This window comes from Ochlerotatus camptorhynchus, unplaced genomic scaffold, assembly GCF_037179485.1.
Source record: "Ochlerotatus camptorhynchus isolate MF236.1 unplaced genomic scaffold, CSIRO-AGI_Acam_v1.1 ptg000078l, whole genome shotgun sequence".
Classification (NCBI taxonomy): Eukaryota; Metazoa; Arthropoda; class Insecta; order Diptera; family Culicidae; genus Ochlerotatus; species Ochlerotatus camptorhynchus.
In genome coordinates this window covers 2,372,726-2,444,814 of record NW_027040568.1, presented here as the reverse complement: position 1 = coordinate 2,444,814, position 72,089 = coordinate 2,372,726, and the positions used below count along the sequence as shown (strand labels likewise).

Below are 72,089 nucleotides of genomic sequence, written 5' to 3'. Positions count from 1 at the left end.
TGAGATGGGCTTGCTTCACACGATCGGGTGACCGTGGCCTTCGGCAGTTGCTGACGAACCTCAACACGTAGCCCATGATGCGTTGAATTTTTCGAAAAGAGCTGTGTTTGAAGAAGAACGGAAAAGGCTCACAACTTACCGCAGGAGTTGCAACTTGGACCTTCAGCTCGGGAAGGTTGTTGTCGGGAATCTCTTCGGTGTCTTCACCGTCGTATTCGGATGCGGACAGGAACTTCGGACCATTCCACCAAAGGCTGTTCTGTCTCAAAGCTTCCGGCAGTTGGCCTCGAGAGACGATATCGGCGGGATTGCTAGCCGAACGAACATAATTCCATCGATACTCACTGGTTTCCGTTTGTATTACAGCAATCCGATTCCTCACAAAAGTTTGAAGCTGATCCAAGGGTTTTTTGAGCCATGCTAGAACGATTGTACTGTCCGACCAAAGAACAACTTCTCGGAAAGACATCTGAAGCGCTGGAATCACTTGACCGACCAATTGCGTCAACAGAAGCGCAGCACAAAGTTCCTTTCGTGGAATGGAAAGATCGTGCAATGGAGCGACCTTTGACTTGCTGCACAGAAGACGTAAGCTTGCGGATCCATTGGCGAAAATACTCCTCAAATAGACGCACGCACCGTACGCCACATTCGATGCATCAGCGAAACCATGCAACTCGTGAGCGATAGTATCCGGGAACGTGACACACCTTGGAATGTGAATACGACCAAGCTCCGGTAGTGATGCTTGAAGAGTGGACCATTGTTCTTGAGTATCCTCGTCGATTGGATCGTCCCATCCTGCTGATGTCCTCCAAAGCTGCTGAACCAATAACTTCGCGGTGACGATCACTGGAGCGAACAGTCCGAGTGGATCAAACAATTTTGCCACCTCGGAGTAAATGATGCGTTTTGTGGCTGGTTTATCGGCAGGTTGCGAAATGGTTGGTGGATTGGCAATCATGAAAATGTCGATGTTCGGATCCCAGAGCAATCCGAGTACCTTGATTACTTCGTTGGGTCCATACTCGTGTAACGGAACTTTCTTTTCTCGATCTGCAGGTGGTATGTGCTCGAGAAACTCATCCGAGTTGGAGCACCATTTGTGGATATGAAATCCACCTCTGGCAAGCAGTGCTTTCAGCTGACGTTGGCATTCGATGGCATCTTCGAGGGTGTTGGCTCCAGATAGAGCATCGTCGACGTAGAAGTCTTCTATCAGGATCCGAGCACCGATGGGATACTCAGAACCTTCTTCCTGGGCAAGCTGCACCAAACACCTCGTTGCTTGGTATGGTGCACAAGCTGTACCGTACGTAACGGTATTCAATTCAAGTACCCTCAACGGATGCGATGGATCGGATCGCCAGAAGCATCGCAGGAACCGCCTGTCCAGTAGCGCCGTGAGCACTTGACGGTACATCTTGGCTACATCGGCTGAAAAAGCATATGGGTACTTACGGAATCGCAGCGTTATTGAGAATATTCCATTCTGCACTACTGGGCCGACTTGGAGCACCTCGTTGAGCGACAGCTTGGATGGTTCGGACTTGGCGCTAGCGTCGAATACCACTCGACACTTGGTGGTTGAGCTCGAAGGACGCAGCACCGCATGATGGGGCAGGTAGTACCTACTCAGATTCGGTGGGTCATCAGCTTCCTTGATTTCCCGGCAGTGGCCGAGATCCTCGTACTCCTTGATAAAACCGACGTATTGTTGCTTGAGTTCGGGATTGCGTTCCAAACGTTTTTCGAGCATGAAGAATCGCTTGAGCGCCAGAAAGCGGCAGTTATCCAACTGGTCCACGTTATCCTTGAATGGCAGCTTCACAACAAACCTACCGGTCAAATCACGCTCGTACGTCGATAAGAAATGGGCTTCACAGGACAGCTGTTCGGGTGAAAATGGAGAAGCGTCTGGTACTTCCTCCATCTTCCAGAATTGGTGCATCAATTCCTCGATGTAATCGATCGAAGCAGAGTTGGCGTGTTGGATAGCCGCGTTCGAAACGTACGGCTCGTTTATCACTCCGGCTACCACCCATCCAAGATGAGTGTCCCGAAGTTGCGGTAGATTTGCACCTAGGCTCAGGTGATCGGGCTTCAAAATGTCGAAGAAAAGCTCTCCCCCCATCAGCATGTCGACCTTCTCGGGGCAGAAGAAACGTGGATCGGCGAGTTGGATGCCGTCAGGGAATTTCCAGGTGCTGAAATCGATTCTGCTGTTTGGAATAGTTCCAGTTACCTTGGGTGTAACCAGACACTCGATGTTGGCTTGAAAGTCTCCGTAGCTCGATCGGAATTTTACGAACACTTTGTCACGAGCTAGGCTTCTCAAGGCGTTGATTCCAGTAATCGGGACGTTGGCTTTCATCTTAGGAGAACCGAGGCGGTTTGCCATTTCTTCGGTGACGAAATTCACTTGTGACCCACTGTCGAGCAGGACTCGACATGGATGCGGTTGGTTATGCTTATCGATGGCTTGGACGACTGCAGTAAGCAGCAAAACGGTCTTCGATGTTTGGACGTGATTGCTTGAGCATGCAGTGGACAAGGGTTCATCTACCACCGAAGCAGGAGGTTGAACACTAGCTGGTGGTTTGTTGATTTCACGATTGTTTGGCGAAGCGACGTTCGCTTTGACATCCTGGCTGCTGTCCCTTTCGTTGTCATCATGTAGTAGGGTATGATGTCTTCTGCTGCACTTTCGACACGTTTTGCTGGACGTACACTGTTTGGATTGGTGTCCCTTGCGGAGGCAGTTAAAGCACAAACCTGTCGTTCGAACTTTCTCTGCCCTCTGAGTTGCTGTTAGCTGTTTGAACTCCGTGCACTGGAAGTTGAAATGTCCACTGCCACAGAATTGGCAATGACCTTGGGATGTGCTGGAACTCGTGGTGGCTGTGTTGCTCTTCAGCAACGGCATCTTGCTTGTAATCGATATGGCTTTGGGTTTGGAGATAGTTGGTTGCGCTAGCACTCGCGATGACTCACACTGCTCTAGGACTTGACAGCTGGTCTTGATGAATGAAATTGTCTGTTCGTACTTCGGCAGCACTCCTCTCTGTTGGGTACGTTCCCAGGCCATTCGCGTCGAATCATCCAAGGCAGTGACGATGAGATACACCACGATGTGCTCGGAAATACCGACCAGCTCTTGCTTCTGGTACCGAAGGCTTTCGACGTGACCCGTTGCTTCGCTCAGCAGGCTATTCAATTCCTTAAACGTTGCTTTCGACATCTTCTTCAACGAAAGCAATCCTCGGATGTGCGATTCCACAATCACACGCGTATTCTCGTACCGATCGGATAGCACCTTCCAGGCTTGCTGATAATTACCTTCATTGATCGTCTTCGCATCCAGGATTCCAGCAGCGGATCCAACCAGCGCTTTGTCCAGATGGTACAACTTCAGCGCTTCCGAGTCCCCAGACTGCGCCATCACGTCTTGGAAAATCGCCTTGAATTTCGGCCAATTAGCGTAATTGCCGTCAAACGTAGGGATTGGCGCTTTCAGTGGTTGTTGCTGGATGATGACTTGTGGTGCGGGAACAGAAAAAGTTGCAGGTTGCCGTGGTGTAGCGAAGTTGATCAATTCCTGAACGCGATTTGACAACTCACTGTGACGATTCTCGAAGGAGCAGTAAATGTCATCCTGCTCATCCGATGCTTCGTCAGGAATCAAGGCCATGATCTCGCTATGGAAGTGGCTAAACTCGGTGTAGATGGCTACGAGTTTTTCCTTGGTGCACTGCAGCTGGACCAATCTCATACTTTTCTGGTCTCTCAAGGTTAACTGGATTCGCACTAGCTTCTGCTCGATTTGTCCTCTCTGCCGGAACAGACCCTTCAATCTCCGCATCGTTTCAGAATCCATAGCCTCCTCCCAATTGAATCCGTGAAATGAACCTGATGAATTGGATCTTGAAAGGTGCCCGGTAGGCGGACCCGGCAACTCCATATGTTGCACAATTGGAACGTCTTCTGATTGTTCCGCTTGATCCAATTGTTGTACTTGCTCCTCTTGCTGCACTTGTTTCAACGGTGAATGTTCTACCGGCATTTTTTGGTTTGTCTTCAAGGTCACTTTTTCACTTTTGTTCTTATTTTTCAGTTGTCCTTTTTCTAACACACGCGACGCACTGATCGTTTCGACACGGATCTGGCAACGTAGCACACGCGACGGGACTAAATGTTTCGGTATGAGTTCGGCAACGATTGATTGATTCGGCACTAAATTGGCAACGTTGCACACACGACGCAACTGTACATGACCTTTTACACGCACGCACTTGTTTTCGACTCGTTCGGATTTAGCAAAATGGCGTTCACTTTTTTTCTTTTTCGATGGCGGACGATTGCGGACCGCTCACTACGCGGCGCATACGAATGTGTGTACACAGCACCAGCAGCAAGAGAAACTCGTTTTCGTTTCGTTTTGTGTAGCAACGATGTGTTCGCTCGGGATGATTAGGCTTTTCTCCTGGCAGGAAACCTCTCGTGGACTGGGTACCGATCCTCTTCGTGGGCAGCTAAACCTTGGCTGCATTCCGATCCGGTTCGAAGGACCAAATTATGTTCCGATGCAATGAACCATAACACATGCGGAGGGAATCGTCGTGGAAAACGATCTTGGGATGACACTGGAAGTGCCCTTGACGATTCCCTTGGATGGACGGATTTTCGGTGGTGGACTGTAATTTCGGATGATCGGTTCGATGGAAAGAACACTTTTGCTACACTAACTTAACTACAATTATTGCTCTTTGCTCTAGTGTACACACTTTGAAGGTTGAATTAATACTGATCTCGTTTTGTACTGTTCTCCCTCGCACGGTAGGGATTCGATAGTATTGAGCGTCGCTGTTCGTAGTGTTGCCGTAGAAATAGGATTGGGTGCTACCTCACTTCAGTCCTCCTGGGAACGGACGGAACAATTATATTCCTAAAAATAAACTTTATACGGGGCAAGAGTGCCACCCCTACATTTATGTATTAAATTGTACAAAACTGTTCAGAAATTAGCACAATTGGGCATTTATGTTTCCAATATACATTGTCTTCGTGAAATTTTGGAAAACAAACTGTATGAAATAGTATCAAAAATAGTATCCATTTGAATTCTTTGACGCACATGGTTTATATGTTTTGGATGAAAACAAATATCGTTAAGTCAATATTTTAGTGGAATGAACAATAAAAGTAGTTGCTGTCATACCTAAGAATAGTAATTTGTTGTTTAGAAATGAACATTTATCAGTTTCACTTCATTTTAGACATATGGTCTTTTTGCCCCATAAGAGTGGCCCTCTTGCCCCGTAGCATTTTTTAGAGCAGGTACGACATGACATTTTGAAAAAATCATTAACATTTTTTTATGGGGTTTAATTTTAATTTCAATGATGATACATGGAGACAAGGTTATAAACTTACAATTCGGTTCGCGAACTCCTATGAATATTCACGGAATCGCATATTAAAATGCGCTATCGTTAGGGTGACCTTTTTGCCCCTAGTTCCCCTACGTGATTTTCACGTACCATGTTAACAAGGTAGATATGAAATGTGTTCCAGATGAAAATCAGATGCTAACAACTAAATTCTACTTGTGTCAGGGAACCTCACAAGAAGCAATACTTTTTTAGATCTGTGAAATATGCATATTATTGAACCAGAAAAACTAAACATTTCGAACCGTTGCATTTTTTTAAATTTTATTTGTCACTGAATAATGTTTATAAAGTGCATTGCATTCTTAAAAATATTCTTAGTAGGAGAATTTGAAAATAATCTGTGCAAATTCCAGGTATTTTCATGAAACATAAATTTCCCTGTGAATTCTAGGTTCTTCAGAAAAAAATAGATGCCACGATTTTGATCGAGTTATCGCCATTTCTATCTTGTATATATGGAGCCAAATGAAAAAAAAAACATGCGATTACTTAGCTCGAAAATGACGAAAACAACAGTAACAGCACTGCATATATTCGTTATGAATTAGGCAACACCGTAAATTTCCAAAATATATAAATGTAATAAGTATAGAGGCTTAGATAGCTCTCAAATAGAAACTATGGAAGTGGTCAAAGAACACTCCGTCGAGTGCAATAAATTAATCGGTCATGTTTGCTGCGTTGAGATCCGCAAAGTGAGTCTTAATTAATGATCAATGCTACTTCTCGCCGTAGATATTTGAAAGTGTCTACATTAACTCAGGCCGCAGTGAGAGCGAAGAGGTACTGACTGATAAGGTCTATCAACCCTTTCAGCCTCCCTGAACTGTGACCTACAGGACTCCGGAATACTATCCGCTCTGCCATACCTGGCAATGTCCATCATTCTTAAGCACATCCTGATATCTGGCTGGTTGGCTGCAGATTCACGGCTACCTCAGCACCACCCAGGTCCAGAAGTACTTCACTTGCTTGTATGCATGTTGATCTGGGCTCCTGTGTTACTCTGGTCGTTGGCTTTGGCGGAGTCGCATGGTGCGATTACCTGCTGAGCCCCTTAGATATTTCTCCAAAAAGTGTAGCTGTTCTGATGGGGATTACCAACGGATTCGGTACCATCTCCGGAGTCATAATACCCATCGTTACGGGATATAGTACAAGCAACAACAGTGAAGACGAGTTGCGACTTGTGTTCTACACATAATGGGAACCTTAGTCTACTGCTTCTGAACCTCCGCTGAACTACGACCCTTGGAATATGAAGTTACAGAGCTGCAAGCCATACACTGAATCTGGTTTATCAACAACTGAGTAGAAAATAAATAAGTTTGATATTTATCTACATCCAATTTGTCGGTGTAAACTATTTTAATCAACATTCCAGAAAATTTCAGCAAAAATCACACCCTTCACACTCTTGATCGTTAGACATTGATGTGACTTCCAGCCTCAATGTGATTGATGTTGTCGAAGAAACACGCACATCCCACTGAACTGCCAGCCTTATGACCTTGGGCGATACGGTTCTCGAAGAACTTGATATCGTCCTCACACTCGTACTTGGAACAGGTTTGCGCTTGACTCAGAATTGACTGACCCTTTCCAGCTAGTCGGACAGATTCTTTTCCGTGGTAAATACTTCGTACTTCCTTTACTCGATTCTTGTGGTGCACATCCCAGCAGAAAATCTTCCTCTTGAGAACATCAATTTCCTCCAATTCCAGATTCCGTTCGATTAATCTTTTGGCGATGATCTTCCAACCACCGATTTCGATTTTCACCGTTGGATTGGGTTTGATGATCTTGGCTTCATCTGGTGATGTTATTGGTGACATCCTGAAACAAGAAGAAAAACATTGTAAAATTTTAATCGTTCTGATTTACATCCGGAATCTCATTTAAATTTTTCGGCGAAAACTTTTTATTCAAACGTGAAATCTGTGTTGTTAGGTATGGCCGCGAAACGTTGTTTATATTTGCGGAGAACACAACAAAGCTGCACGTCTTCATCAACCGATGCCTGCGGTGTATAATTTGTGCCTTGTGGCTTCTCAACTGGACCACTGAACAGAAATTCGTGAAAATGGGTCGGCAACACACTACGAAGGGGCGGAAACCACATTTGATTTTGAAACCCGGCCGAACATCGCAGCAGAAGCAGACCCACGGCGGAGCCTCATCAAGGAAATAAACGAAGCCGATAGGAATCTAACCTGGGCCCAGCAGCCGAAGCGCACCAACATACGGAATGACTACGAATCCATCACGACATTTTAACCGCTAGGAAATCCGGATTCACCCGCACACTTCTGGCCAAAAAATCACCTAACTCAGTCGCACAATAAAAACCTCAACCATCCTATCACAATCTGTTAAAAAAATTTCGGTTGTTAATGCGTCGCGAAAAAAAATGACACTTCAATGAAGAAGAAAACACGCACGCCTACGTTGATCTAAAAGTCCGATTTTCACGACTTTCACCCACTGCGCATCATCTTCCAGTCGCTACCATAGCAACACCATCGTAACCAAATTTTCACATGCCGAGAGTCTATATAAGGAAGACTGCTGCTAACAATCGACAAGAGGCTTTTGAGGTAGTTTCCAAGCGGACGTCTTTTTGATCGCTCTTCCCATTTTTTCAAGATTGGACAGATTTTCAACATGTTTGCTAGCAAGGCGAAACACGGTCGCGATGCTCGGAAGACCCGGTCCAGTCGGAATGTTAGACCGGTGTCTTTGCCAGATTTTATGAGAACCGACCCTGATGGCACACTTACGGCCATTTACCAGCGCATAAAGGCGGCTTCTTCAAAGCCGAAGTTGCCAAAAGCGCAGGATCGTTGGGAGGTTCTCAGAAAATTGCCGGTGACCGATGAATACGATGATGTAAGGTCGCCGGTCGGAGAGTACATCCGACGGCCGTTTAAGGCTTCTACTAGCAAACAGTTGATTGGTGTGGGAATTGGAAGCGACGTTCCAGATTATCGTCTTGGAACTACCCCAGATGCCTCAAAGGCGGATTGTGGTAAGGATAATTTTGATTATAATTCTGAGTGTTTAGAATTAGATATTAATATGAATTTAGGAGATAGGGAGGGTTTTCAAGGTCATTCCCAAAATTTATGTGAGGCATTTAGGTATAACAGAGCCGATGTAGATTCGGTTCTGGTAGAAGGTATATCCAAGGTACAGGAATGCGAGACAACATTAGCAGTATTCGAAACATACGCCAAAATACACCATGATATTTTGGAACGAGTGACGTATGTTCCGACCACTGCTGATGTATCTACGCAAACTACTGTCCCAAAATTACAGCGAACACAGCTGAACTTTATATATGCTGGATTTTGGGAGAGGTGTACCTTGAGAGAAAATCAAGGTATGCAAACCGAAGATCAAAATTTGACGTATCCGAAGCAGCCTACTGTGGTGCTTCAGAAAAATGCTAGTGGCCCAAATTCTAATTTGATAAAAAATCTTTTTGGTTGGAAATCTGTTGGATTGACCTTTTTTGTTTCGGCCCTGGTCCTCGGTTTGCTGGAAATTCCAAATTACATCTAGCAGATTGGTATTGATTTTTGTTATTTGGATCGAGCTCACTGGTGGTCCAACGAATTTCATCAAAATTAATTAGCTTCTCCGAGGTCTTCTGGCGAGTAAAGATGTTGTAGCCGGGTACAAACGAATACTTCGAGCTACCATCTTTTCTACGAGAATTCCTCGGAACCCATTAACACCGGATAGGGACCTTTTGGTGAAAAAAATTCGTTCAGGGACCGTGCTTGGATGGCTAAACCCATTGGGAATGGCTTCCAAGCAAACCAATCGATGTAGCAGAATGCTTCCATCGAAGATCTTTTTGTTTATGAAGTTCGAAGGACCACTATCGTGAGCTCGATCATCGCATTTCAGAGTATTTAGCAGTGTTAGGGTTTAGATGTAGTATTTATGTAGAAAAAGAATTAGGTAGATTGATAGGAGCTAGGGCAGGAGCACATATGTGATTGGCAGGGAATGTGGTGGGAGTTTAAATGTACTGAAAAGTCATCCCTTTTGATAATTTTGATCGAAACTGGTTGATCATAAATTGATTTAATTGAAAATCGGTTTGGATCGAAATTAGGAATAGAGAGGTGACTTTTCAATACATTTAACGGGGCCTATCACATATGTGCTCCTTTTATCTTGTTAGTTAGGTACTTCCAAATTTACAGTTCACTTATAGTAGCTAGTTAGTTAAAAGAGTGGTATCACATTTCCCGGATTTTATTTTCAGAATGGGCTATTTAGTAACATACTGTTTTCGGCAATATTTCCGTAACCAAATTTGATTGAAATGGGAATATTTCCTTCTTTGAGTGTTCATTACGTTGTTTGATTATTTTTGTTTTTCGTTTTCTTTCCGTTTGATTATTGTTATTTCTGTTATTTGATATTTGAATAAAGAAGGAAACATTCCCATTAGCAAAATTTTGAATATAGAAATAACTTTTTTTTTCCGTTTTGATTGCACGTGATTTACTACTTTCACGTAAATGGTCCATTTTGGAAATGAAACTCCGGGAAATGGGATACCACCCTTAGAAGCGTTTTTAATCAGTTAGGAGCTAGGGCAGGAGCACATATGTGATTGGCAGGGAATGTGGTGGGAGTTTAAAGGTACTGAATTCTTTGTTCAGTACTTTTAACGGGGCTTCTCACATATGTGCTCCTTTATTATTAAAACACAGGATAGAGTTGACTTCAGGTTAGAGAAAGCTGGTAGTTTGAGTGAAAGTGTATTATGTAGAAGAGCTAGGGCCGAAACGAGAATTTAATGAGCAGGAAATGTAGTCCCACATTTGAAATGATCTGCAATTTTTTCTTTGTCAATTAAAATTGTAATTGTAGGTTAATATTTTCATCCCATTTTTTGTATGAATTAAAATGTTCAATTCAGTGTATCAATTAAGTGGTGTTGCTCAATTTGGTTCAATTAAGTGTTTAAGGCTTCAAAAGATCCTGTTGACCAATGAATTCTTCAAATAGTATTGCCAAACTAAAGCTAACCAAGACACCATTATGGAATGCTCTTCGGCAGGGGAACTATGCCATTAGCGCGAAGCATTTTTAAACCACTGATGCTGGCGCCAACTAGTATTGTGTTTACTATTTGTTCATCACTTGATTCAATAGGATCAGATCCACCGTTAGCACAAGATGGGTAAGTGTGTCAGTTTTTGATCTTAGTGTTCCTCTAATTGACCCTGTCTTGTTGAGGAACGTTCATTGTTTGATCTCATGATTGCAGGATAAAATTATAAACATGGTTTGCCGCTATATCTAGTGCAGGTTTTATATCAATCTGATGCTTTACATTAGTTTGAGACAATCCAAGAAATTTGAATGTTTATTTCAAGTTATAGAAATAAAATTCAGATGAGGACCTTTCGTTTGAGCTTATTGTCAAAACCGTCAACCCAATTACAAGAGTTTAACGTAAAAAAACACGGTGCACAAAGGCAATTCATTACTCTGCGAGTAAATAACGTAGCTCTTACATACACAAAAAGAAGGACGAGCTTTTCGTAGCAGAGGGTCTAGGATAAGAGATGAGTGGACTGGTTGATTTTAAGTCAACCGAACTGTCAAAGCCAGAGCTAATCGAGAAACGCATATCTTGATTGAAATGGCAGTGTTGCTAGAAACCACCTACGCATATGTTGCCAAAGTCGTTTGTTTATGTTGTACGAGTTAATACGCTGTGCTTTATCTATACATTTATCTGTGCTGGCTAACTGATTATTAGCCTATCCTCGAAAATATTTCGCAGTGTTTTAAACGTGTTTTTCAGAGTTGATAATAGAATAGTTACGCAGAGTGAAGCTTGCAATTTTGATGTCGATCAATGGTCATTTATTTTTTTTATTTTTGGCAACCTTGTGTTTACACTTCGGATGACTTCACAAGGGTTGTGAATGTTTCCTCTGTTATCCTGATTGGTGCAAACAATACTCCCCACGCAGTTGGTCTACTATGCTCGATAGGTAGATTTTGGTTTCATTCTGCGTAGCTCTTCTATTATCAACTATGGTGTTTTTTACTTGGAAATATAGCAAAGGCCACTCACGCAAACCAAATACCATCATCGGATAGAGGAAAATTTCCCCTACACGATGATGGTTTGCGTGGTTGGCTTCCGCTGTGTGAGGAAAGGGCTATATAACAGTTTGTTTGTAGAAAGATGTTTTTGTTTCTTCTGCGCGTTTATCTCTTCTTAATAGGTTATAGGCCTATTCGCAAATGTTCTATCGAAGAGAAAAGGTTTTCTCCGGTCGTTTTCTCACGGAATTCGTGTAATAATTATGACGAACGGTAATGCAAGCGGTAGCGTAGCGGTGGGGTAGTCCACAACTTTTAGAGCCTACGTGGAAGTTTGTGGTGGAAGAACTGTCGTGCGCGGTGAAACCGGAAAGGAAAGCGGACGGAACCTTCGAAGCTTCTGGACCCCAATAATTATGTGCATGTTAACGAGGCACAAACGTCGGAGGATGTTTGGGCAAAGTTAGAGTATGCATTCTAGGACACAGGATTGACACGAAGAGTCGGACTATTACACAAACTAGTCAAGACGGAGCTGTCAGCCTGCACGTCGATGGATGATTATGTGAATCGAATTGTATCTACCGGGCACTAGCTGAACGGAATTGACTTCCCGATATCCGACAAGTGGGTGGGAACTATGTTGTTCGCTGGTCTCCCGGAAGAATATCGCCCGATGATTATGGCGCACTGTCGGAGGAGATCTACATAGATCAGCCTCCATGTTTCAAAAGGTCGGAACAACGAAAGCTGGTGTGTCGTCTGAACAAAGCTCTCTATGGGCTGAAACAGTCCAGTCGTGTCTGGTAAAAATGTCAAGGGTAGAATCGTAACCTCATAACTAATAACCAAAAATTTAGGTAAAGCTTTTTCTCCTTTACGCGACTACCTATGGAATCCCAGATTTTTGTTTTCTTTAGCAAAAATACTGCTGTTGTGAGGATTTTGAGTCCTGTATCCAATAAAACTCCAAGATCCTTGACAACTCTGTCAAGCTGAATTTTCTGGCAGTTTATGAAATAACAGTATTGCTTTGGGGTTTTACTTCTGTTGAAACTAATAACTGAGCATGTAGCAATTGAGTTAATTACATGCACACCAGTCGTAGAACACGTCGATCAATGTTTGAAGTTCAATGCAATTGACGACTGAGCGAACCACAAGGTATGATTTTGAAATCATCAGCGTACACGATTCTGCATCCTGGAGGGAGTATTAAGTAGACTTCGTTGTAATAAAGCGGGAAGAGCAACGTGGTAATCTAGCGACCAGGAAAGCAGCCGTGTTGAAATATAGTGCGCTACAGTTCTCTGCAACGAGTCACCAATTAAGAGCTCAAATAGTTTCGAGCCAGCATAAAGCGAAGTAATCCCACAATAATTTGAATACAGGAATGATGTAGGGTCTTTTCCACCCTTTCAAACCCATGCTTGACGCTACCAATCAGCGAAGACGTCAGCAAAACCCAACCGACACCCGTAGCAACAAATCGATGACGTGCGCAAAACCAGTCGAACTACGCGAACCAAGATTGCATCAGAATCAAACCACCCGGAGGAATGGCGAATCAGCAGATTTAGTTTATAAAAGTGTTCTAAATTTATTTCTAGCTTCAGTCTTTAAGTACGTATGTACCTACGTAAACGGTCGGTTAAGAATAATAAATTGTTTTTTTTTTTAAGTCACTCTGGACTTAATTGTTATAATTTATACAACGCCAAGACAAATTGTTCGACAACCTATATTCACATTAACCCATAGATGTTCTATGCCACCGTCATCAACGATTGTTGATTCCGACGAACTGTAGCGTTTTGAGATGGCAATCAACACACTCCCTCCTCTTGTTTGTCCCTTAGTAATCATAATGTCCATATCCGAATCGCTAACCGAGATGAAGAGGTCGTCAACTTTAGTGCAAAGACATTTGACGTTCTGGTAGCATATGCGGATGCAGTCAACGTTCAAACAGAGTTGTCTGCATTATCGGTAATAGTCGTGGAAATAGTAATCTCTTAGCGGTTCATGGTCTGGCAGTATTCGGAATACCAACGGTGTCAGTCAGGCCTTGCGTAGTCACCTCGATAACAGATATTTCCGTTTAGGTTGTGTCAGTAACAGACTGAAGTAGGTAGTTACCATACCGGCTTCGGCGAGATATAAATCACTGTTGAACTAACCTGACAAAGCAAGAAGTGCATCCGGGTGGTAGGTATGCTCCGAAATCTTCATCTGATGGTTAGCGTATTGGACGACCCCTACACCGAAGGACGACTGTTGATCCATGACGGGCAGGAATATCTGGGGCTTCCATGGTGCCTACATCATTGCGCTCCAGTGTCTACCTGACAGAAGATAGTTGATGGATCGGCGTAGCGCTGGAACTGAAGAACGAATTAAGTGTTGATCTCGTCAGAAAATAATCGTACTTACCTGCAGTTTCAGGTTGGAAGGCCCCTTCTCCAATCCCACATACAGACGGCTACAGTGTCAGGATTGTGGTGGGAGGATCGGTTGCCTCCATAGAATCAACATCGTTGCATCCCAGAGTCGATCCAGGAATATATCAGTTGATTGAGTAAGTAACCATTTGTCTGGCATTATGCAGGGGTTTCTGAAAAATTGGGCAGATATCACTTCAAGCTGAGTGGTCGATGCTGAGTTCTTTGTCCTTTGCATGGTTACGCAGTTTGTTCACCAGTTCACAATTAACACACTTTACGAAAGTAGATTCACTTTCTTTTGCTTCGTGATCACCAGCACATTGTGGGGCAACAAGTAGTGCTGTTTCAGGAAGATGCTATATGGCAAACTGCGAAAATTTGAAGCAGTGCAAAATATTGATTTCTTCAAACACTCTACATCGATTCCAGCACAGGTAGACGCGTTGCAGCGGTTTCCAAGACAGAAGTAAGTGGATTGTAGGTCCAATTTTCAATTCTGCGACTAACACTGATGTCCGAGGAGAACGGAAGATTGTTTTACTTTTTCAGTTTTAGAACAATTTCACCAGCACTTAAATCGTCGGACAGACCAATGATTTATATCCATGAGCATGATCACTTGTTTCGCACCGTACGGAAACATTCCATCGAACATCTTTGATCGAACAAGCAAGCAGCAGAATATAACTTCGAGCGAATATCTTAATTTCACTTCAGCACGTTGATTTCCCCTTTGGCTTGATAATTACAGTTAGTTCACTCTTGTTGGATATCGCTGCGACTCTTCTGCCAAACCCCAAGAGAGACTGGCCTGTCGGACTTTTTCCACTTCAATAATTTCAGTAACCAGGCTTGGGTCCGCTGATTGATCCGTTCCCTGAAAATAAAACAAAAATGGTTAGCAATCAACTTAAGCAATAGCAATAGCAATAGCAATAACATCAAGGAAATAAAAGCAGTCGACAGGAATCTAACCTGGGCCCAGCAAGCAGACGTCCAGGATGAATATCTTTCACAATGGCCCGCACATCCAAGACCTCAACCATCCTAACACTATTCGTTACAATTTCTTCAGTTGATATTGCGTCGTGAAAAAAAATGACACTTCAATGAAGAAGAAAACACGCACGCCTACGTTGATCTAAAAGTCCGATTTTCATGACTTTCACCCACTGCGCATCATCTTCCAGTCGCTACCATAGCAACACCATCGTAACCAAATTTTCACATGCCGAGAGTTTATATAAGGAAGACTGCTGCTAACAATCGACAAGAGGCTTTTGAGGTAGTTTCCAAGCGGACGTCTTTTGGATCGCTCTTCCCATTTTTTCAAGATTGGACAGATTTTCAACATGTTTGCTAGCAAGGCGAAACACGGTCGCGATGCTCGGAAGACCCGGTCCAGTCGGAATGTTAGACCGGTGTCTTTGCCAGATTTTATGAGAACCGACCCTGATGGCACACTTACGGCCATTTACCAGCGCATAAAGGCGGCTTCTTCAAAGCCGAAGTTGCCAAAAGCGCAGGATCGTTGGGAGGTTCTCAGAAAATTGCCGGTGACCGATGAATACGATGATGTAAGGTCGCCGGTCGGAGAGTACATCCGACGGCCGTTTAAGGCTTCTACTAGCAAACAGTTGATTGGTGTGGGAATTGGAAGCGACGTTCCAGATTATCGTCTTGGAACTACCCCAGATGCCTCAAAGGCGGATTGTGGTAAGGATAATTTTGATTATAATTCTGAGTGTTTAGAATTAGATATTAATATGAATTTAGGAGATAGGGAGGGTTTTCAAGGTCATTCCCAAAATTTATGTGAGGCATTTAGGTATAACAGAGCCGATGTAGATTCGGTTCTGGTAGAAGGTATATCCAAGGTACAGGAATGCGAGACAACATTAGCAGTATTCGAAACATACGCCAAAATACACCATGATATTTTGGAACGAGTGACGTATGTTCCGACCACTGCTGATGTATCTACGCAAACTACTGTCCCAAAATTACAGCGAACACAGCTGAACTTTATATATGCTGGATTTTGGGAGAGGTGTACCTTGAGAGAAAATCAAGGTATGCAAACCGAAGATCAAAATTTGACGTATCCGAAGCAGCCTACTGTGGTGCTTCAGAAAAATGCTAGTGGCCCAAATTCTAATTTGATAAAAAATCTTTTTGGTTGGAAATCTGTTGGATTGACCTTTTTTGTTTCGGCCCTGGTCCTCGGTTTGCTGGAAATTCCAAATTACATCTAGCAGATTGGTATTGATTTTTGTTATTTGGATCGAGCTCACTGGTGGTCCAACGAATTTCATCAAAATTAATTAGCTTCTCCGAGGTCTTCTGGCGAGTAAAGATGTTGTAGCCGGGTACAAACGAATACTTCGAGCTACCATCTTTTCTACGAGAATTCCTCGGAACCCATTAACACCGGATAGGGACCTTTTGGTGAAAAAAATTCGTTCAGGGACCGTGCTTGGATGGCTAAACCCATTGGGAATGGCTTCCAAGCAAACCAATCGATGTAGCAGAATGCTTCCATCGAAGATCTTTTTGTTTATGAAGTTCGAAGGACCACTATCGTGAGCTCGATCATCGCATTTCAGAGTATTTAGCAGTGTTAGGGTTTAGATGTAGTATTTATGTAGAAAAAGAATTAGGTAGATTGATAGGAGCTAGGGCAGGAGCACATATGTGATTGGCAGGGAATGTGGTGGGAGTTTAAATGTACTGAAAAGTCATCCCTTTTGATAATTTTGATCGAAACTGGTTGATCATAAATTGATTTAATTGAAAATCGGTTTGGATCGAAATTAGGAATAGAGAGGTGACTTTTCAATACATTTAACGGGGCCTATCACATATGTGCTCCTTTTATCTTGTTAGTTAGGTACTTCCAAATTTACAGTTCACTTATAGTAGCTAGTTAGTTAAAAGAGTGGTATCACATTTCCCGGATTTTATTTTCAGAATGGGCTATTTAGTAACATACTGTTTTCGGCAATATTTCCGTAACCAAATTTGATTGAAATGGGAATATTTCCTTCTTTGAGTGTTCATTACGTTGTTTGATTATTTTTGTTTTTCGTTTTCTTTCCGTTTGATTATTGTTATTTCTGTTATTTGATATTTGAATAAAGAAGGAAACATTCCCATTAGCAAAATTTTGAATATAGAAATAACTTTTTTTTTCCGTTTTGATTGCACGTGATTTACTACTTTCACGTAAATGGTCCATTTTGGAAATGAAACTCCGGGAAATGTGATACCACCCTTAGAAGCGTTTTTAATCAGTTAGGAGCTAGGGCAGGAGCACATATGTGATTGGCAGGGAATGTGGTGGGAGTTTAAAGGTACTGAATTCTTTGTTCAGTACTTTTAACGGGGCTTCTCACATATGTGCTCCTTTATTATTAAAACACAGGATAGAGTTGACTTCAGCTTAGAGAAAGCTGGTAGTTTGAGTGACAGTGTATTATGTAGAAGAGCTAGGGCCGAAACGAGAATTTAATGAGCAGGAAATGTAGTCCCACATTTGAAATGATCTGCAATTTTTTCTTTGTCAATTAAAATTGTAATTGTAGGTTAATATTTTCATCCCATTTTTTGTATGAATTAAAATGTTCAATTCAGTGTATCAATTAAGTGGTGTTGCTCAATTTGGTTCAATTAAGTGTTTAAGGCTTCAAAAGATCCTGTTGACCAATGAATTCTTCAAATAGTATTGCCAAACTAAAGCTAACCAAGACACCATTATGGAATGCTCTTCGGCAGGGGAACTATGCCATTAGCGCGAAGCATTTTTAAACCACTGATGCTGGCGCCAACTAGTATTGTGTTTACTATTTGTTCATCACTTGATTCAATAGGATCAGATCCACCGTTAGCACAAGATGGGTAAGTGTGTCAGTTTTTGATCTTAGTGTTCCTCTAATTGACCCTGTCTTGTTGAGGAACGTTCATTGTTTGATCTCATGATTGCAGGATAAAATTATAAACATGGTTTGCCGCTATATCTAGTGCAGGTTTTATATCAATCTGATGCTTTACATTAGTTTGAGACAATCCAAGAAATTTGAATGTTTATTTCAAGTTATAGAAATAAAATTCAGATGAGGACCTTTCGTTTGAGCTTATTGTCAAAACCGTCAACCCAATTACAAGAGTTTAACGTAAAAAAACACGGTGCACAAAGGCAATTCATTACTCTGCGAGTAAATAACGTAGCTCTTACATACACAAAAAGAAGGACGAGCTTTTCGTAGCAGAGGGTCTAGGATAAGAGATGAGTGGACTGGTTGATTTTAAGTCAACCGAACTGTCAAAGCCAGAGCTAATCGAGAAACGCATATCTTGATTGAAATGGCAGTGTTGCTAGAAACCACCTACGCATATGTTGCCAAAGTCGTTTGTTTATGTTGGAGTACGAGTTAATACGCTGTGCTTTATCTATACATTTATCTGTGCTGGCTAACTGATTATTAGCCTATCCTCGAAAATATTTCGCAGTGTTTTAAACGTGTTTTTCAGAGTTGATAATAGAATAGTTACGCAGAGTGAAGCTTGCAATTTTGATGTCGATCAATGGTCATTTATTTTTTTTATTTTTGGCAACCTTGTGTTTACACTTCGGATGACTTCACAAGGGTTGTGAATGTTTCCTCTGTTATCCTGATTGGTGCAAACAATACTCCCCACGCAGTTGGTCTACTATGCTCGATAGGTAGATTTTGGTTTCATTCTGCGTAGCTCTTCTATTATCAACTATGGTGTTTTTTACTTGGAAATATAGCAAAGGCCACTCACGCAAACCAAATACCATCATCGGATAGAGGAAAATTTCCCCTACACGATGATGGTTTGCGTGGTTGGCTTCCGCTGTGTGAGGAAAGGGCTATATAACAGTTTGTTTGTAGAAAGATGTTTTTGTTTCTTCTGCGCGTTTATCTCTTCTTAATAGGTTATAGGCCTATTCGCAAATGTTCTATCGAAGAGAAAAGGTTTTCTCCGGTCGTTTTCTCACGGAATTCGTGTAATAATTATGACGAACGGTAATGCAAGCGGTAGCGTAGCGGTGGGGTAGTCCACAACTTTTAGAGCCTACGTGGAAGTTTGTGGTGGAAGAACTGTCGTGCGCGGTGAAACCGGAAAGGAAAGCGGACGGAACCTTCGAAGCTTCTGGACCCCAATAATTATGTGCATGTTAACGAGGCACAAACGTCGGAGGATGTTTGGGCAAAGTTAGAGTATGCATTCTAGGACACAGGATTGACACGAAGAGTCGGACTATTACACAAACTAGTCAAGACGGAGCTGTCAGCCTGCACGTCGATGGATGATTATGTGAATCGAATTGTATCTACCGGGCACTAGCTGAACGGAATTGACTTCCCGATATCCGACAAGTGGGTGGGAACTCTGTTGTTCGCTGGTCTCCCGGAAGAATATCGCCCGATGATTATGGCGCACTGTCGGAGGAGATCTACATAGATCAGCCTCCATGTTTCAAAAGGTCGGAACAACGAAAGCTGGTGTGTCGTCTGAACAAAGCTCTCTATGGGCTGAAACAGTCCAGTCGTGTCTGGTAAAAATGTCAAGGGTAGAATCGTAACCTCATAACTAATAACCAAAAATTTAGGTAAAGCTTTTTCTCCTTTACGCGACTACCTATGGAATCCCAGATTTTTGTTTTCTTTAGCAAAAATACTGCTGTTGTGAGGATTTTGAGTCCTGTATCCAATAAAACTCCAAGATCCTTGACAACTCTGTCAAGCTGAATTTTCTGGCAGTTTATGAAATAACAGTATTGCTTTGGGGTTTTACTTCTGTTGAAACTAATAACTGAGCATGTAGCAATTGAGTTAATTACATGCACACCAGTCGTAGAACACGTCGATCAATGTTTGAAGTTCAATGCAATTGACGACTGAGCGAACCACAAGGTATGATTTTGAAATCATCAGCGTACACGATTCTGCATCCTGGAGGGAGTATTAAGTAGACTTCGTTGTAATAAAGCGGGAAGAGCAACGTGGTAATCTAGCGACCAGGAAAGCAGCCGTGTTGAAATATAGTGCGCTACAGTTCTCTGCAACGAGTCACCAATTAAGAGCTCAAATAGTTTCGAGCCAGCATAAAGCGAAGTAATCCCACAATAATTTGAATACAGGAATGATGTAGGGTCTTTTCCACCCTTTCAAACCCATGCTTGACGCTACCAATCAGCGAAGACGTCAGCAAAACCCAACCGACACCCGTAGCAACAAATCGATGACGTGCGCAAAACCAGTCGAACTACGCGAACCAAGATTGCATCAGAATCAAACCACCCGGAGGAATGGCGAATCAGCAGATTTGGTTTATAAAAGTGTTCTAAATTTATTTCTAGCTTCAGTCTTTAAGTACGTATGTACCTACGTAAACGGTCGGTTAAGAATAATAAATTGTTTTTTTTTTTAAGTCACTCTGGACTTAATTGTTATAATTTATACAACGCCAAGACAAATTGTTCGACAACCTATATTCACATTAACCCATAGATGTTCTATGCCACCGTCATCAACGATTGTTGATTCCGACGAACTGTAGCGTTTTGAGATGGCAATCAACACACTCCCTCCTCTTGTTTGTCCCTTAGTAATCATAATGTCCATATCCGAATCGCTAACCGAGATGAAGAGGTCGTCAACTTTAGTGCAAAGACATTTGACGTTCTGGTAGCATATGCGGATGCAGTCAACGTTCAAACAGAGTTGTCTGCATTATCGGTAATAGTCGTGGAAATAGTAATCTCTTAGCGGTTCATGGTCTGGCAGTATTCGGAATACCAACGGTGTCAGTCAGGCCTTGCGTAGTCACCTCGATAACAGATATTTCCGTTTAGGTTGTGTCAGTAACAGACTGAAGTAGGTAGTTACCATACCGGCTTCGGCGAGATATAATTCACTGTTGAACTAACCTGACAAAGCAAGAAGTGCATCCGGGTGGTAGGTATGCTCCGAAATCTTCATCTGATGGTTAGCGTATTGGACGACCCCTACACCGAAGGACGACTGTTGATCCATGACGGGCAGGAATATCAGGGGCTTCCATGGTGCCTACATCATTGCGCTCCAGTGTCTACCTGACAGAAGATAGTTGATGGATCGGCGTAGCGCTGGAACTGAAGAACGAATTAAGTGTTGATCTCGTCAGAAAATAATCGTACTTACCTGCAGTTTCAGGTTGGAAGGCCCCTTCTCCAATCCCACATACAGACGGCTACAGTGTCAGGATTGTGGTGGGAGGATCGGTTGCCTCCATAGAATCAACATCGTTGCATCCCAGAGTCGATCCAGGAATATATCAGTTGATTGAGTAAGTAACCATTTGTCTGGCATTATGCAGGGGTTTCTGAAAAATTGGGCAGATATCACTTCAAGCTGAGTGGTCGATGCTGAGTTCTTTGTCCTTTGCATGGTTACGCAGTTTGTTCACCAGTTCACAATTAACACACTTTACGAAAGTAGATTCACTTTCTTTTGCTTCGTGATCACCAGCACATTGTGGGGCAACAAGTAGTGCTGTTTCAGGAAGATGCTATATGGCAAACTGCGAAAATTTGAAGCAGTGCAAAATATTGATTTCTTCAAACACTCTACATCGATTCCAGCACAGGTAGACGCGTTGCAGCGGTTTCCAAGACAGAAGTAAGTGGATTGTAGGTCCAATTTTCAATTCTGCGACTAACACTGATGTCCGAGGAGAACGGAAGATTGTTTTACTTTTTCAGTTTTAGAACAATTTCACCAGCACTTAAATCGTCGGACAGACCAATGATTTATATCCATGAGCATGATCACTTGTTTCGCACCGTACGGAAACATTCCATCGAACATCTTTGATCGAACAAGCAAGCAGCAGAATATAACTTCGAGCGAATATCTTAATTTCACTTCAGCACGTTGATTTCCCCTTTGGCTTGATAATTACAGTTAGTTCACTCTTGTTGGATATCGCTGCGACTCTTCTGCCAAACCCCAAGAGAGACTGGCCTGTCGGACTTTTTCCACTTCAATAATTTCAGTAACCAGGCTTGGGTCCGCTGATTGATCCGTTCCCTGAAAATAAAACAAAAATGGTTAGCAATCAACTTAAGCAATAGCAATAGCAATAGCAATAACATCAAGGAAATAAAAGCAGTCGACAGGAATCTAACCTGGGCCCAGCAAGCAGACGTCCAGGATGAATATCTTTCACAATGGCCCGCACATCCAAGACCTCAACCATCCTAACACTATTCGTTACAATTTCTTCAGTTGATATTGCGTCGTGAAAAAAAATGACACTTCAATGAAGAAGAAAACACGCACGCCTACGTTGATCTAAAAGTCCGATTTTCATGACTTTCACCCACTGCGCATCATCTTCCAGTCGCTACCATAGCAACACCATCGTAACCAAATTTTCACATGCCGAGAGTTTATATAAGGAAGACTGCTGCTAACAATCGACAAGAGGCTTTTGAGGTAGTTTCCAAGCGGACGTCTTTTGGATCGCTCTTCCCATTTTTTCAAGATTGGACAGATTTTCAACATGTTTGCTAGCAAGGCGAAACACGGTCGCGATGCTCGGAAGACCCGGTCCAGTCGGAATGTTAGACCGGTGTCTTTGCCAGATTTTATGAGAACCGACCCTGATGGCACACTTACGGCCATTTACCAGCGCATAAAGGCGGCTTCTTCAAAGCCGAAGTTGCCAAAAGCGCAGGATCGTTGGGAGGTTCTCAGAAAATTGCCGGTGACCGATGAATACGATGATGTAAGGTCGCCGGTCGGAGAGTACATCCGACGGCCGTTTAAGGCTTCTACTAGCAAACAGTTGATTGGTGTGGGAATTGGAAGCGACGTTCCAGATTATCGTCTTGGAACTACCCCAGATGCCTCAAAGGCGGATTGTGGTAAGGATAATTTTGATTATAATTCTGAGTGTTTAGAATTAGATATTAATATGAATTTAGGAGATAGGGAGGGTTTTCAAGGTCATTCCCAAAATTTATGTGAGGCATTTAGGTATAACAGAGCCGATGTAGATTCGGTTCTGGTAGAAGGTATATCCAAGGTACAGGAATGCGAGACAACATTAGCAGTATTCGAAACATACGCCAAAATACACCATGATATTTTGGAACGAGTGACGTATGTTCCGACCACTGCTGATGTATCTACGCAAACTACTGTCCCAAAATTACAGCGAACACAGCTGAACTTTATATATGCTGGATTTTGGGAGAGGTGTACCTTGAGAGAAAATCAAGGTATGCAAACCGAAGATCAAAATTTGACGTATCCGAAGCAGCCTACTGTGGTGCTTCAGAAAAATGCTAGTGGCCCAAATTCTAATTTGATAAAAAATCTTTTTGGTTGGAAATCTGTTGGATTGACCTTTTTTGTTTCGGCCCTGGTCCTCGGTTTGCTGGAAATTCCAAATTACATCTAGCAGATTGGTATTGATTTTTGTTATTTGGATCGAGCTCACTGGTGGTCCAACGAATTTCATCAAAATTAATTAGCTTCTCCGAGGTCTTCTGGCGAGTAAAGATGTTGTAGCCGGGTACAAACGAATACTTCGAGCTACCATCTTTTCTACGAGAATTCCTCGGAACCCATTAACACCGGATAGGGACCTTTTGGTGAAAAAAATTCGTTCAGGGACCGTGCTTGGATGGCTAAACCCATTGGGAATGGCTTCCAAGCAAACCAATCGATGTAGCAGAATGCTTCCATCGAAGATCTTTTTGTTTATGAAGTTCGAAGGACCACTATCGTGAGCTCGATCATCGCATTTCAGAGTATTTAGCAGTGTTAGGGTTTAGATGTAGTATTTATGTAGAAAAAGAATTAGGTAGATTGATAGGAGCTAGGGCAGGAGCACATATGTGATTGGCAGGGAATGTGGTGGGAGTTTAAATGTACTGAAAAGTCATCCCTTTTGATAATTTTGATCGAAACTGGTTGATCATAAATTGATTTAATTGAAAATCGGTTTGGATCGAAATTAGGAATAGAGAGGTGACTTTTCAATACATTTAACGGGGCCTATCACATATGTGCTCCTTTTATCTTGTTAGTTAGGTACTTCCAAATTTACAGTTCACTTATAGTAGCTAGTTAGTTAAAAGAGTGGTATCACATTTCCCGGATTTTATTTTCAGAATGGGCTATTTAGTAACATACTGTTTTCGGCAATATTTCCGTAACCAAATTTGATTGAAATGGGAATATTTCCTTCTTTGAGTGTTCATTACGTTGTTTGATTATTTTTGTTTTTCGTTTTCTTTCCGTTTGATTATTGTTATTTCTGTTATTTGATATTTGAATAAAGAAGGAAACATTCCCATTAGCAAAATTTTGAATATAGAAATAACTTTTTTTTTCCGTTTTGATTGCACGTGATTTACTACTTTCACGTAAATGGTCCATTTTGGAAATGAAACTCCGGGAAATGTGATACCACCCTTAGAAGCGTTTTTAATCAGTTAGGAGCTAGGGCAGGAGCACATATGTGATTGGCAGGGAATGTGGTGGGAGTTTAAAGGTACTGAATTCTTTGTTCAGTACTTTTAACGGGGCTTCTCACATATGTGCTCCTTTATTATTAAAACACAGGATAGAGTTGACTTCAGGTTAGAGAAAGCTGGTAGTTTGAGTGAAAGTGTATTATGTAGAAGAGCTAGGGCCGAAACGAGAATTTAATGAGCAGGAAATGTAGTCCCACATTTGAAATGATCTGCAATTTTTTCTTTGTCAATTAAAATTGTAATTGTAGGTTAATATTTTCATCCCATTTTTTGTATGAATTAAAATGTTCAATTCAGTGTATCAATTAAGTGGTGTTGCTCAATTTGGTTCAATTAAGTGTTTAAGGCTTCAAAAGATCCTGTTGACCAATGAATTCTTCAAATAGTATTGCCAAACTAAAGCTAACCAAGACACCATTATGGAATGCTCTTCGGCAGGGGAACTATGCCATTAGCGCGAAGCATTTTTAAACCACTGATGCTGGCGCCAACTAGTATTGTGTTTACTATTTGTTCATCACTTGATTCAATAGGATCAGATCCACCGTTAGCACAAGATGGGTAAGTGTGTCAGTTTTTGATCTTAGTGTTCCTCTAATTGACCCTGTCTTGTTGAGGAACGTTCATTGTTTGATCTCATGATTGCAGGATAAAATTATAAACATGGTTTGCCGCTATATCTAGTGCAGGTTTTATATCAATCTGATGCTTTACATTAGTTTGAGACAATCCAAGAAATTTGAATGTTTATTTCAAGTTATAGAAATAAAATTCAGATGAGGACCTTTCGTTTGAGCTTATTGTCAAAACCGTCAACCCAATTACAAGAGTTTAACGTAAAAAAACACGGTGCACAAAGGCAATTCATTACTCTGCGAGTAAATAACGTAGCTCTTACATACACAAAAAGAAGGACGAGCTTTTCGTAGCAGAGGGTCTAGGATAAGAGATGAGTGGACTGGTTGATTTTAAGTCAACCGAACTGTCAAAGCCAGAGCTAATCGAGAAACGCATATCTTGATTGAAATGGCAGTGTTGCTAGAAACCACCTACGCATATGTTGCCAAAGTCGTTTGTTTATGTTGGAGTACGAGTTAATACGCTGTGCTTTATCTATACATTTATCTGTGCTGGCTAACTGATTATTAGCCTATCCTCGAAAATATTTCGCAGTGTTTTAAACGTGTTTTTCAGAGTTGATAATAGAATAGTTACGCAGAGTGAAGCTTGCAATTTTGATGTCGATCAATGGTCATTTATTTTTTTTTATTTTTGGCAACCTTGTGTTTACACTTCGGATGACTTCACAAGGGTTGTGAATGTTTCCTCTGTTATCCTGATTGGTGCAAACAATACTCCCCACGCAGTTGGTCTACTATGCTCGATAGGTAGATTTTGGTTTCATTCTGCGTAGCTCTTCTATTATCAACTATGGTGTTTTTTACTTGGAAATATAGCAAAGGCCACTCACGCAAACCAAATACCATCATCGGATAGAGGAAAATTTCCCCTACACGATGATGGTTTGCGTGGTTGGCTTCCGCTGTGTGAGGAAAGGGCTATATAACAGTTTGTTTGTAGAAAGATGTTTTTGTTTCTTCTGCGCGTTTATCTCTTCTTAGGCTCTGAACCATTTGGCGATTTTTTTTAACTTTTGGTTAAAATTTGACAGATGGAAAGTTATCGATGAACCCTGCTATCCGAGCATGGTTATTTCTGACAGACAAGAAGTTAAATTTTGACAACCGTGGGTCGAAAATCGGTCGATCGACAACACGGGGATTTTCGAACATAGAAAATAACTTTCGAAATGTCACTTTTAACCACGAGTTAAATTTAACTCGGCAAATGGTCCACAGCCTTAATAGGTTATAGGCCTATTCGCAAATGTTCTATCGAAGAGAAAAGGTTTTCTCCGGTCGTTTTCTCACGGAATTCGTGTAATAATTATGACGAACGGTAATGCAAGCGGTAGCGTAGCGGTGGGGTAGTCCACAACTTTTAGAGCCTACGTGGAAGTTTGTGGTGGAAGAACTGTCGTGCGCGGTGAAACCGGAAAGGAAAGCGGACGGAACCTTCGAAGCTTCTGGACCCCAATAATTATGTGCATGTTAACGAGGCACAAACGTCGGAGGATGTTTGGGCAAAGTTAGAGTATGCATTCTAGGACACAGGATTGACACGAAGAGTCGGACTATTACACAAACTAGTCAAGACGGAGCTGTCAGCCTGCACGTCGATGGATGATTATGTGAATCGAATTGTATCTACCGGGCACTAGCTGAACGGAATTGACTTCCCGATATCCGACAAGTGGGTGGGAACTCTGTTGTTCGCTGGTCTCCCGGAAGAATATCGCCCGATGATTATGGCGCACTGTCGGAGGAGATCTACATAGATCAGCCTCCATGTTTCAAAAGGTCGGAACAACGAAAGCTGGTGTGTCGTCTGAACAAAGCTCTCTATGGGCTGAAACAGTCCAGTCGTGTCTGGTAAAAATGTCAAGGGTAGAATCGTAACCTCATAACTAATAACCAAAAATTTAGGTAAAGCTTTTTCTCCTTTACGCGACTACCTATGGAATCCCAGATTTTTGTTTTCTTTAGCAAAAATACTGCTGTTGTGAGGATTTTGAGTCCTGTATCCAATAAAACTCCAAGATCCTTGACAACTCTGTCAAGCTGAATTTTCTGGCAGTTTATGAAATAACAGTATTGCTTTGGGGTTTTACTTCTGTTGAAACTAATAACTGAGCATGTAGCAATTGAGTTAATTACATGCACACCAGTCGTAGAACACGTCGATCAATGTTTGAAGTTCAATGCAATTGACGACTGAGCGAACCACAAGGTATGATTTTGAAATCATCAGCGTACACGATTCTGCATCCTGGAGGGAGTATTAAGTAGACTTCGTTGTAATAAAGCGGGAAGAGCAACGTGGTAATCTAGCGACCAGGAAAGCAGCCGTGTTGAAATATAGTGCGCTACAGTTCTCTGCAACGAGTCACCAATTAAGAGCTCAAATAGTTTCGAGCCAGCATAAAGCGAAGTAATCCCACAATAATTTGAATACAGGAATGATGTAGGGTCTTTTCCACCCTTTCAAACCCATGCTTGACGCTACCAATCAGCGAAGACGTCAGCAAAACCCAACCGACACCCGTAGCAACAAATCGATGACGTGCGCAAAACCAGTCGAACTACGCGAACCAAGATTGCATCAGAATCAAACCACCCGGAGGAATGGCGAATCAGCAGATTTAGTTTATAAAAGTGTTCTAAATTTATTTCTAGCTTCAGTCTTTAAGTACGTATGTACCTACGTAAACGGTCGGTTAAGAATAATAAATTGTTTTTTTTTTTAAGTCACTCTGGACTTAATTGTTATAATTTATACAACGCCAAGACAAATTGTTCGACAACCTATATTCACATTAACCCATAGATGTTCTATGCCACCGTCATCAACGATTGTTGATTCCGACGAACTGTAGCGTTTTGAGATGGCAATCAACACACTCCCTCCTCTTGTTTGTCCCTTAGTAATCATAATGTCCATATCCGAATCGCTAACCGAGATGAAGAGGTCGTCAACTTTAGTGCAAAGACATTTGACGTTCTGGTAGCATATGCGGATGCAGTCAACGTTCAAACAGAGTTGTCTGCATTATCGGTAATAGTCGTGGAAATAGTAATCTCTTAGCGGTTCATGGTCTGGCAGTATTCGGAATACCAACGGTGTCAGTCAGGCCTTGCGTAGTCACCTCGATAACAGATATTTCCGTTTAGGTTGTGTCAGTAACAGACTGAAGTAGGTAGTTACCATACCGGCTTCGGCGAGATATAATTCACTGTTGAACTAACCTGACAAAGCAAGAAGTGCATCCGGGTGGTAGGTATGCTCCGAAATCTTCATCTGATGGTTAGCGTATTGGACGACCCCTACACCGAAGGACGACTGTTGATCCATGACGGGCAGGAATATCAGGGGCTTCCATGGTGCCTACATCATTGCGCTCCAGTGTCTACCTGACAGAAGATAGTTGATGGATCGGCGTAGCGCTGGAACTGAAGAACGAATTAAGTGTTGATCTCGTCAGAAAATAATCGTACTTACCTGCAGTTTCAGGTTGGAAGGCCCCTTCTCCAATCCCACATACAGACGGCTACAGTGTCAGGATTGTGGTGGGAGGATCGGTTGCCTCCATAGAATCAACATCGTTGCATCCCAGAGTCGATCCAGGAATATATCAGTTGATTGAGTAAGTAACCATTTGTCTGGCATTATGCAGGGGTTTCTGAAAAATTGGGCAGATATCACTTCAAGCTGAGTGGTCGATGCTGAGTTCTTTGTCCTTTGCATGGTTACGCAGTTTGTTCACCAGTTCACAATTAACACACTTTACGAAAGTAGATTCACTTTCTTTTGCTTCGTGATCACCAGCACATTGTGGGGCAACAAGTAGTGCTGTTTCAGGAAGATGCTATATGGCAAACTGCGAAAATTTGAAGCAGTGCAAAATATTGATTTCTTCAAACACTCTACATCGATTCCAGCACAGGTAGACGCGTTGCAGCGGTTTCCAAGACAGAAGTAAGTGGATTGTAGGTCCAATTTTCAATTCTGCGACTAACACTGATGTCCGAGGAGAACGGAAGATTGTTTTACTTTTTCAGTTTTAGAACAATTTCACCAGCACTTAAATCGTCGGACAGACCAATGATTTATATCCATGAGCATGATCACTTGTTTCGCACCGTACGGAAACATTCCATCGAACATCTTTGATCGAACAAGCAAGCAGCAGAATATAACTTCGAGCGAATATCTTAATTTCACTTCAGCACGTTGATTTCCCCTTTGGCTTGATAATTACAGTTAGTTCACTCTTGTTGGATATCGCTGCGACTCTTCTGCCAAACCCCAAGAGAGACTGGCCTGTCGGACTTTTTCCACTTCAATAATTTCAGTAACCAGGCTTGGGTCCGCTGATTGATCCGTTCCCTGAAAATAAAACAAAAATGGTTAGCAATCAACTTAAGCAATAGCAATAGCAATAGCAATAACATCAAGGAAATAAAAGCAGTCGACAGGAATCTAACCTGGGCCCAGCAAGCAGACGTCCAGGATGAATATCTTTCACAATGGCCCGCACATCCAAGACCTCAACCATCCTAACACTATTCGTTACAATTTCTTCAGTTGATATTGCGTCGTGAAAAAAAATGACACTTCAATGAAGAAGAAAACACGCACGCCTACGTTGATCTAAAAGTCCGATTTTCATGACTTTCACCCACTGCGCATCATCTTCCAGTCGCTACCATAGCAACACCATCGTAACCAAATTTTCACATGCCGAGAGTTTATATAAGGAAGACTGCTGCTAACAATCGACAAGAGGCTTTTGAGGTAGTTTCCAAGCGGACGTCTTTTGGATCGCTCTTCCCATTTTTTCAAGATTGGACAGATTTTCAACATGTTTGCTAGCAAGGCGAAACACGGTCGCGATGCTCGGAAGACCCGGTCCAGTCGGAATGTTAGACCGGTGTCTTTGCCAGATTTTATGAGAACCGACCCTGATGGCACACTTACGGCCATTTACCAGCGCATAAAGGCGGCTTCTTCAAAGCCGAAGTTGCCAAAAGCGCAGGATCGTTGGGAGGTTCTCAGAAAATTGCCGGTGACCGATGAATACGATGATGTAAGGTCGCCGGTCGGAGAGTACATCCGACGGCCGTTTAAGGCTTCTACTAGCAAACAGTTGATTGGTGTGGGAATTGGAAGCGACGTTCCAGATTATCGTCTTGGAACTACCCCAGATGCCTCAAAGGCGGATTGTGGTAAGGATAATTTTGATTATAATTCTGAGTGTTTAGAATTAGATATTAATATGAATTTAGGAGATAGGGAGGGTTTTCAAGGTCATTCCCAAAATTTATGTGAGGCATTTAGGTATAACAGAGCCGATGTAGATTCGGTTCTGGTAGAAGGTATATCCAAGGTACAGGAATGCGAGACAACATTAGCAGTATTCGAAACATACGCCAAAATACACCATGATATTTTGGAACGAGTGACGTATGTTCCGACCACTGCTGATGTATCTACGCAAACTACTGTCCCAAAATTACAGCGAACACAGCTGAACTTTATATATGCTGGATTTTGGGAGAGGTGTACCTTGAGAGAAAATCAAGGTATGCAAACCGAAGATCAAAATTTGACGTATCCGAAGCAGCCTACTGTGGTGCTTCAGAAAAATGCTAGTGGCCCAAATTCTAATTTGATAAAAAATCTTTTTGGTTGGAAATCTGTTGGATTGACCTTTTTTGTTTCGGCCCTGGTCCTCGGTTTGCTGGAAATTCCAAATTACATCTAGCAGATTGGTATTGATTTTTGTTATTTGGATCGAGCTCACTGGTGGTCCAACGAATTTCATCAAAATTAATTAGCTTCTCCGAGGTCTTCTGGCGAGTAAAGATGTTGTAGCCGGGTACAAACGAATACTTCGAGCTACCATCTTTTCTACGAGAATTCCTCGGAACCCATTAACACCGGATAGGGACCTTTTGGTGAAAAAAATTCGTTCAGGGACCGTGCTTGGATGGCTAAACCCATTGGGAATGGCTTCCAAGCAAACCAATCGATGTAGCAGAATGCTTCCATCGAAGATCTTTTTGTTTATGAAGTTCGAAGGACCACTATCGTGAGCTCGATCATCGCATTTCAGAGTATTTAGCAGTGTTAGGGTTTAGATGTAGTATTTATGTAGAAAAAGAATTAGGTAGATTGATAGGAGCTAGGGCAGGAGCACATATGTGATTGGCAGGGAATGTGGTGGGAGTTTAAATGTACTGAAAAGTCATCCCTTTTGATAATTTTGATCGAAACTGGTTGATCATAAATTGATTTAATTGAAAATCGGTTTGGATCGAAATTAGGAATAGAGAGGTGACTTTTCAATACATTTAACGGGGCCTATCACATATGTGCTCCTTTTATCTTGTTAGTTAGGTACTTCCAAATTTACAGTTCACTTATAGTAGCTAGTTAGTTAAAAGAGTGGTATCACATTTCCCGGATTTTATTTTCAGAATGGGCTATTTAGTAACATACTGTTTTCGGCAATATTTCCGTAACCAAATTTGATTGAAATGGGAATATTTCCTTCTTTGAGTGTTCATTACGTTGTTTGATTATTTTTGTTTTTCGTTTTCTTTCCGTTTGATTATTGTTATTTCTGTTATTTGATATTTGAATAAAGAAGGAAACATTCCCATTAGCAAAATTTTGAATATAGAAATAACTTTTTTTTTCCGTTTTGATTGCACGTGATTTACTACTTTCACGTAAATGGTCCATTTTGGAAATGAAACTCCGGGAAATGTGATACCACCCTTAGAAGCGTTTTTAATCAGTTAGGAGCTAGGGCAGGAGCACATATGTGATTGGCAGGGAATGTGGTGGGAGTTTAAAGGTACTGAATTCTTTGTTCAGTACTTTTAACGGGGCTTCTCACATATGTGCTCCTTTATTATTAAAACACAGGATAGAGTTGACTTCAGCTTAGAGAAAGCTGGTAGTTTGAGTGACAGTGTATTATGTAGAAGAGCTAGGGCCGAAACGAGAATTTAATGAGCAGGAAATGTAGTCCCACATTTGAAATGATCTGCAATTTTTTCTTTGTCAATTAAAATTGTAATTGTAGGTTAATATTTTCATCCCATTTTTTGTATGAATTAAAATGTTCAATTCAGTGTATCAATTAAGTGGTGTTGCTCAATTTGGTTCAATTAAGTGTTTAAGGCTTCAAAAGATCCTGTTGACCAATGAATTCTTCAAATAGTATTGCCAAACTAAAGCTAACCAAGACACCATTATGGAATGCTCTTCGGCAGGGGAACTATGCCATTAGCGCGAAGCATTTTTAAACCACTGATGCTGGCGCCAACTAGTATTGTGTTTACTATTTGTTCATCACTTGATTCAATAGGATCAGATCCACCGTTAGCACAAGATGGGTAAGTGTGTCAGTTTTTGATCTTAGTGTTCCTCTAATTGACCCTGTCTTGTTGAGGAACGTTCATTGTTTGATCTCATGATTGCAGGATAAAATTATAAACATGGTTTGCCGCTATATCTAGTGCAGGTTTTATATCAATCTGATGCTTTACATTAGTTTGAGACAATCCAAGAAATTTGAATGTTTATTTCAAGTTATAGAAATAAAATTCAGATGAGGACCTTTCGTTTGAGCTTATTGTCAAAACCGTCAACCCAATTACAAGAGTTTAACGTAAAAAAACACGGTGCACAAAGGCAATTCATTACTCTGCGAGTAAATAACGTAGCTCTTACATACACAAAAAGAAGGACGAGCTTTTCGTAGCAGAGGGTCTAGGATAAGAGATGAGTGGACTGGTTGATTTTAAGTCAACCGAACTGTCAAAGCCAGAGCTAATCGAGAAACGCATATCTTGATTGAAATGGCAGTGTTGCTAGAAACCACCTACGCATATGTTGCCAAAGTCGTTTGTTTATGTTGGAGTACGAGTTAATACGCTGTGCTTTATCTATACATTTATCTGTGCTGGCTAACTGATTATTAGCCTATCCTCGAAAATATTTCGCAGTGTTTTAAACGTGTTTTTCAGAGTTGATAATAGAATAGTTACGCAGAGTGAAGCTTGCAATTTTGATGTCGATCAATGGTCATTTATTTTTTTTATTTTTGGCAACCTTGTGTTTACACTTCGGATGACTTCACAAGGGTTGTGAATGTTTCCTCTGTTATCCTGATTGGTGCAAACAATACTCCCCACGCAGTTGGTCTACTATGCTCGATAGGTAGATTTTGGTTTCATTCTGCGTAGCTCTTCTATTATCAACTATGGTGTTTTTTACTTGGAAATATAGCAAAGGCCACTCACGCAAACCAAATACCATCATCGGATAGAGGAAAATTTCCCCTACACGATGATGGTTTGCGTGGTTGGCTTCCGCTGTGTGAGGAAAGGGCTATATAACAGTTTGTTTGTAGAAAGATGTTTTTGTTTCTTCTGCGCGTTTATCTCTTCTTAATAGGTTATAGGCCTATTCGCAAATGTTCTATCGAAGAGAAAAGGTTTTCTCCGGTCGTTTTCTCACGGAATTCGTGTAATAATTATGACGAACGGTAATGCAAGCGGTAGCGTAGCGGTGGGGTAGTCCACAACTTTTAGAGCCTACGTGGAAGTTTGTGGTGGAAGAACTGTCGTGCGCGGTGAAACCGGAAAGGAAAGCGGACGGAACCTTCGAAGCTTCTGGACCCCAATAATTATGTGCATGTTAACGAGGCACAAACGTCGGAGGATGTTTGGGCAAAGTTAGAGTATGCATTCTAGGACACAGGATTGACACGAAGAGTCGGACTATTACACAAACTAGTCAAGACGGAGCTGTCAGCCTGCACGTCGATGGATGATTATGTGAATCGAATTGTATCTACCGGGCACTAGCTGAACGGAATTGACTTCCCGATATCCGACAAGTGGGTGGGAACTCTGTTGTTCGCTGGTCTCCCGGAAGAATATCGCCCGATGATTATGGCGCACTGTCGGAGGAGATCTACATAGATCAGCCTCCATGTTTCAAAAGGTCGGAACAACGAAAGCTGGTGTGTCGTCTGAACAAAGCTCTCTATGGGCTGAAACAGTCCAGTCGTGTCTGGTAAAAATGTCAAGGGTAGAATCGTAACCTCATAACTAATAACCAAAAATTTAGGTAAAGCTTTTTCTCCTTTACGCGACTACCTATGGAATCCCAGATTTTTGTTTTCTTTAGCAAAAATACTGCTGTTGTGAGGATTTTGAGTCCTGTATCCAATAAAACTCCAAGATCCTTGACAACTCTGTCAAGCTGAATTTTCTGGCAGTTTATGAAATAACAGTATTGCTTTGGGGTTTTACTTCTGTTGAAACTAATAACTGAGCATGTAGCAATTGAGTTAATTACATGCACACCAGTCGTAGAACACGTCGATCAATGTTTGAAGTTCAATGCAATTGACGACTGAGCGAACCACAAGGTATGATTTTGAAATCATCAGCGTACACGATTCTGCATCCTGGAGGGAGTATTAAGTAGACTTCGTTGTAATAAAGCGGGAAGAGCAACGTGGTAATCTAGCGACCAGGAAAGCAGCCGTGTTGAAATATAGTGCGCTACAGTTCTCTGCAACGAGTCACCAATTAAGAGCTCAAATAGTTTCGAGCCAGCATAAAGCGAAGTAATCCCACAATAATTTGAATACAGGAATGATGTAGGGTCTTTTCCACCCTTTCAAACCCATGCTTGACGCTACCAATCAGCGAAGACGTCAGCAAAACCCAACCGACACCCGTAGCAACAAATCGATGACGTGCGCAAAACCAGTCGAACTACGCGAACCAAGATTGCATCAGAATCAAACCACCCGGAGGAATGGCGAATCAGCAGATTTAGTTTATAAAAGTGTTCTAAATTTATTTCTAGCTTCAGTCTTTAAGTACGTATGTACCTACGTAAACGGTCGGTTAAGAATAATAAATTGTTTTTTTTTTTAAGTCACTCTGGACTTAATTGTTATAATTTATACAACGCCAAGACAAATTGTTCGACAACCTATATTCACATTAACCCATAGATGTTCTATGCCACCGTCATCAACGATTGTTGATTCCGACGAACTGTAGCGTTTTGAGATGGCAATCAACACACTCCCTCCTCTTGTTTGTCCCTTAGTAATCATAATGTCCATATCCGAATCGCTAACCGAGATGAAGAGGTCGTCAACTTTAGTGCAAAGACATTTGACGTTCTGGTAGCATATGCGGATGCAGTCAACGTTCAAACAGAGTTGTCTGCATTATCGGTAATAGTCGTGGAAATAGTAATCTCTTAGCGGTTCATGGTCTGGCAGTATTCGGAATACCAACGGTGTCAGTCAGGCCTTGCGTAGTCACCTCGATAACAGATATTTCCGTTTAGGTTGTGTCAGTAACAGACTGAAGTAGGTAGTTACCATACCGGCTTCGGCGAGATATAAATCACTGTTGAACTAACCTGACAAAGCAAGAAGTGCATCCGGGTGGTAGGTATGCTCCGAAATCTTCATCTGATGGTTAGCGTATTGGACGACCCCTACACCGAAGGACGACTGTTGATCCATGACGGGCAGGAATATCTGGGGCTTCCATGGTGCCTACATCATTGCGCTCCAGTGTCTACCTGACAGAAGATAGTTGATGGATCGGCGTAGCGCTGGAACTGAAGAACGAATTAAGTGTTGATCTCGTCAGAAAATAATCGTACTTACCTGCAGTTTCAGGTTGGAAGGCCCCTTCTCCAATCCCACATACAGACGGCTACAGTGTCAGGATTGTGGTGGGAGGATCGGTTGCCTCCATAGAATCAACATCGTTGCATCCCAGAGTCGATCCAGGAATATATCAGTTGATTGAGTAAGTAACCATTTGTCTGGCATTATGCAGGGGTTTCTGAAAAATTGGGCAGATATCACTTCAAGCTGAGTGGTCGATGCTGAGTTCTTTGTCCTTTGCATGGTTACGCAGTTTGTTCACCAGTTCACAATTAACACACTTTACGAAAGTAGATTCACTTTCTTTTGCTTCGTGATCACCAGCACATTGTGGGGCAACAAGTAGTGCTGTTTCAGGAAGATGCTATATGGCAAACTGCGAAAATTTGAAGCAGTGCATAATATTGATTTCTTCAAACACTCTACATCGATTCCAGCACAGGTAGACGCGTTGCAGCGGTTTCCAAGACAGAAGTAAGTGGATTATAGGTCCAATTTTCAATTCTGCGACTAACACTGATGTCCGAGGAGAACGGAAGATTGTTTTACTTTTTCAGTTTTAGAACAATTTCACCAGCACTTAAATCGTCGGACAGACCAATGATTTATATCCATGAGCATGATCACTTGTTTCGCACCGTACGGAAACATTCCATCGAACATCTTTGATCGAACAAGCAAGCAGCAGAATATAACTTCGAGCGAATATCTTAATTTCACTTCAGCACGTTGATTTCCCCTTTATCTTGATAATTACAGTTAGTTCACTCTTGTTGGATATCGCTGCGACTCTTCTGCCAAACCCCAAGAGAGACTGGCCTGTCGGACTTTTTCCACTTCAATAATTTCAGTAACCAGGCTTGGGTCCGCTGATTGATCCGTTCCCTGAAAATAAAACAAAAATGGTTAGCAATCAACTTAAGCAATAGCAATAGCAATAGCAATAACATCAAGGAAATAAAAGCAGTCGACAGGAATCTAACCTGGGCCCAGCAAGCAGACGTCCAGGATGAATATCTTTCACAATGGCCCGCACATCCAAGACCTCAACGATCCTAACACTATTCGTTACAATTTCTTCAGTTGATATTGCGTCGTGAAAAAAAATGACACTTCAATGAAGAAGAAAACACGCACGCCTACGTTGATCTAAAAGTCCGATTTTCACGACTTTCACCCACTGCGCATCATCTTCCAGTCGCTACCATAGCAACACCATCGTAACCAAATTTTCACATGCCCACGGCATACATAACAAGGCAGGCTACTACCGACAGTAAACATCTGGTTCGGATGTAAACAAATGACGTCATTGCTATCTTTCAACAGCGCGAACCGTAGCAACGCGAATTGTGTAGTGCGACACGGTGTACACTATAGATTTTATGCCGTGCAGTGCGAGTTTAATTTGTTGAAAATGGTGAAGTGTGCTGTAATTAACTGCAGTAATTACGAAGGGAATGTGGTCCTGGAAACAAAATGACGCTGCCAATGACTTTGTTTTTGAATTCTCATGTGATATGATGTGTCACATGATAGGTTTTAATTCGAGTCATATTCTGGGCACTTCCCCGGTGGATCTCGGATTATCTCCGGGTATAGCCACTTCCCTGGTGGAATCCGGGGTATGTCTGGGTTTGGCCAATGAATTTGAATGACTTTCATCAGATCAAATCAAATATTAAAGCCAGAGAAGGCATCCTCGTGTTGCTCTCTAGAAAGAAAATCGTTAGCTCAGAATGCTTCTCGTTTTAATTTCTAACATCACGCATCATAAACACCAGCCGTACAGTATTTTAACTAAATGAAGAAAACACAAGCCACTATATTATCCACAATAAAAGCAATAAAATAAAGCAAATTGCATTGAAAACACTAACTTCGCTCATAGACTGCTTTCTCTCGCGCTTGTTTACGAGATGGATAGCAATGACGTCATCGCGCAAATGTCATTTTCCGGAATATCTCACCTCCTATAGTGTACACCGTGCACATGCCGAGAGTCTATATAAGGAAGACTGCTGCTAACAATCGACAAGAGGCGTTTCCAAGCGGACGTCTTTTTGATCGCTCTTCCCATTTTTTCAAGATTGGACAGATTTTCAACATGTTTGCTAGCAAGGCGAAACACGGTCGCGATGCTCGGAAGACCCGGTCCAGTCGGAATGTTAGACCGGTGTCTTTGCCAGATTTTATGAGAACCGACCCTGATGGCACACTTACGGCCATTTACCAGCGCATAAAGGCGGCTTCTTCAAAGCCGAAGTTGCCAAAAGCGCAGGATCGTTGGGAGGTTCTCAGAAAATTGCCGGTGACCGATGAATACGATGATGTAAGGTCGCCGGTCGGCGAGTACATCCGACGGCCGTTTAAGGCTTCTACTAGCAAACAGTTGATTGGTGTGGGAATTGGAAGCGACGTTCCAGATTATCGTCTTGGAACTACCCCGGATGCCTCAAAGGCGGATTGTGGTAAGGATAATTTTGAGACGTACTACAGCTTAATTACCGACATGATCACGTTAATTAGCTCGTCAGTTAACATGGTTGATCAGTGGCGTGGCCAGTCCTGATAAAATTATATAATATGCTAGCGCTACCCGAAAAAAACAACAACAAAAATACAATAAAAAACAATGTAACAATAAGACGAAAATTATTGTCTTAACAATGATTTATTTTGTTACGTCTACAATAAATTTACCTTGATTTATGTTGTACAAAACAGTAAATGTCATGGTAAATGGAAAATTTACCTTAAAAAAGGGGGGTTGTTAAGTATCTTAACAATGAAATTTTCGTGATTTTCCCATATATTTTTTTCAATAACATTGTATATTATTGTTATTTTACTGTTGGTTGGCGAATTTATTGATAAAAAAAAATAACAGTGTACTTTAGAGTGTATGTGTTGGCTTGACAGATCTACTTTATCGACTTTAAAAATAAATCGAAAAAATAAAAGATTCACCCGTTGACCGCTGACTAGAGCGAACCACAAAACTGCCTACCAGTCAAGTGTAGTGAAGTTCTCTTCGGAAAACCGCGTTAAATTGGAAGCCATTTTTAAGTTTTTACAGTGTTTAAGTGGATTACAGTGATTTCATTTAAATAGATTGAGAAAGAACCTTTATTTGTTTTACTTTTATTAATTATCTAAGTGAAGAGAAAAAATCGGTGTATTTGTTTAGATTATATTAAGTTTAGTTAGGTTAAGTGTACAGATAGTGGTAAGCGGTAATCTATGTTTGATTAACAAGCATGGATCTATCGGACAGTAACAGGCAGCCTGAGCCGCCAGATAAAGGTAAGGACATGGTTGAATATCCATTACCCCCTACATCGGATGAAGACATGGACAACGATGACGACTTCCGGGGCTTTCCGGAGGATGACATGATAGACCAGTCTCAACAGAACAAGAAAAGACGAGAAGAAAAAGACACAAAAGAAAGTGATAAGAAACGAACAAGATCAAACAAGTCTAAAAGCACACTAACACAAGCTACAGCTAACACTTTTACACTACAAACAAAATCATCATCAAACACACTAACACAACCATCGGTATCTCAAATGACGAATACACTAACAACACCACCACCAAACTCACTAACACAACCACAACCACTAAAAATCCCAACCATACTAACACAAACAAAGCCTGGAACTTCTAACAAAAACAATGATAAAAGCATACACATCAAAAACAACGCATACAATGTTATTTTCATCGAGCCAATTTCGGTTAAAGAAGGACAAAAACTTCTGGAACCAATGGAAGTAGGAAAATTCCTACATGATTCACAATTGGACCAATTCACGGAGCTCAAAAGAGCAGGACAATATCGATACAAAATGACCTACAAAAAACCACAGGATACAGAGAAAATTCTCAACGCGGCATCACTCCTGAAAAACAACAACTACAAGGCGTACATTCCGAAAATGCTAACCGAAACGACAGGTGTCATCAAAGACATTCCTCCATCGTTCACCGAAAGAGAAATTCGATTGAATGCAATCTGCAGCAAAAAAATCACAGGTGTTGAACGAATTAAGAGGAAAAAGGACAACGAACTGATCAACACAAGGACGGTTAAAATTACCGTAGAAGGCTCGGAACTACCGAGAGTGGTACAGATCTACGGAGTATACTGTAAACCGGAAATATACATCTACCCTGTGAGAATCTGTAACAAGTGCTGGAGACTTGGACACAAGGCTGCAGCGTGCAAAAGCAAGGAAACATGCCTAAGATGCGGGAAATATATCTCCGAAGAACACCAAGGATGCGACGAAAGAAACCCAGTGAAATGCAAGAACTGTGGAAACAAACATCTACCCACCGATAAAGACTGTCCAGAACGTAAGAGAAGAGAACATATCAACGCAGCTATGATGTTAAACAAAATGACTTTCACAGAGGCAGCAGAGCTCTATCCGAAAACACAAAACAGGTATGCTATTCTGGAGTCTATCGATGAATTCCCAAGACTGGAACGTCCAAATAGACCAAACCCAGGATTCAGACAAGAGGTACAAACCACTGGAAAAATCGACTACAGCAAAGTAGTCGAAAGACTGATGAAACCAAACCCAAAACCAACCATTGTTAAAAACATGTTCCTTCAAGAGGAACACATCCCTGAACAGGTAACTGTAATAACAAACAACCCACATGCAGTATCCGAAGCAGAGCGAATACAGACAATGTCAAAACAACTACACAACTTTTTTACAACACTACTACAGCACAACGTGGAAGGTAAAACCGACTCGGATCCGAGCTCGGACCTTCTTTTAATCGAAATTGGCACAATGATTAAAAACATAATTGAAAAAATTGAAGCAATAAATCCACATAAAAAATAGTTAAACTTTTCTACAATAATGAACATCTTCACTGAAAGTCTAAATATTTCACAACTTAACATACACAGTCTTAGACCATTACAAAAACGAGAAAGTATTCAAACATATTTAACAACTAAAAACATACACATTTTTTTCAATCCAAGAAATCTGGATTAAAGAAACAGAAAAATATAAATTCTTAAACTATTCTTTTTTTAAGAAATGTAGACTTGATGGCTATGGCGGATCAGGCATACTTACACATCCGACTTTACAAGCAGAAGAAATTACAATTCCTAATGTCGATCTTGAACTAGTAGCAGTTAAAATTAAAAATATTAAAAATCCAACTATTTTTATTTCTATGTACATTCCTCCAGATACTACAATAGAAGATTTAAAAACCCCACTAGAAAATTTATTCAAGTTTATTCAACATAGTAACATACCAATAATGTTAGGCGGTGATCTCAATGCACATCACCCGATATGGGATAGTATTGCTATAAAAGCTGATCGCAGAGGAGATCTAGTGAGTGACCTGTGTGTGTGTGTGTCATCCTCTATCCCTCACCCAGCCGGGGGCGTTGGACAAGTAGAACTGCGAATAATTTGATCAAATCTCATGCTCCGTAATGGTGCCCTTTATGTTGTGAAGACTAGTACTTCAAAAAGGGTAACTTTTGAGGCAAGACAGGGTGTCCTCAACAAGTTAAGGGAACAGGATGCACTAAATGTCCACAACAGGTACAGCAAAACATCACATAGACGCCCTTATTCACACTAACTACTCAGGGGTAGAAGGTCAAGAAGAGCCACCGCCGCCAACTAAAGCTTGAACCGGGTACCTGGGACTCCCACGATATACCCGCGGCAATGGTCAGCAGACGATGCCCTGTGCGTATTTAGTATGTAATATGTTTTATTTGGATACACAAAATGTTTGAAGTCATGCGTCATCTAAACCATAATTTGCATCACCACAAATACACTTGTCAACAATTTTCAACTGGAACGTTCTCACCAAATCACTTCACCCGGGAGCGCATTCCCGATGCTTCCACGCATATTTTTTTCCCTCCACTCCAACCACACAACAACCAAATATCACTTTTCTTCACTTTTCTTTTTCAAGTGCACAAAAGCAATGCACATCTCAAAACCCTGACAATAGTTCAGCGCACTTCTCATCACCGCGTAAATAAACAGAAATTTCACTCGCGATGCCACAAATTTCTGGTCCGGGAGAAACAATCAAACCACGCCAATTTTGCAAACATGATGAATCATGTTTTCTTTCTCGATTCTAAAACTTCTCGGAAAGCGAGAAACCAACACTCACACACGTATAACCGTCCGGGAGGCAGAGTGCCAGCGCTAATCCGGCAAATGCAGCCGAAAACTATGAAAGCGAATGCACGCACAAAACAGAGAACGAACTTAACACACAACCGTATCCAAAGGCGTTAGAAACTCGACAGGAGATCTAGTGAGTGACCTATTAGAAAACTATGTAGTCATTTTTCACAACACCGGGGTTCCAACTAGATGGGAAGATATCAATCAAAGTCCATCAGCAATAGACTTAACTCTGACGACGGTAGATTTGGCATCTAAAGTCAGCTGGGAAACAAGTGATGAAAATTTAGGTTCAGATCACAAACTAATAGAATGTAAAATTCAAAATTATAATAAATTCTCTGATAATTTACCACGTACAATCATAAGCAAGGAAAAAGCAATAGAATTTCTAAATGAAATAGATCCAAGCGAAATAACAGATGTCAGTAGTTTAGAGGAAAAAATCGAAAAAGCACTAGATAAAGCATCTTACCTGATCCATCCAAATAGCAAGAAAAAGATCAAGCCATACTGGACAGAAAATATCAAAAAATTATACGAAGAGAAAAATAAAAAACACATAAAATTTCGGAAAAATTTAACATTAGAGAACAAACAGAAATTCAAAAAGGCAGAGAGAGAGTTCATAACAGAATTGAAAAAAGAAGTTAATAAATACAGACAAGACATGCTAGAAGAAATTAACGAGGACACTAATGTTAACAGAATGTGGGAAATAGTTAAATGCATATCTGGTAATTTTAAAAATAAAAATAATTCTGAAATAATTTCAAACAAGCAAAAGATTTTTTGGAATTAAACTTTAAAAAAGAAATTAACGAGGAAATAGAATTTAAAAATAGTACAGCAGACGAAAACAGATTTTGTAAGGAACTTAGCAAAACGCAGATGATTAAAACAATTAATAACAGAAAAGACACTTCTGCAGCTGGCCAAAATAGACTGTCGTATTTTTTCCTTAAAAGAATTAAAACCGAACTGCTTGTGAAAATACTAGAATTAACTAATGAAATTTGGGAAAAAGGAAACATACCAGAACAATGGTTAAACATTAAAATAGTTCCTATATTAAAACCATCTAAAGATAAATCAAACCCAAAATCATATCGACCCATTGCACTTATTAATATTAACCTTAAAATTATTAATTGCGAAGTCAAAAAACGCTTGACCACTTTCAGCCTAGAGAACAATTTAATTCCTCCACTATCATTTGGTTTCAAAGAAGATTCGTCAACAATAGATTGTATTAACTACTTGGTTTCAACAATAGTTGAAGCCCAACGCAATAAAATGGTAGTATCAACAATATTTCTAGACCTTACTAAAGCATTCGACTCTGTCGACATAATAATATTACTTAAGCAACTTGATAATTTCGCGGTACCAAATAAAATTCTAAAATGGCTTAAAACATATCTCTCTGAAAGAAATGTTATTTTGGAAACAATTCAGGAAAAATTAACAAAACCAACGAATAGAGGGCTGCCACAAGGTTGCCCTCTATCTCCGCTGCTTTTTAATTTATATACCAGTTTGTTACACGAAATTAATACAGAAAAAGTTATACTAGAACAATTTGCAGATGATTTTGCAATAACAATAATAGGTGAAACTATAGAAGAGGTGCAATTAACAGCTAAGGTAGCACTGGGAAGAATTAAAGAAAAATTAGAAGACCTGAAGATCGAAATAAACGCCGAAAAATCAGCAATAATTCTGTTCACTTCTAGACAAGATGATATAATAAATGTGAAAATAGGTGATGATAACATTAAACAAGTAAATCAACATAAATATCTAGGCTACGTAATAGATCAAAAATTATCCCATAAAATGCATATAAATTACATAAATAATAAAGCAAAACAAAAATTAAATGTACTCAAAATAATATGTAAAAAAAAAGAACGGTGCACATCCTCAAACGGCTTTGAAAATCAATAAAGCAGTTATACGCTCTCAAATAGATTACGGACTAACAATTTACGGTGGTGTTGCCAAAACCAATCTGCAAAAGCTCAATTCTACATACAATGCAGGGATTAGAACAAGTCTAAGGCTAGTTAAATCCACACCCATTAATGTTCTATATGCAGAAGCAGGAGAAATGCCAATCAAGGAAAGAGCAGGTTGGTTAGCTAAAAAAGAAATAATTAAAATTTTTGCGCATATTAAACCTATAATTAATAACCTAAGCAAATTCACAGAAATGGACAATCTACCTAAAAAATACACCTTTTTGGAAAAAATAACATTTGAGAATAATTATTTAGTCATACAAACAAGTAGCTCAATTATATCAAACGAAATTAAAAGATGTATAGAAGAAATAGAAAAAACTACCCATAGTAACAGAAATCCCAAATTTAAAAAAGCAAAATATGAATGAATATATGTACTATTAGATCTTTAACAAATGATTTCATTCAAAATACATATGAGAACCATATAAAAATTTATACAGATGGCTCGAAAACTTCAAATAAATGCGGTATAGGTATATGCAATGTTGCAAATTTTCGCATCAATGAAAACTCAGTACCAGTATTTGAGAGATACAACTCACAATGTTCATTTTCCAACCAGGCTCTCACTACGAATATGACAGTGGCAATAACAAAAATATTCCGACTCAACTCAGCGGGAGAACAGACAAATGCTGAGAATGTGTTCATCTAGCCAGACTTTCTCTCTCTCAGTCATTGAGCTTAGTCGTTCTGATTCACCATGCATCTAACTCGAGGTCTGAGTCATAGTGTGTTGATAGAGACAAATTGAGTCAGAGTGAGTCTACCTGTTCGTTGAAGCAGTTATATCTGGGTACGTTGATAAAGGGGCAATGGAAATAAAATAACTTATTAGTAAGCGTGCAAAGGGGCGACTGTTGAACCTGAAAATAGATTCAGTGTCACGTCGGGGTCGCCACATTTTTGCAATAAACGCACAATGCATGAATGAGAATGAGAATGTATATGGTTAGAAAACAAAGAATCAATTAGTTGCAAAGTAAACAGTGAACTCTCAATAATGAACGTGGAACTTACAGCAATTAACATAGCGATTGATATAATTAATGTTCAACCAGAGACCTTATTTGTAATATGTTCCGATTCAAAATCAGGTTTTATATCGTTAAAATCAAAGAAAATTAAAAACAATTATCTAATTACAGAAATTTTAAACAAACTAAAAAACTCTACGAAACAAATATCCCTCCAATGGGTTCCAGGACACAAGGGCATAATCGGAAATGAAAAAGCTGATAAACTTTCGAAAAAAGGCTGTACTAGCACAAATGCGATTTATTCCAAAATACCACTAACAGACGCATTTAACTTAGCTAAAGGAGAATCACTAAATGAATGGATTTCTCTATACACAGAATTGTCTAAAGACAAGGGTCTTCGCCACTTTAAAATTTATCCAATCCCTACACTTAAGCCCTGGTTTTACAACACAGGCCTGGAAACACACGAAATCATTAACATAGGAAGACTAAGGACATTTCACACGATGACGAAAGAAAAACTTTACCAATGGAAACTCATAAGTAATGAAAATTGTATCGAATGTGGGGTCAAGGAAGATATCAACCACGTAATTTTTATTTGCACTAAATACATTGAAAATAGATATAAATTCAACTGCTTGCTTGCTAACAATAACACTGATGACTTGCTTGAGAACGCCGGAACAAATACATACCGAGAAATAGCAAAATTCATTAAAATAAACAGAATTCAAATTTGAATAGAAGAAGAAGAAAAAAATAAAACATATCCCCGGGAAGGGAAGGGGGTGGTATGTATGTACGGGTGGTCCTTTTTTTTTACTGGTTATGGATCGAGATTCGTTCCGGAACTTGTGAGAAATACAGGCCAACTCCCCTGCGCTCGATATCCCTAGGTCACGTCTCCTTGGTGGTTGAGCGTCGTTGATAACCCGTTCGTTTATGGTTATTTTTTATTAGGGATGTTAATGCATTCGACTGGAGAGAATCGCCCATGAAATATGCCTCCACCTGAGAGTTCCTTCCTGACATCTTCAAGTGGTGGAATTTTTAATTATTATTGTATGATTATTGACTGCACGGAAAAGGTCTCCATTAAGCTTTAGAGAGGGTCTAGGATAAGATATGAGCGGACGCGGACTGCCTGGTTTTGAGCCAAACGAACTATCAAAGCCAGAGCCATACGAGCAGCGCCTTTATTAATTACATTGGCAGTGTTGCTGACCCTCTCATAGACTGCATGCTTCAATCAGATTTATTTTTATTGTTCTTGAAGTAACACACAATGAAAATACACCAATATTTAATGTAACAACAATTTTTATTGTAATAGAGTTGTTCATTATTGTTAATGATCGAATCATGTTAACAATAAAATAAATGAAAAATACGATAAAAATCATTGTAACAACATTTTATTATGTACATTCATTGTACAGCTAGATAGCAGTTTTGCCGTTTTCGGAAGAGTAAAACATTATAACAATCATTTTTATTGTCGACAATAAATATTAATGTTAGAGCATTGTTTCCACTGAAAATTTCACTGTAATTTTTTTTTCGGGTAGACACTTTGGTAAGAGGGCTGAGAGAGCCACTCTCATTGTTTTGCAAAAATTATAGGCAAGAAAATCTCGCGCAGGCTTACCACTACTGTGCAGAGTATCTAAACTTAAGCGCAAGAAATGCACCTTTCAACACACAAACACCCCTTTTGCTACCCGCTCCACGAAGCAACCTACCATCGAAAAACCTCAGTTCACCAGTAGTCCCTCCGCGCAACTAACAACCAAAACCATGCTCAAATTCCCAACCAGGAAGACCTCCGATATCATCACCCCCACGGAACATATACATTTCCACAAGTGATTCACTGCGCGCCCACGATCCAACCGCCAAACGAATGGCTAACACTCTGAACAAAATGTCAAGGGAGTAACTGGCTGTGAGAAAATAAAAGACTGCCTTAATTGAAATGTTTTTAACCCCTTGTGCAACGAAGGTTCAGCTTCTTAGTTTTCGATTTCCACACCGTTTTTGATGGAATAATCGGCACTCCGACAAGCTAACAGAACAGCTATGCTGAACATCTGGGAAAAAATCAGAATTTCGCATCCAAGCGAAACTGAACGAAACTCACTGATTCCAATTATGACCTCGGCCAAAAATTGACATGCACTACGGATTTTGAATGTGGAATTCTAACAACAGACGATTTCGCAATACACCAACAATCATACCCATATCCAATCTCGTATAAACCTGAGGTTGATACAAACATAGAAAAGCTTCTCAATGGTATAATAAGACCATCTAGATCAACTTGGAACTCACCTGTATGGATCGTCCCTACAAAGATGGACGCCTCGGCGAGACAAAATTGACTACCGTAAGTTGAACGACAAGACCATTTCGGACAAATATCCCATGCCTGAAATCGCAAACACAATTGATCAATTAGGTGGCAATAAATACTTCACCACCTTTGACCTTGCATCTGGTGTCCACCAGATCAGAATGAAGGATGAATATTTCATGATAATTAGTTGCTTGTTATATTATTCTGTGTTGAGAAGAGAACCTTCACTAAATTCCAAATTGTACTTAATTTTAGTAATCTGATGAACCGTTGAAGCGGTCAACCATTCCTGTGCTGTCCACATCTGACCCGATCGCCAAAACCGAATCAACCGAGTGACATCTGGGGGTGGTCATTTGCGCACGAGATTTTTCGACAACGGTGGTTATTCATACCAGCCCGTTTGCCACCAAGGACCTTTCCGGCTGGTTTGTTTCTTCCAGGCGAGCCACCATGTGTCGGAACTTCCTATTACTGCCATTCGGTCTAACAACCAATCGGCTGCGCATGGTCAACCGTAGCCATCGTATCAACCGACCTCTAGGGATGTTCTCCAAAGCAACCACCCCACCACTTTCTCTTATGCCGATTCCAACCCATTTACATCGCCCGGTTGGTCAGTTTTGCACCACTTCCCAACGAAGCCGATAACGCGTCCAGCGTAATAAACAAGGACTTTTACCTTACCTCCATCTATTTATTTAGGATTCCCAACATCGAAAACTCCCCCTCGTCTTGGGAATCGGAACCAAATAAAGTCGTGAGTACCAACCTCGGGAGCTTAGGCTGATTCTTTTCTAGGACCAAGCGGTTCCGTGATCAAAATACTCCGAACAAAAGCTATTTTAGATGTTTGGAAAACTGGACTTGGGCTCCATGATAAAAGAAGGAATGGACTACAGAGATGCTATCTGCACCTGTTGGCGTCTCTAATCACTTTGATTATTAATCATGATTTGACTTACCCAAATATCAATAATTTAAACGCTTTTAATCCAGATCTCCGAAAAGTCTTTATATGTTGAAGTTGTTCCTCCAGAAGTTCTTCATACTTCACATCTGTGCACAACTGCTCTCAATACTTCAGTTCTAGTTTCTATGGAAAATGGCTGCTCTCGTTTCGTGATCCTGAAAAAAAAAAAAAAATGGCGAACGTCATTTAGCTCTGACGACAGATTCAAATCCAGTAAATTACCTTAGCAAACTTCTTCCCCAGCACTCCGGCAGCCACGATCCGAGCTTTCTGTTTCTCAAACTTCTTCAAATTTTCCTTTCTGGTTCTTCCGGTATCATCAATCCGCTTCAACTGTTTTTCACCAACTGCAATCGTTGTGTCACACGTCAATCAGTGTTATAACTTGATCGATTTTCAAAATGTCCCGCACGCCCAGTTTGTGATAAGTTTGTGCACGGTAAGAAAAAAGTACTCAAAGGTAAGTTCTTTTCACTCATCTCGACACTATCCAGCTTTCCATGCTCGGTAAAACAAACCTCACACGCATCAATATATTGACGCTACGGGGAATTATTGACAATAATATTGATGATGTGAATTCAGAAATATTGTCAATCTCAATGTATTGACGTCAATATAGAATGTATTGACAATACGATTATTGTCAATAAAAGCAATCGTGTAGGTTTGTCTGTGGTGTAGGGTTCACTTAATACCAACAATCAATACGAAACTAACGATTATAAATTGGCTCACTACTTGACTAGCCTATTGGTCCCAAGTAAACGATTAATGTACCCTATTCTAGTCGAAATTCTACTACTACACAATGTTTGTTTTGATTCGCTATGAAAGTTTGACAGATAAAATGAGGGGTTATTGGTTTTTCCTATGTTTCGAGGGGTGAATCGATTAGCTTGGGACCGAAGATAGTACACAGAAAAAAAGTTGTTGAATATTACATCCAAACTGCTGCAACCAGGTCAATCCATCGGTTGTGTAATATAACCATAGAGGTAACTCTAAGACTAGTAGGTCGCGAAGAAAATCATTATTATTTTTGGCTCACTCAGTACCAGAACAACGGTCCCAAGCAGTCCCAAGCTATTTCACTCACCCCTGCATGTTCTGCATGAATCCACACACCCCTGATGTTATCTGTCAAACTTTCATAGCGAATCAAAACAAACATAGTGTAGTAATAGAATTTCAACTAGAATAGGGTACGTTAATCGTTTGCTTGGGACCAATAGGCTACTAAAGTGGTGAGCCAATTTAAAATCGTTAGTTTCGTATTGATTGTTGATATAACGTTGTACGATGTACATCGATTTTGCGAACAAAATTACATCCATTGATGTAATATTGTATCTGCTTTTTGCTATTACATCATTATTTCGTACATCAGCTTGAATTACATTGATCGATATTACATTTTTTTTTGCTGTGTACCAGAGCTGAGCCAAAAAGTTGAGCACGTTTCTTCGGGACCTTCTGGTCTTAAGTGGATCCTACACGATTGCTTTTAATATTGACAATAATATTGATGATGTGAATTCAGAAATATTGTCAATCTCGATACATTGACGTCAATATATAATGTATTGACAATACGATTATTGTCAATACAAGCAATCGTGTAGGGTCCACATTAGAGTTACCTCTATGGTATATGCAACTGTTTTTTTTTAGGGCGTCTTGTTGGGCCTGCCCCCTGTCTCGCCGGGGTATTATCGTGCACAGCTCTGTTTAGAGTCCCACGCTGACACTAGGACGGTGATCAGCTGCTCCTAACATGGAGAACAGACGCCGTTTTGAGCTGCACCTCCATGGTGAACAGACGATCGGGTTTGGTGAAACATTTCCTCTATCACCGTACTATCAACAATCAATACGAAACTAACGATTTTAAATTGGCTCACCACTTTAGTAGCCTATTGGTCCCAAGCAAACGATTAACGTACCCTATTCTAGTTGAAATTCTATTACTACACTATGTTTGTTTTGATTCGCTATGAAAGTTTGACAGATAACATCAGGGGTGTGTGGATTCATGCAGAACATGCAGGGGTGAGTGAAATAGCTTGGGACTGCTTGGGACCGTTGTTCTGGTACTGAGTGAGCCAAAAATAATAATGATTTTCTTCGGGACCCAGTGGTCTTAGAGTTACCTCTATGGTACTATCATAGAGGTAACTCTAAGACCACTGGGTCCCGAAGAAAATCATTATTATTTTTGGCTCACTCAGTACCAGAACAACGGTCCCAAGCAGTCCCAAGCTATTTCACTCACCCCTGCATGAATCCACACACCCCTGATGTTATCTGTCAAACTTTCATAGCGAATCAAAACAAACATAGTGTAGTAATAGAATTTCAACTAGAATAGCCCGCATAAACGTGAACCATAAATTGACCTTACCAAAAATGGTTAAAAATTGTTTATAATCCCTGCTAAACTTCAACTGAAATGGTTATGGAACTTTACAAGAACGTTTAATGATAAAGTTTTAACCTTATGTATTATGGTTTTTTGGAAGCGGACCTTACAAATAATGAGTTGTTAAGAACCATTACCATTCAAAATTCTTGTTTTCTCCATATATTTTCGGGAGGAGGACTTTATTAGAACCTTTTAACTTATGGTTTGAGAACATTAATGGTTATGGTTATGGTAGTCAGTAAGGTCCATGAATAGTTTTGTAACATCGATCAACTTTATGAGGAATATATCGCAAATTAGTTGCCTGTAAATTACTGATTACCAACTCACGATATATTCCACGTAAAGTTGAGCGATAATACAAAACCATTAATGGACGTCACTGACTATCATAACCATAACCATTAATGTTCTCAAACCATAAGTAAAAACGTTCTAATATAGTTCTCTTTTCGAAAATGTATGGAGAAAACAAGAATTTTGAATGGTAATGGTTCTTAACAACCCATTATTTGTGAGGTCCGCTTTCAAAAAACAATAATACATAAGGTTAAAACTTTATCACACAAACGTTCATGTAAAGTTCCATAATCATTTCAGTTAAAGTTTAGGAGGGATTATAAACAATTTATAATTATTATCGGTAAGGTCAAGTTATGGTTCGCGTTTATGCGGGAGGGTACGTTAATCGTTTGCTTGGGACCAATAGGCTACTAAAGTGGTGAGCCAATTTAAAATCGTTAGTTTCGTATTGATTGTTGGTACTATCAACCAGTGAACACTCGTGTTTATTTCAGTTACCGTGTGGACGTAATTTGTGATGAGCCCCGGTCCCTTTCAAATTGTATCATGTTGTAATGATTATAGTGAGAATAAATTATAGCAGATGCAATTATTTCCGGTCAAAATAACTATATTGTTCAATTCTTTTAGAGATAACCCGAAACTATAGTTGATTTGACTATATATAGAGGGCAACAACTATAGTCCATAGTTGGCTCTTCGGTTGGTTCAACTATATTTTTCAGTAGATGAACAAACGCCAAACTTCAAAATACAACTATGCGTTAGTTGATTCAAGAAAACTATTGTTAGAAAAGCAAAATTTTACAATTTTCATTAAACGAACTGCTCTTCATTATCGACATATTAAATAAAGTTTGTTTTGCTTCTTTATCGATCTCAAAAACACAACTGCAAAATCATAAAAAGTGAACAAGAACATTCAACTTAGATTTGAACCGTGTTCATCTGCGTGAGAGCCAGCTATCTTATGGCCTGCTCTACGCATCACAAGTTAAAAGTATGTGGATTTATGATGATCACTTGAAACCAAATTATATAAATAAATTACATTTGACGGTTGTTATAATTGATCAAATTATAGTTGAATTGAGTATAAGATGAACAGTTGAATTTATTAGGTAGATATGATTGAGTTGACGGTCAAATTAATGTTGGAATAACTATAGGTTTCTTTCAAACAACAATATTTTTCCATGTGAAAGTCACTATTAGGATTGTTATCTTAACTTAACGAATTTGGTCTCCGTGTGGAGCTGGTAGTAAACGATTTGAGATTGTATGGGGATTTACAGTATTAATTGAATATTTTCAATATAAGCATGTATGTTAAATACAAGAAAAGTGCCCGAGCACATTAAAATGGTACAAATACAAGTACTCGTAAACATTTGACTTGCATTGAAAATGTATTTCGTAAGAAATTGCGGATGTTCTGATATTCTCCATACTGCAAAAATGATTTTACCAGCACTGGCGGGGCGACATCTCTCGACTTTTCGGTGTAACTACCACACAAATGATGTAATTAATCGTATTCATCTATATTAAAAATATCAAATAGTAATGAACTCGTGCACTTTTTTACATTTAAAACTGCTTATCAGGAAGATAATGAATAGAAACTAAAATCTCCATACATTTTCAAACGGCTTCATATCACTCTTATAAATAAGTACGGACGATATCACAAATGGCGCAATTATATCCCGTATGGTTAGTACGATAGCCCGAATAGGTGGTTAAGCACTTTTATGGTTATTTTGTATGCACTGTATTTGTAAAACAACAAAACATGATTAATTAAGAAAAAAATCATCAATACAGAAAATACAGATTTTTTAATAGAGTGGATACAGATTTTTTATAAAACCACCTGGCAGCTCTGCTGATGAGAGTCAAGAGTTTCGTCTGTTGCTGAGAATTATTCCCTGAAGAGGTCGCTTGTGGACGTGAGAGATGAAGATTATTTTTCACCGAGCTTCATGATTGAGCGCAGCCCTATCACTTTCCGCTGTTCGTCGATGTAGGCAATTCCAGAATTTTCGAGGATTGAGTTTGAGATTCTGTTGGGCTCGATGCAAGTAAATTTCAGTGCCAACATTTCAAAGGGGCGTAATTGCTTTTGTAAACAATGACTTTAGCCATCAATTTCTCGCGAATGAAATCTTACCTCTCCAAAATTACAATTCTAGCTGGTAGAGGAAACATTCCTCTACCTTCTAGTGTCATTATTTTTCATGAGTGAGCTTTTATTCGCGAGAAATCGACGGCTAAAGCCATTGTTTACAAATGCAATTACGCCCCTTTGAAATGTTGGCACTGATTTGTACGAAACAGTTTTTTGTTGAGTCGTTTGTATCTGCTATTACAAACGAGGCAATATGACCGTATGCACGAGTTACTGTTCCTAGAGAGCAAACCTTCTAACCAATTTCAGGTGGAAGACAAAAACAGGTAAATTTTTGTGAAGTCCGTTTTCCTGAAGTTACAACGCTGAACTTCTAATTACACACCATTAAGGGTCTCCATATTGGATGTACACCACATCCTACTGCTATCTACTTTATTTATTTTGAGGACATGTTAAAGTTCGCTTACACAAAAAATTGTCATAAAAGGCCCCTTTCCCTCAGTTTTGAAAATAAATATATGACTGCGCAACCATCGGGATCTGCACAAAGTATGGTGTCGGCACGGTATGCGAATATCGAGTTGACTGTAATTTCAAAAACCCTTTTATTATTTTTCAGACTCACAAACTTTATTAGTATTGATGTTATGCGTTTTCGCATTTTAACGACATATCGGTAAAGCAGCTTTAGAAATGAACGACAAACTATCAGACACTTGAACTCATGGTTTGCTTGAACGTTGTGCTTGTTCTGAGCTACCTCTTATCTTATTAAGGGTTTTAAATGCTTTTTGTAAGGACGCGGCACATTAGTTTAGTTTCTCCTAAGATAAGCGAACACTCCTATTTCGCCCTGTAACCTTTTGCTACTGTAGTATTTTGGTGCCAATGTGAGATTTACTTGAATCATAAAATTAGGAAATGGTACGAATATTGTGTATAAAACCGACCTACTAACCCTACTCGTTTGAATATTCGTTTCATGGAATAACTAAGACTGCTGTTATCAGCGTTAATTTAGTCTTTGTGGAGATGTTCCTTTTCCTTGATGATGGAAAAGTCTAATCGCATCCAGATGATGACCATCACAAACAGCACCCAGAGGAAACCAACTACCAGCAGTGGTTCCTGCAGCATCATCACTCGGCTAAAGTTGTACTTCAGATTGAAGTCAGAAATATGATTTTCGACGACATTTTTCTTGCTGAATGCGATGACGGGGCGACCAAATGTGTCCAGGTAGGTGTAATGCAGTGAATCGGCATGTCGAGTAACCGTGTAAGGAGCGATTAGCTTGATGTTAGTTGACCCTTCTGGAAGGATAATCTTCGTGATGACCTCATCGACAACCATATCGTCAAAGATGTGATCCAAGACTCTCATCTTCAATAAATAGTTGTCGCCAGTCTGGAACAAATACTCGAAGCTAGGCACATTGTACCCTAGGGTGTAGTGGGTCTTCCAGCCGCCGAATAGGGGAAAACGAGGACGAAGGTCCAGCTCAACTGAATCCTTCAACACACGCATGGCCGAAGTGGAAATGTTGCCATTTGTGTCACGATAGTACACTCCAGTGGCTGCAGCTGGCAGCAGGGTCTTATACGATTTTACGCAAGCCTGGTTCGAGCGGGAATCTTTCTGATAGTCGTAACGGGAGAAAGATCCCTTCAAGGCGGCGCCAGAGTGAACGATATCGATTGTTTCCTCCACGGCGATATTTCCCCAGTGGGAAACTTCAATTACACGCTCCAGCTTGGTGACGGTCATAAATGGAGTGTAGTTCTCAAAGTGAATTGTCAAAGGTTCCATGGAGAATGCTAAAAGAGAAGTAAAATGCTTTTAGATGTCTTCGTCTTATGGAAAAGTTATATTTTTAATGTTAGTAAATATGCTAAACCTTACCAGCAATATTGTCATAAGGTCCATAGGTGATTGTTGTATCGGAGTGAACAGCCGGCTTGAACTGGGTGAAGCTTTCGACGTTTCGCGAACTCAGATGAACAGTCGTCTTCTGAGTGACTGTCTTGAATGGCGAATAGAAATAAACGCTTCCAAAGTATTGTACCAGTTGACGGTCTGTCTGACTGATTGCGGTCGGATGCGGCTTCAGGGACTTGGTAAAGACTGTTTCAATGTAAACAACCGGATTGGCCGATCCAGCCGGCAAACTCATCGAAAATGTCGCTCCTTTGGGTGAAGCAGTTTCCGTCAGCTTTAGGTCTTTCTTCGAGGAATCCTTGGCAGAAACAAATGCCAGCCGTTCCCGTTCGTCATTCGGAACGATGAACAGATAACTGCTATTGGGTTTCTTAGTTTTATGCTCCAGGGTAATTTTGTAGCTGATTTTCACCAACTGCGATGCGAGATCGATAGTGCGATCAACATTTTTGTTTTCTATTTCCACGTCAATGGCAGACTGGGCACAAAAAATAACGGCAGCAAACACTGCCAGGGACAGTAATTTCCTATTCATTTTGATTTTCGATACGAAAATCACACTAATTTTACCGGTACACGAAAAAGCCGTAGGAAATATAAAAGTTTTTCACAGCCTCCACGAAATGAACAGACCGCAATGCAAAAGAGAAGGGAGGAGGACACGCACACAGAATGCACCAGCAGCCGCGAATCGCTTGTTTTTGACAGTTGCATGACGTGTATCAATGGTGTGAATCGACATTATTACCAGATGAGATTAATAAATCGAAAAGGGTGTTACCCATGGTGGGTCGCACCTTGGGCGTTACTTACACGCTATTTCAAAACTCCTCAAATTTGGGTAGAATCCACCCAGATTGGTCAATACTGAACCTTCCCAAAAATGGGTTAACATGTATTTACCCAAATCTGGGTAAACGTATACCTACGACAGAAACTGGGTAACGGTTACTCAGATGTTGACATTTGATAACAGGGTAAACTTTACCCACTTTAATAGCAATAAGATGATATGACCGCTGCAGTAGTATCAAACATAACCTCACCGACTAGCTCTTCTAGCCTGTTATTGATTATTGAGGTCATATTGTCGGAAAAATATATAACTACGGAATACGACATTGAAATACCCGTTACAAATGCTAACCATTTATTGAGATTTAATTTTTAATGAGATCTTTAAATTAGGAACAAGAACAAACATTTGGCATCGAGAAAAGCGTCACAGAATATGTCGATAACCTAGAACAAGGAGAATGTTCAAAGTCGAGAAACTAACAATATACTTACTAACTATATCTGCTAGTAGCATTCGCCATGATAACAGTTCCAATTTTTTTTGCATCACACTTAGGTACATATTTTGCGGGATATTTTGAGCATTAAAGTTTTCACTGGAAGCGCAACAATACCTGCGCCATTTTTTACTTTGGGAAAATTACGATTAGAATTATTTACCCGAAATCTGGGTAGATTCTACTCATCAGAACAAAACAAGTTTACCCTGATTTTGACAACTCCTTACTAGTAATACTATACTCGCCGTTTCCTAGAGCGTTTGCTGCGATACGGCTGGCATTTTTTTTCTCGAAGTCCCGGATTTGGCTGACTGAGTAGCTTTTACTTAGTTTGAAATTTTTCTATTACTCAGATTTTAACAACCTAATGCATCCGACGAAATTGAGTACGATCGACTCAGAGCAACCGTAACGGTCGTTGTCATTTGCGCGACTATTTTAACAGCGCACAGCGCTCTCATTTTAGTTTAGTCACTCTTCTCCACACCGGTCGCTGCTATCGCGGTTATCAATTTACTCGCCGTAGTCCGTACCGGTAGTGAGCATTTTGACATTTCTACGAATAGCAACCTTTCTCCCGCGCTGCTAAATTTGGTATCGCGCTTCTCACCGAGAAGCCGACTGCTATTTTAGTTACTCGTATGGCAACCCCCGATACGGTAGCTGCGCTATAGACGAGTGCACGGATGGATTTGAGTTCACTCACTCGACAAAAAGTGACACAACAGCGGGGCCCTGTTTACTAAAAATGAACACATGAATAATACTCACGTAACATTTGAAACTGGCCTATCAACTTTCGTACACAAAACTTGTTAAGCCTTTTTCGCGCGAACCGAATACGCCCACGCAAACTAACAACACCATCGGGTAGGGGAAATTATACCCTTCCCGATAGTGCTCTTGGTTTGCGTGGACGTACTTCGGTTCTCGTGGAAAGGACCTAGCAAATTATTTACAAAAGTTGATAGGCCCTTTTCAAATGTTACGCGAGCATTATTCATGTGTTCATTTTTAGTAAACAGGGCCCCGCTGTTGTGTCAATTTTTTTTAGTAGATGAACAAAAGTTCACCCACTCGTCTATGATGAGCGCTGCTAAAATGAGTTTAGCAGCGTACCGTTACGGTTGCTCTCACTCGGTGAAACGCTGAAATAAGCGTGTAGGTACACGGTAACCAGCGTAAACACATAGACCTTTTTGACGTTTAATCGTCTTTCTCTATCTAGCACACATGGATGAATGAACGGTTTGTTTTCCCACTAATCTGTTTCCCTCTGGCTCGCACTCGTTCGATTTCAATTGTGCAGTAGTGTGCGCCGATTAAACGTCAAAAAGCTCTATTAATGTGTAACAAATTCACACATTTCGTGAAACAAGGGGTCTACTCATAAAATGTGTAATCTGCGTTTACACATTTATGTGTAAACCCATCAAACGTCAAAAGAAGTGTATTTTTTACACATTTTGCAAGTACGGTTTTTACTGCAAAATGTGTAAAAAGTAATCATTTATAGAATTTTAATATGATGGGGACGAATGGAGTTTTCTTATTTGTGCCAATGATTAAATAAAGATTGCTCGGATTCAATACAATTTAATTAAAAAAAAAAATCACAGCCAGGCAGCATTCAATGAAAAACTTAAAAATGTTTTTTTTTTCTAGGGCTAAGCTATGAAAATAATATAAACCACTTACCCTCTAGCTTGTCCATCGTTGCTCTTTAAAGTTTGGAACGTAGTTCCTCATCCTTTGCCTAAAATTGCTGAAATTTATTCGCTTAGGCAAATGGCGTGCATCAGCGAAGCAGTATGCAGCAAGTTTTGAAGTTTTTTACCCATTAATGAGTTATAAAATACACATTTTTTGACTGGTACTACATTCTTAAAATGTGTATTTTTTCACACATTTTAAGCCCGCATAAACGTGAACCATAAATTGACCTTACCTAAAATGGTTAAAAATTGTTTATAATCCCTGCTAAACTTTAACTGAAATGGTTATGGAACTTTACATGAACGTTTAATGATAAAGTTTCAACCTTATGTATTATGGTTTTTTGGAACTGGACCTTACAAATAATAGGTTGTTAAGAACCATTACCGTTCCTAATTCTTGTTTTCTCCATACATTTTCGGAAAGAGAACTATATTAGAACCTTTTAACTTATGGTTTGAGAACTTTAATGGTAATGGTTATGGTAGTCAGTAAGGTCCACGAATGGTTTTGTAACATCGATCAACTTTATGTGGAATATATCGCGAATTGGTTGGCTGTAATTTACTGATTACCAATTCACGATATATTCCACGTAAAGTTGAGCGATATTACAAAACCATTAATGGACCTTACTGACTACCATAACCATTACCATTAATGTTCTCAAATCATAAGTAAAAACGTTCTTATATAGTTCTCTTTCTGAAAATGTATGGAGAAAACAAGTATTTGGAATGGTAATGGTTCTTAACAACCTATTATTTTTAAGGTCCAGTTCCAAAAAACCATAATACATAAGGTTGAAACTTTATCATTAAACGTTCATGTAAAGTTCCATAACCATTTCAGTTAAAGTTTAGCAGGGATTATAAACAATTTTAAACCATTTTAGGTAAGGTCAATTTATGGTTCGCGTTTATGCGGGAGATCTCCTAATTTAAACATTTTTTGACAGCTGCATATAAACATAAAAAATGGGTATTTTTTTTACACATTAATGTGTTTACGCTGGTTACCGTGTATATCTTTTTTTTTACTGCGTGCTTCCTAATATGCTATTTTAAGGCTACTCAGTGACTGGGTAAATCGCACTCATTTTTGCATGATGTATGGAGCTGTCAAAAAATGATTAAACTGGTTTTACTCCGATGAGTGGAATCTACCCAGATTCTAGGTAAATGGTTCTGATATCAATTTTCCTTAAGTTCAAAATAGCGCACGTTATGAACAAGCGATTTTTGTGCAGTGAGGTTTTGAGAAGTGAAGCAGTGAAAATTAAGCAGCTACGTAATAGTCTGGATGACGAAAGCTCAGCTAATTGGTGAGACATGCAATTCTAATATAAATAATTCGTTGGTATCAAATAAATACAGAATTATAATTTTCATAATATTTTTTTAATATTCTTCCTATGGAGATCACCAAGCGCAATCTCACGAACACTAAAATCCAACATCCATACATAAAAATAAAGAAGAAGAAGAAACAAAAAGGTATCGCGATATCACAACTACTTAAAAAGTAAGCGCGTGGTCTCACGCACACTTTTGTGCATCTGGAGAACTCTATATAGACGAAATTATTTATATATAAAGCAATCATGGGTCATTCATTCGTTTCTATCGAAATGGGTAAGGTTTACTCAGTTGAAAAATTTCATCATCTGAGTAACCGTTACCCAGTTTCCGCCATACACGGTTAGAAAAAAGTATCCAAAATTAAGTTCTTTTTACTCATCTCGGCACTATCACAGACAAACAGACATAACTCTTAGAAGAAAATTCTTCAAAAAATATCGTCAAGCGTATTTTGCATGCGCACTCTATCATCCACATTCCCAAGCATTGTTTTGCAACCGGAGCATCCCTCGTTAATGCAATTTTTTCACTAATTGCTTTTCCCTCGCTCTGTCAATGCGTCCACTGTGTTGAATAAAAACAAAACAGATGGAAGTAAGTGATGTCGGTTCTACGAAATTTTCCGAAGATCTATAGAATTTAGTGAATTCTGCAGAAATACGGATCCGTAGGAAAAATTCCCAGAAGTCAAGACTTTTGTTTAGGGATTTGTTTTGTTTGCTTAGTGTGCTTTTTCTTTTGCTGGAAACAAGTTTTTAAACGAGGCAATGCATCACTTATTAGTGCCCTTTCTACCACCGCTCATCACATTAATGTGTACACAGGAGAAAAAAATATGTACCAATCAATGATATTCATGGTGAAGTATTGAACATCAAAAACTGGTAAAAGTTGATTGAATATTACAGTCATCAACATGATTTGCTCTCGAATTTTGTGTACATCGTACAACGTAAAATTAGGAACGGAATGACTAATGTGCAGCAGTTTTTATGTAATATTCAACAACTTTTTTACTGTATTCGTCAGATGTGGTATGTGTCTAATGTGGGATGCCTTGACCACTTATCATTTTCAAGAGCTGACATTTACTAACTAGACGTGAAAAATAACTGGCATCACTGATAAGTTCGAAATGTGGCTTCAGTGGCGCCACCATGACAAGTGCAAGCACATTCCCAACTAAAATATTATTAGCGATGAATGTGATTATGAGTGTTATGTCTATTTGTCTGTGGCACTATAGTGCAGGAACCCAAAAGTAGGTAAAGCGGGTCAAGGTAATTTTCATTTACTTGTGTACAGTTCGTATGGAATTTTCCACTGGATTTTTAACCAAAAGTAAGTTAGTTGTACCCAACAGTAGGTAAATATGATTATACTCAACGTTGAGTTCCCACACTTTACTACCCCTGTTGGGTGGTTTTGCTCCTCCGTTTTTGACAACATTAGAAGGAGGAAAGTAGACAAACTAGTCAAAAGTAGGTAAAAGTGAACTTTCCGTCGGGTACTTTTTTCTTGCCGTGCATAACTAGATGCTGTACAGACGGAGACGGGTTTTTTGACAGTTATAGCAACAATCAATACGAAACTAACGTTTTTTCTTGGCTCACCACTTTAGTAGCCTATTGGTCCCAAGCAAACGATTAACGTACCCTATTCCGAGCCCTATTCTAGTCGAAATTCTAGTACTACGCAATGTTTGTTTTGATTCGCTATGAAAGTTTGACAGATAAAATGAGGGGTTATTGGTTTTTCCTATGTTTCGAGGGGTGAATCGACTAGCTTGGGACCGAAGAGAGTACCAGAGCTGTGCCAAAAAGTTGAGCACGTTTCTGCGGGACCTTCTAGCGAGCATTCTAGTCTTAAACGCTGTGCAGACTGGAGAGTTATAACAACAATCAATACGAAACTAACGATTTTAAATTGGCTCACCACTTTAGTAGCCTATTGGTCCCAAGCAAACGATTAACGTACCCTATTCTAGTTGACATTCTATTACTACACTATGTTTGTTTTGATTCGCTATGAAAGTTTGACAGATAACATCAGGGGTGTGTGGATTCATGCAGAACATGCAGGGGTGAGTGAAATAGCTTGGGACTGCTTGGGACCGTTGTTCTGGTACTGAGTGAGCCAAAAATAATAATGATTTTCTTCGGGACCCAGTGGTCTTAGAGTTACCTCTATGGTTATAACATGTCATAACGGTTGTCAAATAATTGCAACACAGAAACCACCATCAAGATAACACTATAACATGTTATAACTCTACACTCAAAAAATTCCACACGCCATCATCATGTGTCTCACACTTAATTTTGCGCTTATTGTGAAACACATCCATTTCATGTGTGAATCTTATGCTATGACCCGAATAGAAATTGTAATGTAGGAAACATCAGCAGACATCTTCAATACATTAAATTTTAACGTGTATTGCTGTAACCTTAATGTATTCAGACTTCAGTGTGACGTCCAAGTACATAAAAATACATTAGCCTCAAACGTTACATCAGAATCAAACGTCTTGACGATGTAAAATTTGACATCAGAATACATCCAATGACAACAGAACCTAACGTTACATTAGAATCAAACATCATCACGATGTAATTTGTTGCACGCATAAAACATCAGAATACATCCAATGACAACAGAACCAAACGTTACATTAGAATCAAACATCATCACGATGTAATTTGTTGCACGCATAAAACATCAGAATACATCCAATGACAACAGAACCAAACGTTACATTAGAATCAAACATCATCACGATGTAATTTGTTGCACGCATAAAACATCAGAATACATCCAATGACAACAGAACCTAACGTTACATTAGAATCAAACATCATCACGATGTAATTTGTTGCACGCATAAAACATCAGAATACATCCAATGACAACAGAACCAAACGTTACATTAGAATCAAACATCATCACGATGTAATTTGTTGCACGCATAAAACATCAGAATACATCCAATGACAACAGAACCAAACGTTACATTAGAATCAAAGTTCATCACGATGTAAATTGTTGTCCCTCGGTCTCTCGCCGCATGCAAAGTTTGTTTTGTCCTGAGTCAGCACTACACGGCGAATGAGAACGACCCTAATTTGAGGTTAGTTCACTCATAAATCGCAAAAAGTGCAGGAACTCAGTTTTGAATTAATTTCCCTCATGTTCCGAATATGAGAAAAGCAAAGATTGGATTCTCTGGATTCTCGTAAATTTTCCTTATTTTAGGGCAGATTTTTGAGGTTTTCCACAGGAAAACATGCGGCAAATTTACTCATCCTGCACTTTTTTCGATATTGAGTACACTGTACTCAAATATGCGTGATCTCATTGGCCGTGTACAGTTTTTTTTCGCAGTATGGGAAAAGTTTGATTTGTTTACGACTTAAGCCTGGTACGCAGCTGAAAAGAAAACGGAAAAGTAATTTTTGAGGATTTTTCCCAAAAGAAAATTTGACAGCTATAGTCTGCTAAATTTTGAGATTATAGGGAGATGTGGTCAAATTGTAAAATCAACACTTATTAGTGTTTATGTTGTTTAAATGCATCCAAAACATCAGTTTTGCAATAAACGTCAACATTACCTAACGGAATAATTGATCAGACCATTATTCCGCAAGGAAAGTGAAATTGCATTCAGAATGCGCCACCTTGATGTCGATCACGATACTAATGTAATCGATCTTTCCTTTACCGATTTCTTTTGAACTGCGTACTGGGTCAAGAAATGCTAAAGGAAAATAATTTCTTTAGCATTCCGTGTCCTATCCCGTAGCACGTAAAAACGTCATTACTTTTCAGCTGCGTACCAGGCTTTAGCCCGGGAAAGTGCCAATAATGTGTCCGTCGCAAGTTTTGGTGCATTGCAATGTTTTTCTGGTAAGTAAATGTGAATTTATTAATTTAATGTAATGTAATTATTTTTTTTTTTAGGAAAGTGTACCGGTACCAGTCCCAGCCGAATCCCGGTAGGGAATCCGAAGCTGGATCCCGGGCGGGGAGTTTGCAGCCAGATCTCTTTGCAGGTTAGTCAGTGTATTTTTTTACTAAAAGCTACAAGCCCGATGACGGGTTCCGTAAACGGAGCCCGATGGGGATTCCGTAGACGGATCCCGATGGGGAAACCGAATACGGATCCCGATGGGAAAACCGAATACGGGTCCCAATGGGGAAACCGAATACGGATCCCGATGGGGATTCGTAGACGGATCCCGACGGGGAAACCGAATACGGATCCCGATGGGGAAACCGAATACGGATCCCAACGGGAAAACCAAATACGGGTCCCAATGGGGAAACCGAATACGGATCCCGATGGGGATTCCGTAGACGGATCCCGACGGGGAAACCGAATACGGATCCCGATGGGAAAACCGAATACGGAACCCAATGGGAAAACCAAATACGGGTCCCAATGGGGAAACCGAATACGGATTCCGATGGGGAAACCGAATACGGATCCCAATGGGGAAACCGAATACGGATCCCGATGGGAAAACCGAATACGGAACCCAATGGGAAAACCAAATACGGGTCCCAATGGGGAAACCGAATACGGATTCCGATGGGGAAACCGAATACGGATCCCAATGGGGAAACCGAATACGGATCCCGATGGGGATTCCGTAGACGGATCCCGATGGGAAAACCGAATACGGATCCCGATGGGGAAACCGAATACGGATCCCGATGGGAAAACCGAATACGGATCCCGACGGGGAAACCGAATACGGATCCCGATGGGGATTCCGTAGACGGATCCCGACGGGGAAACCGAATACGGATCCCGATGGGGAAACCGAATACGGATCCCGATGGGAAAACCGAATACGGATCCCGACGGGGAAACCGAATACGGATCCCGATGGGGATTCCGTAGACGGATCCCGACGGGGAAACCGAATACGGATCCCGATGGGGAAACCGAATACGGATCCCGATGGGAAAACCGAATACGGGTCCCAATGGGGAAACCGAATACGGATCCCGATGGGGATTCCGTAGACGGATCCCGACGGGGAAACCGAATACTGATCCCGATGGGGATTCCGTAGACGGATCCCGACGGGGATTCCGTAGACGGATCCCGACGGGGAAACCGAATACGGATCCCGATGGGGAAACCGAATACGGATCCCGATGGGAAAACCGAATACGGATCCCAATGGGAAAACCAAATACGGGTCCCAATGGGGAAACCGAATACGGATCCCGATGGGGATTCCGTAGACAGATCCCGATGGGGAAACCGAATACGGATCCCGATGGGGATTCCGTAGACGGATCCCGACGGGGAAACCGAATACGGATCCCGATGGGGAAACCAAATACGAATCCCGATGGGAAAACCGAATACGGGTCCCAATGGGGAAACCGAATACGGATCCCGATGGGGATTCCGTAGACAGATCCCGATGGGGAAACCGAATACGGATCCCGATGGGAAAACCGAATACGGATCCCAATGGGAAAACCAAATACGGGTCCCAATGGGGAAACCGAATACGGATCCCGATGGGGATTCCGTAGACGGATCCCGACGGGGAAACTGAATACGGATCCCGACGGGGAAACCGAATACGGATACCGACGGGGAAACCGAATACGGATCCCGACGGGGAAACCGAATACGGATCCTGATGGGGAAACCGAATACGTATCCTGATGGGGAAACCGAATACGTATCCCTATGGGGAAACCGAATACGTATCCATTAGTTATCGTTTCGTGTGGAAAACCTGGAATTGGGTTGTATAATTTCGAAAAACAAACAAATTTTTATACATCATCTGAACGAGCTTCGTTTTCTGAGCACAAATATATTTTTATCGTTCCCATAGACATTCATCTCGATTTGTAAACCAAGATTTAAATTGTCGATAAATTGCTTTAGATGACATTAATATCCTTTTGAATGACAGTTTGCTCTATGGCAAGGGCCGCTAAAATGGTGATGTTTGCAAATGTAATAACACTGATTTATCATAGTTCATGTGAACCAAAATTTATGAAATTTTGGATTTAGGTTCCATTTTTAAACCATTTTTTCAACCTATTAATATTGGATTCAGAGAGCCGCAATAATGGCGGTAAGCTCCAACTCGGATTAACTTTTAATACCGTCCCTGTTTGGATGATCTGCGTATTGTTTGCATAGCATCGTGTTGAATAACTCTGATGTCGACATCAAAGCAGCCGGACATTCTTGATCGGGATATAATCCGAAGATAATACCGATTGAAGCTTGCAGCCATAAGTGATTTAATGAATAATTCGCTGATTGCGACTCTCTGAAAACTAAATGCACAGGTTTCATACGTCAAACTCATCCTTTGCAACGTCCTCTTGTAACTTAAAAATACAAAATGTCATAATAACGTAGGGTAGAGAACTACTTCGGCCTAATCGCCCGTTTTGGGCCTATCGAGCAGAAAACTTCAATAGAAATCCATTATTTCAGAGTTCGTCAATTCAATTATGCATTTGGTACGATACTTTAGTTAATAAGCTACGGAACGAAGTCAATGAGAACACGTGATATGAAGGTTTGCACCCATTATTCCCAAAAACAAAAGAAGCGCTCCGACCGAATCAATTTTTATCTTCATTCTTTATTCTTTATTTCCATTTCGTCAAGCCAGTGTAGACTACATACAATGATTAATACAATGTTTAATCTTCATCCGATAGGCCGAAGTGAATTCATTGGCGTTTCAATGGCGTTTCAATGCGCTAGGACGAGTTTAGAATCCGTAGGCCGAGTTTGGTGTCAAGAAGCAGTGTTAGACTTTTGACAATATCTCAACGATTGGTTTCTCTTTATCAAATCTTACGGTACATACGGAAAGGTAAATAAATTTGGAAGCCATCAGTAATAATAACATTCCGTTTGGTGCTAAACTACGCTAGATAAAGAAGGACTAAGTGCGGGTTGTGCTTAATAGGCCGAAAATGGGGTAGTTAACCCTATAATGACTTCATAATTCCGAAAAAACATGTTTCCGGGCGGAATAAGTTTCATCAAGCCTTATGATGGTACACAAGATGGGTCGCAAGTTTATATAAAATTTAAAGTGTGGTTCGCAATCAGGGAAAGACTGAGATTTAAGAATTCTAATGTAAATTTTTCATAAATAATGCCAATTTAGAATTCTGTACTATCTAATAACTGTTCTTCGAACTTTTAGGCAGTTTGGATAACAATTTAGCCAACGTATAAGATACTTACCACAGACAAATAGACATAACACATTGAATATTTCTCACTGTAAAACATCGTCGTTAAAACATTACCGCCCTCTGTTGAGTACACTGTGGTGGGTAGTACGCTGAACAGATGGCGGTAGTGTGGAAACGTCAAACGCAAGGGAATTGACTATGCGCGCCACTGGTGGCGGTACTACCAACTAAGATACTTTTAAATTGACTGATAAATGCTTGTTCGATGAACATCTTGCGAGTTTTATGTCTGTTTGTCTGTATACTTACTTTACTTTTGCTGATCCGACATCCCTCGGAACCTAACCTGTATAACAAGTTGCGCCAACTAACTCGGTCCCTGGTTGCTTGTCTCCAATTTCTCGAGCGTCCCACACTTCCTACATCTTACTCCACTTGGTCTAACCACATAGCACGCTGTGCTTTTCTGCGTCTTGTACCGGCCGGATTTGAGGAAAACACCATTTTTGCGGGATTGTTGTCCGGCATTCTTACAACGTGTCCCGCCCGTGGAAGGGTACAATCTTCCACTTTTAGCGACTTTCTGGATATTGGGTTCGCCATAAAGTTACGCCAGTTCGTGGTTCATTCCTAAATAGAGCTGGAACTAGGGTGTAACAGCTTTTGTAATCAATGACTTCTCTCGATGATTTCGCGGAAGTCATGGCTCTCCAAGGCGAATCGACATCACCATCGATTAGAGAAAGACTTCTACTACCCGATGGAAATGTTGGTTTGTGTAGGCGTGTCTTGAATTCCGAGAAATCAACAAGAGAAGTCATTGTTTACAAAGGCTGTTACGCCCTAATTCCAGCTCTATCTTGATTCTTCTACTCCATTCACCATTTTCATATACCCTCTGCCAAAGATGGTCCTAAGCACGCGTCGTTCGAAAACTCCCAGTGCTCCTCGAGCATTGTCCATTGTCATATTTTTCATGCACAATAATTTTGTTTATTATATATTTGCAGTTCGTTTGCAGCAATTTTTGGAGCGATCCGTGAAGGGGAAGGCTTGCCACTTGTATATCCGAACAGTGGACCAAACAAGCCAGCAACCCCGTCCAAAGTGTCATGCATTATTGACAAATTGGCACAGTGGGTCGATTTAAAGGGAGATCTGGAGGCGCAGCGATCACATTGTCATGATTGTCTGGTAGTTCACTCAAAAATGCTATAACAATCGCCAAGCTCGCTGTAATGTCACCAAGTGCCTCGTCACCCACGAATAGGCGTCTATGTCAGTGGTCTAACAACTCTTAGCGCGCTAATGGCATAGTTCCCCTGCCGCATAGAGAGTTGCCACAATGATATTAGGTTAGCTAAGGTCAGTTAACTGACTGGTGGGAAACGGGAGCTTAAGCAATGGCTATTCTTTATGCATTTAAGAGATAGTCTACCAGAATGGATGACTTTTTTTGTACAATTTTATGTTTTCTGATGGTTTCGGTTGCAAAACATGAGAATTAACTTTTCCAATGCTTTCAATTGTACAAAGCATTAGAGCTAGAAACATGATCTTGTAAACACTACACACCTTAACTGGTAGTTTACTAAAAAAGATGCTGCTACAATCGTCAAGCTCGCTGTAATGTCACCAAGTGCCTCGTCACCTACAAATTGGCGCCTATGTCAGTGGTCTAACAACTCTTAGTGCGCTAATGGCATAGTTCCCCTGCCGCATAGAGAGTTGCCGCAATGATATTAGGTTAGCTAAGGTCAGTTAACTGACTGGTGGGAAACGGGAGCTTCAGCATTGACTGTTATGTACGCATTTTTATGATGTAATCTAACAACAAGCGTGTGTAGTGTTTACACGATCATGTTTCTAATTCTAATGTGTTGTAAATATAATTGAAAGCATTTGAAAAGTAAGATTCTAGTGTTTTGTATATCTAAAAACATTAGTAAACATCTACATTTGAAAACACTCAAACAACGTTTACTTTAAACGTTTTGTACATCTGAAAACATCAGAGAACAACAAACACGAAGAACAAATGAAAACATCCGAACAACGTTTAGTTCTAACGTTGTGTACATCTGAAAACATCCAAAAAAGTTTGGTTCCAGCATCGGGAGGCATCTACGTTAGAAAACATCAGAATACATTTACATATAAAAACATCCGAACAACGTTTAGTTCTAACGTTTTTTACATCCGAAAACAACCAAAAAACGTTTGATTCTAACATCAGGAAACCTCTACATTAGAAAACATCAGAAAACATTTACATATAAAAACATCCGAAAAACGTTTAGTTCTAACGTTTTTTACATCTGAAAACATCCAAAAACGTTTGTTTCTAACATCAGGAAACATCTACATTAGAAAACATCAGAAAACGTTTACATTTAAAAACATCCGAACAACGTTTAGTTCTAACGTTTTGTACATCTGAAAACATCCTTAAAACGTTTGGTTCTAATGTCAATAGATTGAAATTTTTGACGTCAGACCGACATTAGAATGGCAAAATTTTGTTCCAAAATTTCTGATGTATACACCATGTTACGTTGCTTAAATACAACTAAATCATAATGTTTCCTAATGTTTGACATCAGGCATACATTTGATTTTGATGCTGATGTAGACATCAAAATCAAACGTTGGGCTAATGTAAATTTCTATTCGGGGAACCATGCCTGAACACTATGGATTTGAGTTGTGACACACTTGGATTCTATGTGCCTCATATGGTGATATCAATAGCTTTGCACACCATAGTTCAATATTCTACAATATTCTACTTTATCGACTTCTACTTTACCGACTCTAAAAAAGAATCGACAAATATATAAACAAAACTGCCAGAGGCCAGAGCTTTCACGTCATATCTTTTTAATAGGTCTGATTTTGGATTCGATCATGAACTGTTGGGGTGTGCTGCTGCCAGAGTCTTCGTTCGATCCGAGGTTCGATCTCACTGTGCCACGGTTGTTCTCATATATGATGCAGGTTGATAGGAAAAAGTCACAACTCTTGTTTTCGATGTTTACCTTTCTGAGCAAGCAATTCAGGCATAACATTTGATAACGGCACAAAAGCACTTGTAAACAAACTTTCTAAGGCCTTTTGCACGCGAATCAAAGTACGCCCACGCAAACCAACAACATCAAACTACTTTGAGCCGGTTTACCCAAATTTGGCTTATTGTACGGAACATGGGAGATGAGTGAAAAGAACTTAATTTTGGGTTGTTTTGAATTTCTGTGATACTATTAGAGTTACCTCTATGGTTATAGCACAGACAAACAGACATAACACATTGAATATTTCTCATTGTAAAACATCGTCGCTAAAACATTACCGCCATCTGTTGAACACACTGCAGTGGTAGGTGGGTGGTTAGTACGCTGAACAGATGGCGGTAGTGTGTATACGTCAAACGCAAGGGAATTGACTATGCGCGCCACAGGTGGCAGTACTACCAACTGAGATACTTTTAAATTGACCGTTAAATGCTTGTGCGATGAACAATTTGTGAGTGTTATGTCTGTTTGTCTGTGGTTATAGTACGTTCAGACCAAGGTGACTACATATAGGTGTTCTAATGTGTCAAATTCATGATTCAGCCATGTCGGATTTTTGTATGGGACAGCGACCGAGTTTGTTTACAATTTGCTCTAAAACCGCACTTTTCCCCCCCTGTAGAGATGAACTAGCCTATGGCTAAAAATCTCTTTAGGCTCTGAACCATTTGGTGGATTATTTTAACTTTTGGTTAAAATTTGACAGATGAAAAGTTATCGATTAACCCTGCTATCCGAGCATGATTATTTCTGACAGACTAGAAGTTAAATTTTGACAACCGTGGCTCGAAAACCGGTCGATCGACAGCATTGGGATTTTCGAACATAGAAAATAACTTTCGAAATGTCACTTTTAACCACGAGTTAAATTTAACTCGGCAAATGGTTCACAGCCTTAATAAAGAAAAAAAAAAAAAAAAACTTTTCCCCCCCGCGACCTCCTCGCCTATATAGTGACAAAACTGTATCACCATTCATTACCCACCATGGTTCAGACTAGAGTCGGTGTACACGCTAACTTCTGCTTACTCACCAGGTGAGTCGATCGTACTCACTTTCGTCCGATGTATCGAGTTGTCAAAAATTGAGTAAACGAGAAATGTCAAACTGAGTAAAAGCCACTCAGTCAGCAAAATCCTAGACTTGGAAAAAATGCCAGTCATGTCGGAGGAAACCTCATAGAAAATGTAGCTCAAAACCGGCTGAAATGCCTTCAGGTAAGTACGAATTGCTTAGGGAAATCCGGTAGAATGAATCCGGAGCAGGCAATTTCCATTTCCTTGAATAAAAATCAAAACAAAAACTCTCCCTGCAACTGAAAATACCGGCGAGTGGATTTGACTCAGTCTACGTGAGAACGTAGTTTACTCAAAAGTGAGTCAACATAAGGCTACTCAATGGATCATTTTAGATGGCTGAGTTTTGAACCCACCACAGCTTTCATTTGGCGCTACTTTATACGGACGAACCAATGTAAAATACTGTGGTAGCCACAGTACGGTGCTGTCAAAACCTCAGCATCTTCAATGATCCATTTTGAGTAGCCATACTTGCCGCTGAGATGAGTACATTCGACTCAATTTTGAGTTGACCAGAATAAGCGTGTATAATGATTCACGCCAAGTCTACCTATTGACGAGTGCACGGATGGATTTGAGTTCACTCACTCGACAAAAAGTGACACAACAGCGGGGCCCTGTTTACTAAAAATGAACACATGAATAATGCTCGCGTAACATTTGAAAAGGGCCTATCAACTTTTGTAAATAATTTGCTAGGTCCTTTTCACGAGAACCGAAGTACGCCCACGCAAACCAAGAGCACTATCGGGAAGGGGAGCATTTCCTCTACCCAATGGTCTTGTTAGTTAGCGTGGGCGTATTCGGTTCGCGCGAAAAAAGCTTAACAAGTTTTGTGTACATAAGTTGATAGACCCGTTTCAAATGTTACGTGAGTATTATTCATGTGTTCATTTTTAGTAAACAGGGCCCCGCTGTTGTGTCACTTTTTGTCGAGTGAGTGAACTCAAATCCATCCGTGCACTCGTCAATTGGACTGTCAAACTGGCTACCTATCGTGCAAAGTAAACAAACATTACGATGCTATGAAAGGTCCACGAAAGGTATCGCAATAAAATATAAAATATAATCGAAGAAATGATCATAAACACGCAGTGAGCATTAAATTG

General features: G+C 40.4%; 2 protein-coding genes and 2 long non-coding RNA genes across 7 annotated transcripts in view; all 4 read right to left on the bottom strand.

Moving 5' to 3' along the window:
- The window catches only part of LOC135697877 (uncharacterized), a 5,505-nt gene extending 1,442 nt beyond the window's left edge, over window positions 1-4,063 (bottom strand). The window contains exon 1 of the mRNA XM_065217738.1: window positions 1-4,063. This exon is cut by the window's left edge and continues 1,442 nt beyond it. Within this exon, the coding sequence (XP_065073810.1) occupies window positions 1-4,063 (4,063 nt within the window).
- Window positions 4,064-13,837: 9,774 nt separating this feature from the next.
- On the bottom strand, window positions 13,838-35,739 carry LOC135697821 (uncharacterized). Of its 4 annotated transcripts, none has more exons than XR_010517441.1 (8): window positions 35,631-35,739; window positions 28,662-29,549; window positions 28,409-28,612; window positions 21,196-22,083; window positions 20,943-21,146; window positions 14,780-14,861; window positions 13,974-14,743; window positions 13,838-13,924 (listed from the first exon to the last, which is right to left on the bottom strand). It is a non-coding gene; the product is annotated as an uncharacterized LOC135697821 (long non-coding RNA). The 4 variants fall into 4 exon arrangements; XR_010517443.1 differs by having other exon boundaries at window positions 13,974-14,861; window positions 21,196-21,965; window positions 22,002-22,083; XR_010517442.1 differs by having other exon boundaries at window positions 13,974-14,861; window positions 28,662-29,431; window positions 29,468-29,549.
- An 880-nt stretch (window positions 35,740-36,619) lies between these two features.
- LOC135697796 (uncharacterized) lies at window positions 36,620-48,813 on the bottom strand. Its single transcript, XR_010517438.1, has 3 exons — window positions 48,672-48,813; window positions 48,442-48,604; window positions 36,620-36,771 (listed from the first exon to the last, which is right to left on the bottom strand). It is a non-coding gene; the product is annotated as an uncharacterized LOC135697796 (long non-coding RNA).
- A 5,293-nt stretch (window positions 48,814-54,106) lies between these two features.
- LOC135697795 (dolichyl-diphosphooligosaccharide--protein glycosyltransferase subunit 1) lies at window positions 54,107-55,945 on the bottom strand. Its single transcript, XM_065217608.1, has 2 exons — window positions 55,214-55,945; window positions 54,107-55,128 (listed from the first exon to the last, which is right to left on the bottom strand). Exons 1-2 carry the CDS (start codon window positions 55,782-55,784, stop codon window positions 54,329-54,331), a joined length of 1,371 nt encoding a protein of 456 aa, XP_065073680.1. The 5' UTR covers window positions 55,785-55,945; the 3' UTR covers window positions 54,107-54,328.
- Window positions 55,946-72,089: the final 16,144 nt, after the last annotated feature.

Coding starts and splice junctions, on each gene's coding strand:
- LOC135697795 (XM_065217608.1), bottom strand. CDS start 55,784: ATGAATAGGAAATTACTGTCCCTGGCAGTGTTTGCTGCCGTTATTTTT. Junction 55,129..55,213: donor ACCTTATGACAATATTGCTG/GTAAGGTTTAGC, acceptor CTTCTCTTTTAG/CATTCTCCATGGAACCTTTG.